This window comes from Pezoporus occidentalis, unplaced genomic scaffold (genome assembly GCF_034315485.1).
Source record: "Pezoporus occidentalis ecotype Australia unplaced genomic scaffold, CSIRO_AGI_Poc_V1 ctg11, whole genome shotgun sequence".
NCBI classification, from domain to species: domain Eukaryota; kingdom Metazoa; phylum Chordata; class Aves; order Psittaciformes; family Psittacidae; genus Pezoporus; species Pezoporus occidentalis.
Window position 1 is genome coordinate 11,925,021 of NW_026912886.1, and position 60,181 is coordinate 11,985,201.

The 60,181-nt window shown below is 46.0% G+C and overlaps 1 protein-coding gene and 4 long non-coding RNA genes across 5 annotated transcripts; 3 read left to right on the forward strand and 2 right to left on the reverse strand.

The window, feature by feature from the left end:
- Nucleotides 1-21,015: 21,015 nt before the first annotated feature.
- FAM174B (family with sequence similarity 174 member B) lies at nucleotides 21,016-40,448 on the reverse strand. The gene is made up of 3 exons (XM_062631106.1): nucleotides 40,102-40,448; nucleotides 32,040-32,171; nucleotides 21,016-24,838 (listed from the first exon to the last, which is right to left on the reverse strand). Exons 1-3 carry the CDS (start codon nucleotides 40,374-40,376, stop codon nucleotides 24,835-24,837), a joined length of 411 nt encoding a protein of 136 aa, XP_062487090.1. The 5' UTR covers nucleotides 40,377-40,448; the 3' UTR covers nucleotides 21,016-24,834.
- Nucleotides 40,312-41,497, forward strand: LOC134170060 (uncharacterized). Its single transcript, XR_009967109.1, has 2 exons — nucleotides 40,312-40,745; nucleotides 41,325-41,497. It is a non-coding gene; the product is annotated as an uncharacterized LOC134170060 (long non-coding RNA).
- A 4,677-nt stretch (nucleotides 41,498-46,174) lies between these two features.
- LOC134170065 (uncharacterized) lies at nucleotides 46,175-47,288 on the reverse strand. Its single transcript, XR_009967110.1, has 2 exons — nucleotides 46,675-47,288; nucleotides 46,175-46,501 (listed from the first exon to the last, which is right to left on the reverse strand). It is a non-coding gene; the product is annotated as an uncharacterized LOC134170065 (long non-coding RNA).
- LOC134170068 (uncharacterized) lies at nucleotides 47,062-50,294 on the forward strand. The gene is made up of 2 exons (XR_009967113.1): nucleotides 47,062-47,197; nucleotides 47,283-50,294. It is a non-coding gene; the product is annotated as an uncharacterized LOC134170068 (long non-coding RNA).
- A 1,827-nt stretch (nucleotides 50,295-52,121) lies between these two features.
- On the forward strand, nucleotides 52,122-53,965 carry LOC134170075 (uncharacterized). The gene is made up of 2 exons (XR_009967117.1): nucleotides 52,122-52,311; nucleotides 53,555-53,965. It is a non-coding gene; the product is annotated as an uncharacterized LOC134170075 (long non-coding RNA).
- Nucleotides 53,966-60,181: the final 6,216 nt, after the last annotated feature.

A 60,181-nucleotide genomic window follows, 5' to 3' on the forward strand; every position in this document is an offset into this window, starting at 1 on the left:
AACCCAAACCCCTGCAACTCGACAAGCTGTAAAGCCCATGGAGCAGCAGGAGCAGAGTTTCAGGTCCACCTTCTGCTCTGCACAGGGAGCAGCAGTGCTGGTGGTAGGTGGATGATATTTGGGCTACTTTGGGGCAGGCACCAGCAGTTGATCAGCCACAGGGCAGCAGCACGGTGCCTGCCAGATGCTATGGGGACCTGATGCCACACCAGGCTGCTGCTTGATGAGTTTCTTCATGCCCAATTAAGACTCTCCTGTCATCAGGAGTGAAACAAAAAGAGTATTGATGCTATTCAAGCGGGGATGCATGTGTTGCACCATGAATGTATTTAACTGCTCTAAACAACAGCAGTAGCTCCCTTTGGTCTTTGCTCCTCCATCCTGCTGTTCCCTCCAGCAGTGAGGGCAGCCCAAACTGGTGATGCTGGTGGCTCTGAGGTGGGGAGCTCCATCCCATATGTTAGGCATATTTGTGCCAAAAGGCTTTCAGATGGTGACAAGTGACCTAAACTTGTAAAATGGAGGTAAACTTGAGTCTCTACCTGACTAAGCTCAGAGTTTGAGGCTGTGTTTCCCAGTGTGGTTTTGGGCGGTAATAGTCTAATGGATGATTCTGGCTAAACCCATCCTTTTCCTCACCATGTGCCTCTGGTGCATTTTCTTTTTACAACAGCTTGGGGATAGGATTCTTATCTTCCAGCACAGCCGCACCGTGGCCAGAAGGACAGCTGCCTGGTCTGCTCTGCTTTTTAACCATGGTCTGCCTGCTTACATCCCAGCCTTCAGATCTGCCACATGCTTCTTTGTGTCCCCAGGCTAACAGCCAGCCCTGCCATGAATCCACTGCGCTCACAAATGCTGTTGGGCTGCTCACTCCTGTTTTCCTCTCCCCTGGATTACTCCAGTGATTTTGGTGCCTGCTGAATGCACCTGTCATTACAGACCTGCCCAGGCTGAACAAGGATCATTCAGACAAGAAGTTTAATTCAGCTCATTCCGTGCTCATTGCTCCGTGCGTGTGCTGCGGAGCCGTGCAGAGGAGGAATGCAACAGCACAGCAGTTTTGTTCTTCCTATAACAGTATCCATATATCTACAGTGACATGGCTGTTTCTCTCCTGGGGGAGATCTTGCCTTTATCTTGCACTGGCACAGAGTATGGTTCCTCTGGTCAAGCTGCAGAGTCTGCAGGCTTTGTGCTGCCAAGATCACTTATAACTAATGCTTGTTCTGCCTTATATAAAGCTGACTTGGGTGAGTTGCAGCAGCTCCTCTGAGCGGTGGTGCAGGACCCCGGCTGCCTCCTGCATCCACAGCCCCTTGTCCAGGCAGGGCTGGCAGAGCAACCGCTTCCCTCCCAAGCTACTGAATGATGGATGATGGGATGGAGGAGGGACAATCACCTTCCCCTCAACGCTTCATCAGGCAAGGCTTGGTGCAGGGTCAATAACCAATCCTCTGCTTCAGTCACAGCCCAGATAATAAGTGAACAAAGTGCAAATAGCTGTTGTGAATCAAATTACTTCTTTTTCTCATTTATTTCAAGCTGCCTGAGGGGGTTTTAGTTTAATGCCAAGAGACTACTGAATCATCTTCTTTTTTTATTCTTTAAGACACCAGCCTTGCAAACCAGGAAGACACAACATTTTGTTTTGAAGGTGTAATGAAAATTGTTTGCATTTTTACATTGCAGTTTGGATACTGCTTGGGAATAACACTGAATACTGTGGACATCGCAGTCTCGCTTAAAGGACACAAATGGTTTCAGTTGATCCCAATGGAATTTGGTTTTAATTTTGTGCAAAACAGTCTAAGAAAGGTTAAGCCATCTTGAGATGTAGATGTTATTTTTTGACCACCGGTCCTTTTAAAGATTTAAAGGATCCTATTTCATGCTAGAGAGGCTTGAAACTATGGAAATTAAAGCTTAAAGCTTTGAGAGACCCACAGGGGATGGCAGGGAAGTGGTTTTACTCTAGAGTGCCCCACAATGTCAGGAGGTAAAACCAGGCTCACAACCATGGTCTCCAGGGGAATGCTTTGTTAAACCACACATTTCTCAGCTCTCTCAGTGTTTTAGTTGCTTTCCTTTTTAGACTTCTCACATTTATAAATGGTTTATTAACACCCATTTTCAGCTCTAAATGTTACCGTAGTGCCTTTGGCATCAGACAGCAGAATTTCACTTTGGGGTCCCCCTTTTGACTACATCAAACGCTTTCTAGGTTTCCTTTTATTCACCTCTATTTAATCTTATTTTTTTCCTATGATAACAATAAATATATAATAACCTACAAGCTGGCAAGTCTCCTCTGCGACTCCAGTATCATCATAGGATGACTTGTATCCAAACTCTGTGTTGGGTCATCTCATCACTGTGGATACTGCAGCATTCCCAGCTTAAGCTCCAGTTTGGAGAGGGAATGGACTACCTGTCTTGTTTCTGCCCCCAGACAGTTGCACATCACCCATGTGTATAAAGAAATGACTGAGAAAGACCTTGGAGAGAGGCCTGAATGATAACCAAAAGAAATCATACTACCAAGTGGATGGACTTTTCTCCTAGTATTAGCAATGTCAAGGCATTCCTTTTCCATAATAAGCTCCTTTTCCAGCTGGAAATAACTCCTGTTCAGCTCCATCAAACCTTTCCTGATGCAAGAGCAAAGCCATCACGTGCCAATTACATTTACAATCCAGCTGAAGGCAGATGCATTTAGCTGCTTAACATCATCTCCAAGCAAATCTACAAGCACTTTTACAAGAAGTGCAATCAGCACCCACCAACCCTTCCCACTGTGATGCTCTCATGACCTTGTGCATGAGCTGAGAGCAAACATGAAGTAACATTTCCTGGATGGAAATATCTCCTTGGTTAGCGTAAGAATCCTCAGCACTCAGCCAGCAGCAGCTATCTCCAACACCTTAAAAAAGGAACGGGACAAGAGGAGGGTATATGCCAGGGATGGCTGAGGAGATGTCACCTTGAAGGAGATACCAACCTTCCTTAAGACTGCACAGTGCAAGCACTGAATGTACTGCTCACATGCTCAAAACAGAGGTGAGCTGTATCTGTTGCACTGTTTTGATGAGAAAAGCACAGAGTTTGAGCAAGGATTAGGCACCAGGACAATGCCAAAAAGCAGCTGGGGTGTTATCCCCCCCTCAAAGTGCCAGAACAAACCTGCCAGCACTGCTGGAGGAGTGCAGCCAGCAATTAAAGTTAAGTCTCTCTATGCTGAGATGGTGGCAGGCCATCTGATACTAATCCTGTGCCTCCAGCAAACAAAACCTCCCAGGCGTTGTGCAACATCCACAGCTATTTGCTGGTTTGGTTGCTCCAGGGATCATCTCCAGCAAGGGCAGACGAAGCATTCCATGTTCTTGCACAATCCAGGCAGCAAAGGTTAAAGCACATTGTAGGGATGTAATGGGGTTTTTAACTAGCTCTCTGGAAAGCCTGACACTGCTTTCTAGAGAATTGTGCAATTTAGGCTTCAGAGGAACCACAGAGCAAGGGGAATATTGTGCTTGGACCATCAGTCTTGTAGCATCTTGCTGTACAGGTTCCATATGAACTTGCCTAACTCTGCTCCTGCCTGAAAATGACTTTGGATTTGAGATTGCCAGAAAAGAGGAGAAGAGGCATGCTCTGTTCCTGGACTGCATATTAGTGTTCCATATGGGTGCAGAGCCAAAGCATATGGACCTCCATCTGCTAGGCAGGCCTGGCCTGGCCCCGTGGATGGTTTATAATGCGTGTGTAGATTCATCCAGATTTGGGATGCCTCCAAAGCAAGAGGCGAGCCAATGACTCAAATATTGTGTAAAGCCATTGAAACTAATGGCACTAAACAACAGTCATTTGTCTCCTGTTTGATTTTACTTGCTGTAAAATAATGAATTAGTTACGGGGGTGGGTGAATGTTATGTTGTGGATGGAAGCTTTGAAGGAAACATGGTTAAAAGAAGACAAAACAAAAATCATCCTAGTTGTTCTGTATCATCTTGCTGCAGTGTGTTATTCCCCAGAAAGTAAGCTGTGTCTTTCAATAACATGGCATTTGTGGTCCATCTGTGATCTGATTTAAGGAGGTTTGCAAGCATAATTCAGGAAACCTTCAATGACAAATTCAAGGAAGCTGTAGAAAGGACTCTTGAAGTTCTTCCATAACTAAGATAACTCTAGGAAAAATGAACTTCACTCCTACAAGCTCTATATTAACCACAAGCCCTGGATTTGGGTATTTGCTTATGTTTAAAAAAAATAATGAGCCCAAAAGAGTCCAGGTCTTTCTTAGCATGCAATGCTGTTCCTTGTGTTGAGAAACCAGTGTATGGTGGGACACATCCTGGCCTCGCTGCAGTCATAGAATCATAGAATAGTTAGGGTTGGAAAGGACCTTAAGATCATTCAGTTCCAACCCCCCTGCCATGGGCAGGGACACCTCACACTAAACCATGTCACCCAAGGCTCTGTCCAACCTGGCCTTGAACACCGCCAGGGATGGAGCATTCACAGCTTCCCTGGGGAGCCCATTCCAGTGCCTCACCACCCTTACAGGAAAGAATTTCCTCCTTATATCCAATCTAAGGATTGTCAAGAGGCAGCTTCCACCAATCCTACCAAGACTGTGATTTCATCCGCCACATCAGAAGGTCACATCTCCGATTCAAAGGATGGACATGGGCAGCTCGATTTCAGGCACCGTGCTGGGAAGATTTCTGCTGAATCTTCCTTCAGAACTGTGTGGGACACACGATTAAAGGCATGGGATGAGCGCCAGGGACATGGGCTATTGTGTCAGCCCCTGGGAGAGTTCATAGCAGGAAAAAAACCCTCTTTCCGCTATAAGAATTAATCACCATGCATGTTAGCTCTGTGGTTTGGGGAAATCACTGTGGCCTGATTTCCTTCGGCACTTTTATTCCTGGCTGGAGACCAGGGGAGTTGTCAAGGCTGCTGACTTAAGACACCGTAACAAATGCCTAGAAATGACTGGGCAGGTGCTGTGATTTGTGACCTGGGTGTCTCACCTGCCTCAAGTACAGCCTTCCTGGCATCTCTTCTTGGGATTTGAAGGAAGGGCTGGATTTACAAGCACGCCACCCTGCTCCTGGGCTTTCCAGGGGAGACCAGGAGGGCACAGATTCCTTGGCTGAAACCCATCTGAGAAGCCAGGCAGCTCTGAACATCCTGTGGTTTATTTTTGGAAGGAGTCGTTCTGGTAATTGCATGTGTTAAATGAAATGCAATGAGGGATGGAGGGAAGGTGTTACATGTGTGTTGGAAGAGGAGCCAGCTCCTAGCCAAAGGATCTGTTAATAATGTGGACCCCCTGGAGCCCTGCATGTGCTGCAGGGCAAAGGGAGCAGAAAGGAGGTTCTGTAGGGGTGTGTGGTTATTTATGAGTGTTTAATGTGAAACGGGGTATGGAAACAGTTGCATCTGTGATGTGTCTTTTATGGTCTTCCCAAGGTTTTAATTAAAAACGCAATAAAAGCACAACTATAGGAAACCAGGATGGTTTAAAAATCATCTGCTTGAAGTTGTTTGGCAGGGGGAGAGAAAGGAAGTCAAAGAACAACTGTTTGTGTAAAAGCTTTCAGGACACCGAATTCACATGGAGAAATAAACCCTTTGGGAAAGGTTTTCCTGTTAGGAAGCACGTGCTGCAGGAGACAATAAAGTGCAGGGAGAGGCTTCCATGCTGCCACAGGGATCTGCTGGGCGGCTGTTTCCACATCGGATACATCTGGCTGCAGTGCGATGCCAGAGGATGGAGAGCAGGACCACATGCCAGGAGGTGGGATGCAGAGGACATTGGGATTTGGGCAGGGATGATGTTTGGATGGCTCAGAGGGGTTTCGGCTGTAATTTCCAAGATGATAGAGCACAATGCATTTTGTACTTGGCGACAAAAGCACTAAAATCATCTTGTGCAGCACCTGTTGCCTCTGACAGGGAACAACAGGAAAATGCTGGCATGTGATGGAAAGAAGGTAATGAGGCCAGGAGAGGCAGCTGCAGGCCATAAGGGCATCATCACTGGTGTTTTAAAGGGGTTATATGAGCCCATGGTCTTGGAAGCAGTTAGGGGTTTGCTGCCTATGGCTGCCCACTCCACCTGGAGAGAAATGCAGTGGACATCTCTGAGAGCTGGAGCCCTTCCTCATGCCTGTGAGTATTCATATTTCTCAGCAGAGAAGAGAACCCTGGGCCAACTACCCCAGCACTCCCTGGCTCTTTCTTCATCACTCCCATAACCTTGGTGCTTTTAGACCTTAGTTTTCACTATGCATGCTACATGGCTTTTTTTCAAGAAAAGAACTGCCTACACCCCAAAATGGTCCTCATTGCTCCTGCAGAAGCATCCTGGATTAGTTTATCCCTGACAGTGTTCAAAGGCTTGGAGCAACTTGGTCTAGTGGAAGGTGTCCCTGCATGTGGCAGGGGTTTGGGACTGGATGAGCTTTAAGGTCCCTTCCAACCCAAACCTTTCTATGGTTCTGTGGTTTTCTGTCTGCCTTCCAGGTGCATTCAGGCAGTGGTGGTTCCAAGCAGCCCCCAAAGACCAAGGATCCCTGAGCTGACGGTTCAAACAGCAGAAATTAGCTTCTAAAATTTAACGAGTATCCCTGTGAAAACAGAATCCCACGGATAAAACAACAGCCGGAGAAAAAAGCAGCCCATTGAATGCTGATCCAATTAGGGCTCCCGACTGATCCTCATTACACATCCGCTCCTGACATTTGACAGCACAGTTTAGAGCAGTGAAAAATCCCCTTGAAAAGGCAGATTGACATTTTGCAGAGGAGTGTTTTCATAGTGCTGCTATTGGCTTTCAACCCCCAGCTCCTACCCTCACGTGGGAAAAACACACCCTTGGGCTTGGCAAAGGGGTAAGGAACAGCCATGCTGACTGATGGGGAAACTCCTGGTGAGCAAACTCCTCGCTGCAGTGAGGACAGGCAGCCCCTGGCCTTGGCTTTCCACACACAGGGTCCTCAAGAGGGAGCATTTAATAAGATACAGAGGCTGTGTTTTTTTTGGCCGAGCAGAACATGAAATCGCCATGGCAACCTTTCTTCTGAGGTGATCCGAGTCAGGTAGCAACGGCAGAGATGAGTTAAAGGTCATCCCTGCAGAGGAAGATGGGCACTGATGAACCACTTTAACAAGTCACAGGGGTGGTGGCATTTAAAGCTACCCAAAGGGCTCAGCCAGACCTGTGAATGGAGAGAAACCCAAGAACAGCCGTGATTTGGGATGCTCCTGGCTAAGAGCAGCATCTACAAGCCAGCAGTGCCCAGAGCTCACTTCATGAGGGCTCAAGGAACTAAGAGACATAGGTCCAGCCCCAGGTCTCCAGGAATGGAGAAGGGTTTGCTTAGCAGCTTAGCAAGCAAATGCTCCTGCTCTGGTGTGAAAGCAATAGTGACACGCAAGAAATGAGACCTCGTGCTCCAGCAGGGAGATACAGGGAGAAAATAATTTCAGAAGTCATCTGACTAATTGCAAACCGATTTTCACCGGGACTTACACTTCCAAATGCCTGGGGTCCTTTCAGAAACATCTGCTCCCTCCTCGGACGAAAGGCTCAGTGCAATTTAGGACAATGAGCCAATGCTATTATCCTCACTGCACAGATAACGAAAACAGAGGCACAAAGGGTTTTACTGTCATCTCCATAGCTAAAGCCAAGCACTTAAAAACAGAGCTTGGTATTCAGCAGAGGTGGGTGCCCTGTATTTCTGCAAACCAGCTGCTCACATGGTGCTTTGGATGATACAGGATGGGGTAGCTTGGTCTAAGTGACCCACTGCAGGTCAGGCAGCAAGTTAGTGGCAGGGTCAGAGAGAAAAGCCCATATTTCCTGGCTCCTGGACCTCTGCTCCGCTCCTTAAATCATATCAACTAAAGCAGCCTTTGCAGGTAGCAGGCACCAGACAGTGGTGTGTGGCAGAGACAGTGTCTGGGTCCCTGCAACCCAGGGTAGGAGTGGGAGGACAGAGTAAATCCCTATGAAGGCCTCCTGCCATTTCAGGATGCTTCTCTCTCCTGGGAATGAAGTACAAGCGCTGGAGCTGGTAACTCCAGAGTTCAACCTTTCTCCCAGATCGCAGCAGTGTTTTGGTATAGTACCTGTGGGAATGTTTCTGTATGCCATCTATTTTTAATTCTGTTATGTTTCTCTGGTTCTTCCAGTCCTTTTTCAAGCTTTTTTCCCTGCAGCCATGAGGGTTCGAAACGTGCAGCTTTTGTTGTATTAATGAAAGCTGAGCATCGCAAATAATCTCAAGTTCAAGAGCTGTGACTTCAAAAACCCCAACATATCACATGATCTGTGGAAAAAACATTGTTCCAGCTCACAGCGCTTCTATTCCCCATCCCTGCAAAGCTCGGCTTTTCCCCGGAGCTCACATCACGTTCTCAGCTGTAACTTACTTTCATCTCCTCCATGGCTGCAGATCCTGAATCAGGACCTTCACTGTTAGAAATGAGGTAGGAAAATCTCTTCAGGGTAAGCTCAGTGACTGGGGGAGAAACCAGAGGTTCAGGAGATATTAACAGCTTGTTCTCACTCGGCTGGGAGCAGGGACCTTAAAATCTCCTACCACCTTCAGCCCTGTTGTCTCTAAGCCCCTTTACTTTGCTGCACATCCTTCAGATCCTGCCTTCACACACTGGTGGCTTTGTCCAACCCAATGTGTATTTACTTGCAGCAAAAATGTCTCCATAGCTCTGTTTTAGGGGGAGGAGATCAGGAAAAGGTGGATCTGAAACGAAACCCAAAGAAAGTGCCCTGGGGACGCTCTGCAAAACACAAGGAGGCTGCAACCTCCCGGGACCAAAGGAGTTTGCTGGTTCTTGCTGTGATTTCTGTTTCTCTAACCAAAGCCACATGCTCGCTGCTGGCCCCAGACCTCCTGGCCGCAAACCCAACTGAACACAGCATTATACAAGTGCTTTGTGCCTGTTCCTCTTTCCAGAAACTGGGACAAACTAAACCATTCTGCTCTGCTTGTGAGCAGGGTCACTCCACACCTTCCTCAGCCATTAGAAGCTGGACCTGCCATCAGACTTGTCATCAGAGCTGCTCTAATTTGAGCTAATGGCTGGGAAACTCATTGCTGGTCACAGGGCACTGACAGGCTCCTGGCTGTCAGCGTGCAACCACAACAAGAAAACAATCTCTCCCTCCCCAACCCGGTAGGATGCTATTTCATCGCATTGCCAAAATGGGCTTCAGCCATTTGTTTTGACAGCTGTAGTTTTAGTTATTTATAGTAAGGTTTCACAATGGTAAATGGACTGCAATTTCATAAAAAGAAAGAATCAAGTCTTGCAGTGGGCTCGTCTCAGGGCTCTACTAAAGCAGGAGGGAGAAACAGGGAAAGGCAGTACCAGAGGACCTGGGCTAGCAAACTTCTACAGACCATAAGGAAAAGCTGTTTCCTTTTGGACACCTCAATAGTTATCATAAAGCTGAGTGTTTGGACAGTCCAAAACTTCGTGGCTGGACACAAATAGGCTCTTTTTTAAGCACACAGACCTGCTGCAGAAGGGAGGGGGCCTGTGAGGAGGACAATCAGTGTGATCCATCCCTTTGGGGCTTTAATCCCATCCTACCCACCAGGGGGAGAGGAGCATTCCCACTGCAGTGTCTCAGCATTTGTTTTCTTGAGGAATGAAGAGAAACCCCACAGAAAGAGAAAACCACAGAAAGGCACATACAGGGGCATTAGGAAGACTCAAAACCTTTCAGCCTGACACCTGTGTTGCTGAACTGCCCCACTGGCACCACAGTTTGGCTATAACACACCCTGGTGCTCCTCTGCTAATCACGACTCTTCACTGTGGGCCTTTGAGGTCCATGATTTAGATGAAAACACACCTGAAATTTGCAGGTCGGATCATCTCATTGGCTTGGGTTTTTCTCAGTCAAGAACATCTGAAGAGATCCTGTTGTTCCCATGGAAAACTCGGAGCACACACAACTGAGAATTTCCTCAGAAGTATATTTAATGTTGTTTTTTTCCTGGTGGCAGCCCTTCAAATGAGTGAGCTTGAGGAGGTAATTTAGTGTTTCTGCTGCTCCTCTTCATTTTCTAAAGGAGGAGAGAAGCAGTAGCCCACCTTGTTAAAGCTCTCGGAGATAGATTGCTGGAGAACATTAAATAAAACCTCACTGCTGCTGTTATACAAGGGAGCATTCAAGGTCTATGCCATTCTCTTGTGAGGTTGAATTTGCACCATAACTGGTGCTTGATTTATCTGTGCCCATTGCAAAGGTTGTCCCAGAGACACGGCCATCATTACATTAGTATTACTCTGAGGGCACCCATCACTTCAGATATGATTTTAGAGAGGTGCATTAAATGAGCTGAGGCTTAACACGTGCACACCTAGAGAAGACAGATGTAAAGACTTTCAGTATCTCAGACAGGGCGTCAGGCTCGTCACCTGCTGGTTCTGTTTGCTTGGATGTGTTTCTAACGCAGCAACTGGCCTAGATTTTGCCTATCTCACAAAATAAATGAAGTTATTTTGTCTGAGTCTTTGAGACAGGATTCAAGAGGGGTCCTTGCTCTGGCAAGTGCCTTCTGCTGTGATTTTCCTCGCATGATATATCCCTTTGCAGTGAGACGTGGCTGTGCCATACCCACACTGAAGGACAGACTCCAACTCCAAACCAACCAGACTTCAATAACTGGTTAAGCCATGCCTGAACAGTGTAAACCCATCCCTTCTGTGGTCATTTACAGCACTCTGAAGTCCCACCAGGTCATTTCCATGGTCACGCTGAATTGATATAAATGACTGCAGAATACACAGGGCAGAGGAGACTCAGACCAGCAGAGCGTTTTGCAAAGAGGATTAACAGCTGTGAGGGGACAATTATTATCATTAACGATGTCAGAAGGAAGGGAAGTGGAGAATTCAGCATTTGGTGTTTTGACAAAAGCCACAGGGTCCAAATTTGTAGTCAAATTCTACAAAATGTTCTGTGCTGAGGCTTGAAACAACAAGGAAAAATGGTTATTATACTAATGCTTCTTCAGTTAACGTCAAGACAGCTGAGCAGGGTATCTAACACTTGATCGCTCGCTAAGGCTTTGGCGATTGCAAGCGCTAAAAAGACCAATGAGACTACACAGGTAGCAGGGACGTAGCAGCACACATGCTGCTGAGGGTTCCAAAAGGGCTGCTAATTGCCCAATGCTGCCAAGAAACTTTGTGTCCTGGCTCTTGACCTCCACAAACAGCCTGAAATACAGCGTGCTCCATCTCTCCAACATCAAACACGCACCCAGGAGGATGCGTTTGGACCGGGCACGGCAGCTCCAGCTCTCATGCAACGTGTGAGTGTGTTGCACTGGTGACCTGAGCACACCTCTGCAAAACACCATGATCCTCCTCTGAGCCTCCTACTGCTTCAAAGGGCTCGTTTTTTTCCTGCAGCTCCAGCTCCTGAATCCGAGTCTGTGCTGTTTTCACTTCCAAAACCCTAACTAGAAGACCTTGCAGGGGGCAGGGTGTGCAGAGAAGTGTGCTAATATGTGAACACTGAGATGATTAAATTAATTAAGAGACAACCCTCTATAAAACACACCAAAGTACCAATGAATAAACAAATGAAATGCATTTGGGATCTTTTAAAATCTCTTCAAGGCAGCGTTTGAGAGCCTGAGGAGGGGCAGGAGCAGTAGTGCAGAACATGGGCCTGGAAGCAATAGGTGGAATGGGAGCTGTGACTCAAGAGGGGAGCAGATCTCATTTACTCATGCTCCATAGACAGCCTGGTTCACAGAGCTCTGCTAAAATGGCCTGCTTGACCTAGGGCAAGCCATTTAACTTCTTCCGGAGTAGTAAGCCTTGATTGTTGCTGGGAAGATGAGATGTACAGCTCCATACAGCTCCCATCCACACCACAGGCATCCGTGATTCCTCTACCAACAGCCACTCCAGGGTGCTCACAGCCCTTTCAGTACAACTTCAATATTGGCTCTGTATTTCCAATGCAAACTGTACTTCCAAGTTTAGTGCTCCTCAGTTTTCCCTAAAACAGGCCATGTCCCTCCCTATTCCAGACCTTTGAGGAGGTCTTCCCCCGTCTAAGGGGGTCAGGTCACAGGGCTCAATGACCAATGCTTTATTCTGCAGTTTCAAACCTGGGAAAAGCAGGTTGTTCATCTTCAGCATGACCTACATTCATGGCTCTAAATAAGCCCCTTTTGCCAGTTTTTCCTAGCTCCAGGTTGAATCTGGGATGCACACATGAATGCCCGGCTTTGCGGGGGTTTCCAAGGAGGGAAGTTATGACCAGATGCTGCTGAGACCAGCCATGCCCTGCACATGTGGCTGCAGCCATGCACTGCCTAAGCCAACAGCAAACTCAGGTCTCTGTGTAAAGGTATCTACTCGCCCAGGACTATCTGTATGTTCTTACAGGAGAAGAATGGACAACAAAAGGAATTTTACCATTCCTATTGTCTCTCTGATACGTTGAATGGCAGGGACAAACAAAGGCACACACACACTGTGTGCCTTGGGCTCACTGGAGGCAGGTTGTTCATTCCACTTTTCTTCTTCCTTCATATTGGGGAGGAAAAAAACCCCAACCTGGAAAATGTTTTTTGTGAATAAGGGAATTCTTCGGATGCTTCATCCATCTTTTACAAAAGCGCCGATTCCACTGATCCCTTCAGACCTCATCTTCACTCCATCTGTCATGTCACCTCAACACCAAGAATACCTTCGGTCTTGAGAAAATATGAGTAATCCTGCCTGGATATTGTGCACAGGGAAAAAGGAAAAGCCCTCACATGCCTGCTACATTCCGCATGGTTGGGAGAACATTTTAAATGGTGCTAGACTGTTATTGGTAACTCCTTGCACAAGCTGAACATGAAAGAAAAGACAAATTAATATGAAGGAGGAGGAATGGGGTGAAGAAAGAGGGAAAAGAGAAAAAGGAGCATCCTGCCACGCTCTGGGGACAAAGCATAGAAAAAGAACATCATTCCTGGTGCCCACATACCCTGTGTAATGTTAACTATTACATGCTAACAACAGCCACCCAGGTCACCTATCTGTGCATGGTGGCTTTTGTGTGACACAGTAATACCTGAAAGGACAGCAGTGTTCACCCAGGGCATGTCTCCAAGCCCTGGATAACCTGGCATCAGGGAAACAGCATGGCTTGAAGAGCTGGGGGAACACAGATTGTCTCAAGTCTCTCCTGAGCTATTTATTTCAATCCTCAGGTGCACTGGACAAATCACCATCGATGTTCCTCTTCTCTTCTTCTCATCTTTCTGAGGCAGCCCAGGGAGAGATGTATTTGTCACTGATTTCATCTTGTTATCGGCTGACGGGAAGCAGGTCAGGCACCTCGGTTTGATTTAGCACCAGCACACTTGATGCAGCACTGATCCCAGCACTGAGGGTCCAGATCCAAACACCGCAGCCTCCCAGAGCCTTCCCAGGAGCTACACACCCCCTTCTGCCCTTCCCCAGCTCCTCCATCATGTCTTGCTTAGGTTTGGGTTCCATATATCATGTACAAATGTAGGTCATTGCAAAGACTGCGTCTCAGCAGGCTGTGAAATCTCAGCTTAGCCTCTTTTCTTACGTGCAAGAGGATTTTCTCACCTCCTATAGCTCCAGGCTGCTGCTACATTGAGTTCTTCCTTCTCAGTGAGTCCGTGCTCCCCAGTGCCAGGAAAATTCATCACACCAGTGATGGTAAATACCCACGGACAATGCAAACCTTTCAGACTGAAAAGGAGATTGAGCTGTGACAAACCCCAACATCTCACATGAAAACCTTTCATGCGACCACCTATCTATCCACCACCTCCAATGCCATTAAAATGTCTCTTTAGTATGTCTCCCTTCTGTACACTGGGGTGAAAAGAAAATCAATCTATCTGTCTTACATACAGGAGGCATCAATATTCCTGCAAGCAGTGGGATGGCTCCACACTTGTGTTGGTGGCAGTGAGAGCCGGATGGGCAAACTCAAAATAGGAAAATGTGTCTACATCCTGAGACCTACAGTGTGCTCAGAGATGCCACTCTGTATTCCCAAACACCCGATTGATGGAAGCTGGCCAGTGGGATGCGATGGAGAGACAGATGGAGCCATAGAGTGAGATGATTTAATGTACTGGCCATGTTAAACGTGCAGCAGCAGGGTCTGAGCTGAGCTTCACAGCAGCCAAAGTGACAGGAACAGATTCTTCTCCAGCTCTTCAAGTCATGCTGTGTCCCCTGCACCTTCCTATTTCCACCCCAACAAGGCTTCTAAGCCACCAGGACGTGTTTTGCTCTGTGCTTAATAAAAATAGCTCCCAACAAGGGGTGTTGGTTGGTCTCTGTTCTAGCAGCTCATGCGTTTTTGGGAGGGTCAGAGATGGGGGTGGGGGCAGAAGCTCATCTCTTCAGCACTGCGATCACCAACTAACATCCCACGTACTAAAAACCTGCTATTTGTATTCTGCGCGCAGGTGTCCTGTTCGCACACATTTATATTAGCCCTTAATAGGCTGCATTGAAGTATTTTCAGGTTCTGCAGAAAAATCAAAGTGCCAAAGGAAGCCTAAAACGCTGTTTTCAAATGTCCTTCCTCAGACTTCACCTTTTTAGACAGCGCATCACAAAAGGAACGTAACGAAGCTGCTACTATTACTGATGCTTTCCACATTATTTGAGTCGCAGGGAACAATTAAATGTCATCAATGACAGGCTGCCACACTTGGGTACGCTGCCAAACTGCGGCTCCATTCACCTTCTCTCCTCTACTTGTGTTCTTCCCCACCTGCTCCCCATCAGAAGGCAAGGGCACAGCCGCATTGCTCCACTTCCTCTGAAATTCAAATCAAAGAAGACTCCAAAGGCTCCCAGTTCCTTTCAGGAAAATACAATCAAATGAGTGCAGAAAAGCATCACCTTCCAGGGGCTTCTGCCCCATCACAGTGGCAGCCCCTTGATGCCACCGGTGCAGGGAAAATGGCACAGGAGCTCCCCTGGACAGGAGGAGACCCACCTTGTGCCCTGCTGCCTGTTGTGCTGCTGAAGAGCCCGACAGGGCTCCCCAGTTCCCTCTCCAAGCTTTTATGAGCCAGACTCATTAATCACCTCTCCCTTACTGAGTGAAACCTCGCTACACACTCCCTGCTTTGCCAGCTCCAGATCGAAAAAGAGCTGGATGCGGTTCCTGAGGTTTCTTGGAGCTTTATGCTTTGCAGCCCTCTGTGCAGGACAGCAATGTCCTGTCCCACCTGGGAAGCCCTGGTTAGGAGATGGAGCTTTGTGAGGCTGTTCTGGTGGCTCAGGCTGCACAGGTTGGCACAAGCAGCACGCTCAGCCTTGCAGAAAGCCAATGGGCAGCAATGCCAAGCCCAGCCACACTGTTAACTGGCTGAATAACACCGCCCTGGCACGGAGATAGCAAATGTCATTCATTCTATGGCTGGAAGCAGCCAGGAGAAAGCACCTTCTAGGCTGGGGAATGAGTGTAACACCAGTGTTGCAGACTTTTGCCTTGTGTTGTGAAGTTCGGGACACATGGTTTCCAAAACCAGCATGTTGATTGCATGATTCCATGATTGATTCTGAGATGACCTGTGCTTACCAAGCCCTGAGAGAGTGCTGGGGCTTATTAGAGAAGGGTCTTGGTATTCACATTAATTCATGACCTGGTTTAGTGGTGGACTTGGCAGTCCCAGGGTAAAGGTTGGGTTTGATCTTCAAGGTCTTTTCCAACTTAGTTGATTCTATGAATCCCCCCCAGTGCCCTGAGGAAAGCACAGAAATGGTGCAAGCACTGGGACAGCCTCAGCATCCTTGCACTTAAAGGGCTGTGATTTGGGGAATGTGCATAACTCAGAAGCCTTCATCCCGTAATTACGTCTTTACTCAAGCTGCCAACTCTGTTTTGGATCCGTGGCCTTGTGCCTTCTTAATTGGGATTCCTCTTCCACCTGGGCCTGACAGATGAGGACTGGGGTGGGAGGAGTATCCTTAGCAACAAAGGTACCTGGCAGGCATTGGGTCGCTTGATGAGGTGTGAAGGGCGAGGTGGGAGGGGTGTGAAGACCAGAAAATGATAAAGGGCACAAGTGGAGCAATCACTGCAAGTGGTGCAAGGTGGTTGGGATGTGCTTCAGTAGTAAGGGGCTTGTGGAGACCAGAGGAGCTGAGCACTCTTGATCAGGATGTGCCTCCAGGGGCTTCCTAAAGAAGGTAAGTGGCTTTTCCTGAATACCTAGAAAGTGTTTTGGTTTTATTTTTCAGTGAAACAATGTTGGCATCAGAATCATATGTGCGTATATGTTTGCTCATGGGACATGTCTGTGAGTAGTTTGTTAGTGCTCTGGGCTAAAGGTGGGATGCCTGAAACATCCAGCTTTGATACTGGGAATGGATGACTGGTCTGCGATTTCCAACATCAGTTGGGTGAGGTGGAGGAAGGTGACAGGGCATCTGTATCTTGTCTTGAGGCTTGAATCCACCAAGGAGGGCACCAGCATTCTCTTCAAAGTTAACTGAAGCTTAAAATGCCTTGAGATGGAGTGGCTGAGTGCAGTAACAGCAATTTGGAGAGTGCAGGTTGTGTTGGACAGTGTGTTTATATGGCGGTAGGGCTGCGCTATGTTGTGGGTTTATAGCAAGCAGAGCAGGGAATTGACACATCCTGAGTACTGTGTTCTGTGCTTGGCATCTAACGTGGGGGTTTTGAGCCATCTTGTGTGCATGGATTCCTTCTCGCAAAAAGTCCTTGCCTCTGCTCTCACACTAATGAGAGACTCCTGCTCACTTCTTCATTACCCTGGCTCTAATTTCCAGCTCTTTGACATGAACAACCATTTTTCTCTGTAAGGCTGAGATCACATGGCAGGATTATAAATTTACTCCTAAAATGCTCTATTAATAAATAATAAAGTGTTTATAAATATGCAAAATAGATTATTAGTCAATTCTACAGGAATCTTGAATACAGGAGCATAAAAGTGTGCCCTGCAGCCTGTGTATCTATTATGAAAGAAGAGGAAGAAACCAAAAAGGAATTCAGATTCGCTTTTTAATTTCCAAGCAGCAAATGCTGAATAATTTACTTCTGATAGTCATTATGTTAAAAGCACATCATTTGTTTCCTTGAACAGCAGCAAACAATGTGCTGTGAGTCGGTGATTTAAAACATATTACATATACACAGAGGGACAGAGCAAGTTGTTCATTCGAACAGCTCATTCAAAAGAAGCTCTTCAGCAAAAGCTCACCCTGTCTCAAAGTATCCAGAGTGGTATTGTTTTATTTAAGCTTAGCAAGCTTCAGGAATGCTAATATTGCTTAAATAGACCTGACTCTTAACTAAAGGAGCTCAGGCTGGAAGCTTGAATTAAGTCTCACTGAAGCTTGCTTGTTACCAAGCAAAACTGGCCAAAGGATGGTCCATGGCACCCATTACCAAGCCAAAAGGCAATCCATGGCCATGCAAGAGGAGAAGTGAGTGTGTCTGGGTGACTCGGAGACATTGCTGTGGAGAGAGCATGGCAAATGCCACCTCTGAGTTGAGTGATGGATGGGGGAAGTTAGTAGCAGAAACACTGAGGAAGCAGTTTGGCAAATGGGACTGCATTCACCTCTTGAGCTTTAAGAGCACCATCAGCAAGAGGATCCAGGAAAGGAAATGTGAGAAACTGCCTAAATAGACTGGGTTTTCTGTTTACTGAGAAACATCTTGATGCTACTGGGATCTGTATTGTAAGGAGTCCTTCTGCAAGGAGATGGAGAGAGCTGGGTAATTCCAGACTCTGTCCAAAAGGTGCTACTGAGACAATTCTGCTGACAGCCAGGCAGAAATGAAATGGGGAAATGTCAAATGTTCTTGACCTGATCTTAAACCTTTATGAATTGAGGGTAGAAGAAGAGTAAAGTGTCTATAAAGAGCAGCTTCTCTTCAGCTAAATATTTCTGTATTGGAGCAGAGGCAGGAAACTGATGGAGGGGATGGCTTAGGAGAGGCAAAGAATTTACAAGTGATGCTTCAAGGAACTGGTTGATGATGATGGCTCAACAGTCTTGCAGTGATCATTCTGGGGAGGTGCATCAGAACTGATGAGGACCAGCACATCAACCCAGGCCCCCATTGTGTCCCTTAAACAGACTCATTACCTGGCAAGAAATGCACATCTGAAACTTGTAGCTGAGGATTTACTGAGAGTAGGGCCAGTGGGTCCGGAGGAGGGAGTTTGGCTTCTAGGATTCTATAGCCCAGTGTGAGCCACTCTCCTGCCTGTGTGTAAGTGGGAGTGCAGCTACAGCAATTTCACTGGCTTTTAGACTTGTGCTGGCCAAGGCAGGTCAGATGTCCAAACTGGTTCATTGGTTTTCGGAATTGGTTAAGGTGCTGAGCAGGTATCTGTTGCTAGGCCAGAATAACAACATGCATATTGAATTGAGTTGTCTAGAAAGAGCCAGTGTATGAAAGCCAGAGGAGTCGGGAAGCGCTTTAAGCAGATGATATGTTACCCTTCACATAAAACCCTTGAAATAAATTGACTTGGCTGAGGAGGTGCAGCAGGTCATCTGATCTTTATCTCCTCCTCTTTCAAACCAACAGTCCCCTATCTGCACACTACAAAGCTGAAACCCTGGCCAGGGAATCCTGGTCTTTGCTGCACATGCAGATCAGTGGGTCCCTTCCGTCATGGGTAGGGATGGAGTGAGCAGCGACAGGCAACAACTAGGAGTGTGTTCTCAAGCCAGGGCTGGCAGGATTTGAAGGCTGGCAATTAAGGTCATAATCTCTTCCAAAGTAGAGATTAAACAGGCTGGTTGAAGCCATGAAGCAGCTGTTCCGTCTCCTCAGGACCTTCCTTCTACTGCCTTATCTATCCACAGCCTAAGTGGGCTCTCCCCTTGGGGCTGGGGGAATGCTTCTTTTCTTGGCTTCAAAAGCAATGTCCACCCCTTCCTCACCGTGTTCTTGAACTGAAGGGTTGTTTTTCATGAGATACAAATGCTGTTTTGAATTATATTCAGCTCATTTAATGTGCCATGAGCAAATGGTCATTCATAGCATGAAAATGGAAGCAAGCCAGCCAGGAGCTTAGTTGGCTGAGCTCAGGGGAGTATGTGTCTGTTAGAAACCAGAGCTAGAAGAGTAGAATTTGGTTATTGCCAGCTGATAGACAGGGAGATGAACCACCTTCAGTGATGTGTTTGTGCAGCCTAGTTACAGACTACTTGGTCTTCAGTGATTAGAGCTATTCCTGTTCCATTCTCTTAACACAGCTCATTGTCAGGCATAATTCAAATCATCTCAGTGTTAAGTTAATGCCTCTCTGATGGCACTTGCCCAATGTTGCTGGCAGTTTTGCAGCTAATCGGTATCGAGGCATCCAAAGATCACTGACACCAATACACAAGACAGGCATCCCTCCCTTTTCATGGTTATGAATGTGTATTAGACAGCTCCATTCAGTTAATCTTGCACTTGCACACACTCTTGATAGTAAGAGCTTGTACAAAGGTGGCAACAGCCACGTACAGGGGAGAGGGGAAGCAAAATTATTCTCTGGCCCATACAGAACTCTTATAGATACTGAAGAAATAACCCTTTAAAATTCATTTAAATATCTATAAATATTTTCATATATATTCCTTATATATATTTTTATATATATTCCTTATATATATTTATTCCTCATATGATGAATATGTTATGATATCATATTGTATAATTCTAGCATATATTATATAATAAATTTAATATATAAACAGTTATTATAATACTTGTTATAATATATGAGGAACAAATATCTGTTGTTCAAGTTCGTAGTTGTAGCTTCAGGCTTTCCCCATGTCAAAATTCAGGAAGGATTAAACTGAGGCCTGCCCTTTCTGTCCAGAGCCCCGCTGCCATCATCTTCATCAAGCTCCGGCTTTTCAGCTCTTACTTAGGTAATAATTTATAGCAGATTTTTGGTCATTTGCTCATCTTCCACTTGAGAACTCATCAGGAAGTTAAGTGCACCCAGAGACTGTGGCTGCTGCCTTTCCATTATGTGGCATTTTCACTTCTGCAGCTTATGTTGAGCCTGTCCTACTTAGCTGCAGCTGTGTTAGGCTGGGGCTCAGGTTAAGGGGTCTTGAACTTCCTACACAAACCCACTTTGCTGCACAACATCTGGCTCATGGCTGAGGCCTGATAGCATTTTGTTGAGTATTTTGAATTAGATTGAGCTTTGCTTTACTGGTAGGATCTAATTTATAAGGCACCAGCTGGACAGCAGCTGCCTTTTGTCTGCTACACTGAACTACTCTTAAGACTATTACTGAAGAGATAAAGACATCAAGATGGGAGCAATCGTGTGGTACATGGGAGAGGAGACAGGAAGAGCTGAGTTGTGCATGGGATACTGGATGTGTAGCTGCTCCAGGGGCTAGGAGTGTCTGCAAGAGGAAAACAGTCTTCAGAGTACTGCTGAAACACGCACAACAAACAAGCCTCAGCTTGCCCTGTTCCTTATCTCTAGCACTTCAGCATCTCACTAGGCCCTGAAAGGCAAACCTGCTTCAGAGATGGGTAACTTGGTCACGCAAGGCTGAAGTGGCAAAGAGTCTGCTTAAGGGCTGTGGTGTGGCCTGGTCACCCCAGGGTTGGGACATGGCTTGGTTCACTCAACTGGGTTTGGAGTCTGGGACAACAGGTCTGCAGTTCGTGGGCTCCAAGGTACCAAACGTGGTTGTGGTTGACATTTGAATCCAGGTGTAGGCCTAGCTTTTTGATGGTTGATGGGGGCTTTCTATGATTAAACATATTCCTCCACCATGCTGCTAAAAGCAGTTTTCCCCCTTGCCACACTCTGGATCAGGGTCACAGGACATGGGGACTTGCAGCCCTCTAATGAGGGATCACAAAAGGCTGTCCCAAATTCATCAAACTTCAACAGGCAACAGCCACTCTCCCATTTTCCCCTTAAACATAATACAACACGAGGGATTTCAAGAACATGTTTAATGATGGCAGTTCCTACTGAAACATGAGTTCATTCAAACCCATCCTACCAGTTTTTTGTTAAAAAGAAGCTTTGGTCACAAAGACAAATTCTCTTAAAACAGCTTTAGAAAAAGGTTCAAACAATTGCACAAAACAAAACACAAGGTCCTGATACGCCCCCCCCCCCCCACCCCCAACCAGCAGCGCCAGAAACTCATCTAACAGAAGAAAAAACTCTTAATGAAAACCAGAGCCTGTCATCCTGCAGACATTGTACCACATACAGTGAACTAAAGGGAGCAGTTACAAACAAAAGGTTCAAATGCATTAGTGTTTGTGTGTTCAAGCTTCATTAGTGCTTGTAGACTTCTACAAGTCAGTCTGGGCTCAGGACAAGCATTAGGCTAGCCTAAGTTAGTGTGCTAAAAACAAGTGTTTGTAGTCATTTCCACATCTTCCAGGGGGGAAAGGCAGAAAAACCAAACCCCAAATACAAAGCTACGGTGCGCAATTCTGGCTTAATTCTGCAGGCAGGCATGGCACGGCATATTAACTTCTGGCTTCTCAAATGTAATCTCAGGTGACAGGGCTGTGGTTGAAGCTGCAGTTCTGTGTAGGGTTTCTCCTCCATGGTGCAGCATGTGCAAATAGGAAAGCCTCTAACTTACCTGCTCTGTTTGACTCTACTACTAGTTGCTAGGTTTTGTAAGCAGTGAGCAAGCTACAGGCAGGCATCTGAGTAATAACATTTCTCTTTTTTCTGTAACAAAAAATATGCCTTTAAGAATGCTCCTGAACAAAGCAAGTTTGACTACGCAACACAAAACAGCAGCAGATACTAAGACACATTACAGTCACAACTAGATTAAACCTGTGGCGTAACATACACAGAACGTTAAGGCAAAACACTCATGTAGTGGTTAATGGTTATTTCTTCTCTGATGAACTCCTAGAACTACCTGAACCAAACAGTTCAAATTCCTACAATTAAAAAAATATTCATATATATATATACTATTAGATGAGTCACATCAAGTGCTCTTAAAATCTTAACTAAATATAGCTATAGAATATTTAACCAGACACTTCAAATCACATACAGCAACTTCTGTAGAGGTAAACATTGCCTCACATTTGCAACAGCCATTGAGTATCAAATGAAGCACTGGGATTATTTTCATGACCATAAGCAACTGGTGAGGTTGGCCTTTTATTTCCACCGAGCAGCTGCTGCTTCCCTATAAGCGCTTTTTAGCTTATGGCACACAGTTTGGGATCTCCCTGAGGAGCCAGAGCATCCCGGCAGCAGTTTAGCACCTCCATCTTCAACATCTTAAATACCTGCTCCCTGCCCACCATTGAGATTTGGCCATGTTATGGAAAAAGTGGGATTTTTTTTTTTTAGCCACAAACAAATGGAGTGGATGGCCTTTGCTAGCTGAACCTAGCAAGTGACCTGAAGTTGTTGGACTGAAAATCCTGATTTCAAGAACTGACCTGCCCTCAGAAAGAAGTGTCTCTTATGCACCTTTTCGTCTTATCTCTTACATGGTCTTGCCTTTCTTTTGTGCAAAGAGAAGGTTTCATTCCCTCTCTACCACTCACACAGAGTGCCTGACACTCAGCTTAATGAGTCTGGCAGAAGAGTGGACGTGAGCATGTTGCCATGGTGTCTGCTCAGACACCTCAGTCTATCACTTCCTCTGGACATGCAAACAGAAGCTTTTAACATCTCTCCTCTCGGCACTGCCACCTCTCTACTTCCAAAGGAGTCAGTCTAAGAAGTTCAATTCCTGGTCTTCAAAGTACTTCTCCTGAAGAGAAACAGTATTTCCTTTAGCATCATCCAGCCTATGTCTGAAACCTGCTTTGTAAGTAGGGAAAGAGCCCCAGATCTTATCTCAACCTGCAGCACCCTTCAAACCTTTTCATCCCTGTGATTCCTACCAGCCAGGACACAACTTGCACGGCCCCATCCTCACCTCACAACGACATGTTAAGTATTGCTTAGTAACAGTAATATGGAATGACTCAAACTCATTCCATGAATGAAAATAACACAGCATTTTCATATTGCCTTGATGACTAATAGGAACGCTACAGCCTGCTGTGGGATTTTTTTCCATCCAGGCTGTTTGCAAAGCCTTTGCTGAGTCATGGCTAGGGAAAGTGAGCTCTGTTACAGGAGCTTTGATAAGAGTATAAGGCTGCTGGGGAGGAAAAAAATTCCCCTTCACCTCCTTTCACTGACTGCAGGGCCCAAGGGAGCTGTGCAGAACTGGGGTAGGTCATGGTATCATGACAAAGCAGATCAGTATACTCAGCAAGCCCCAAATCCCAACAGATTTACTAAAAGAAACCAAGAAAAAACCCCAAACTGGCAGCTTGCTGCAAGGCTGGTGCTTTGCCAGGAATTCTGCAGTCTCCTTGAGGGGTTGTAACTGCAGGAGGCTAGTGGATGGTCAAGTAAACAGTGGGACAATCCTAAAACAGCTGGAAAATATGCATTCCCCAAGAAAAGCGGGGCTCCAGCCAACTTAAATACCCAAAATGAAAGGTGTTAAGGAGTGCAGTAAAGTCTGAACTGCATCTGTGGTTACTTTAAAGGAAAACCACAAAGTAAAGAAACTAAACCAGTTAGGTTTGCCCTTTCTAATGATGGCCTGAAAGTGTACATGCTTGTGGTCTCCTAAACTCAATCCAGCCAGTTGCAGCAATCTAATTCTCATAGTGTCATCCCACAGCTCTGACCTCTGCAGCACGAAACACAGCAGAGAGTGATGGTTAAAAATACATCCTTGAGTTAAATGGGATTTGTCAAGCGAATGGTAGAGGAAAACTTCCAGTTTGATACAGATTAAGACCACTTACATGAAGCTTCCATGAAAAATAAAAGGTGCTGTTTCTGCAAGCTAATCATTCCACATGAGGGCTTATTTTGCTTAGAAAAAGTAATATAGATGAATTGTAGACAAGTTACAGTCAGCACAGGACAGTACAAAACATTTTCACTCCCTGTGGAAGGGCAGGAAATTACAAAAATATATCTCCTTTAATCCAAGATTGTTGTAGTTTAGGGCATGCCTGATTCTTCCCATTTCCCTGTGGTCTCTCTTATTGAAGTTGGTCTGATCAGAACTCCTTGGGACAGTGAAAACAGCATCATGAAAACTTAGTGCAATTGTTGTTTTAGAGAAGAATAAATCAGTAGCAAGACAAGAAAATCTTCTATATGAGTCAACCTCTCACCCCCTTCCCCCAGAATCCTACACTGAACACACAGTGTGGCATTTCAGCATGTTTTTAACACCTAAATTCATAACTCACCTCTGTAATACCATGAAAATACACTCTATTTCTTTTCAAACACATGATCTGATTGATTAACAATGACTAAAGTTTAACAGTGACTGAAGTACTGAATTAGGATTTTAGAAAACAAGTCCTTTGGGCAGCTTGGTTCAATCTTCCTTGTCTTTTTCCTTCTGAAAAACTTTAGACCACAGTGAGCTGCAAGTCAGCACACAGGGCTGTACCTTGTCATGCTTTAGTGACACTGCAGCCCTCCTAAAGCAAAAGGGAGTTGAGTTTGCAAAGAGGAGCTCTGTTCCAACAGTTTGGAAACCAGGAAACAGAATGGTGCTGTTTTGGTCAGAAGATCTATAGCCTGCTGTAAAAACAGCATCTTGAGGAGGTGAGGCTTGGTTTGGTTGTAACGCTGCAGAGATGAAAGCCTCCCCTTTCACAGTTATGGCTTCAGCAGGTCCCTCGACAGCAGAATGACATCTTGCAGGGCACCAGCACTCCACGGAGCTGCTTTACCTGGAAAGCAGAAATAATTAGTACAACTGTAGATATGCAGTTAAACAGCTCACAGACGGGAATGAAAACGCATGTGCAAACAATCTAAAAGGACACAAAGGAAAAGGCAGCATCATTCAGTATGACTGCCATCAGCTCCCTCCAGCAGCTGATTTCTGTGGTGACACTGGACACTGATGTTAACACCATGCCAGAAGCAGCTAGATCAAGTGAAGAAAAAAAGAGTTGTATCAGACAAAACCCAAATGCCAAAAGATCTTGTGCCTGCCACTGCACAGCAGAGAAGGGAGCGTGCACAGGGTGACACATGAAACAGCGTTTTGGACCTTTCTGCTTTTTTCATACCAATGCAGCCCTTTATTAATCAACGCACATAGCCTGTTCTCCTTGCTATGGATTCTCCTTCTGACACCCTACTGCTTTAACTGCTCCAGGGTTCAAAACAAGAAAGGCTTAATAGGATCTTGTTACACCCCATGAAGGAGGTACGAGGCTTCCCACAGGACTACACTGCATTGTATCATGGACTGAACGAGCCAGCAGACCGTGATGTGCTCTACAACCACTGTTACAGCCCATAAGGAAAGAACCTGGCCTTCCAAACCCAAACAGAAATTGCTTTTCGACCATCTCTTTCTTCCCCTGCTATGGACCCGTGGGAAATCCTTAAGAGCAGCACCAAAGCTTTGGCAATTTGTTGTATTTATAGCAGCTGACTGTGCCAGTGATTTAACTTGCACTGCTGCCTGCTGGAAGAGGAAAAATTAAGCTGCTACAAACCCCAGCACGATTCACCAAGCACCATCCAGAATGGCCTGCAGCTCTCACTGGCAAAAAAAAAACATTAGAGCTCCTCCCTTGAGAGTTGATACCTTACTATAACAAGCAGCAATACCACACTCCAGTCAGAGCTGCACATACAGTCGGTATGCGGAAAGGAGGCATTCAAAGAGAAGATACCAATAGTGTAAGTCTCATTTTACAGAGACTCCCCAAAGACTCGAGTGTATCAAAAGCTGAGCCCCTGCAACTGTGATGAAGATGTTTCCACACAGTTCAATGCTATCAGTGCTTGAAAAATGCATGAATCCAGAATCCAGATTTTACATGTGGTGCATCTTTCCTCTAAAACATCCTGCAAGCTCTCAAAAGCCCTTTAGTCCCATGATGGCTGAATAAATGTCCCTGTCCTCTTCCTTCTGCCTGCCACCCCTCCTTACATATAAATCTTTCTGCGTTCAAGAGCACTTTGGAAGATGCATTCCTAAACTGCTTTTGCATTCTGCTGCTGGAGAGACAATCCATGTGGAAAACAAACTGAGGAATTTCACTCAGCTGACAGGAAGGATGGAGGCTTCAATCCACCTAGGAAAAACTTCCAGTACTTATTTAAGAGCCTGACCTCAGGAGTGGGACAGTTCCAGCTGTGGCATTGAGATTCCATGTTGCTCCCTGACCCTATCCCCTGCAGGGACAATTGTGACATCCACCCATCTGGGCTCAGTGAGTGTGGCAAGGGCAGAGCACGCTGCCTCCAACAGCTGCAAGTCAGCAGGGAGAGGAGACACTGCTGATATCCCAGATTACTGAAGTGCTTTCTAAAGCCTTTCATGTGCGAGGCGCCACAGAATTTATTCAGTGCTTGTCTTGGGTTTTCTATTGAAGTCGACAAGAAATCCCCCAACGAGCTGTGCCAGAGTTAAGCTTAATAAGCTAACAATTTTATTTACTTTTTTGAAATGCGTTCTTTCTGCAGCTGTTTTAATCTCGTTTCTCTTCTTACACCAAAAAAGCAGAGTGCTCTGTGATGGGGGATGGATGCTACCACCGCTTTGTCAGGGACATTTGCCTGTAACCTACTTTGCTCCTCCCTTCTTGCATATTGCACAGTGCTGACTGCCTGATGAATCAATGGGTTAGCTCCATCATGTATGAAACCTGTGCAACTTTCCCTTGCTTCTTGAAAGAAAGGGCTAACGGAACAAAGAGGAGAGGGAAGTCTTAAAATCAAGACCTACTGGTGGGATGAGAAAGACCACACTTGGAGGACAGGATTTAGCTTTCCACTAAGTTGTTTCCAAAGATGTGCAGCAAGTGCAATCCCACCATAAAACATGAAAAAATACGTGACATCTGGAAAATGATGAGCAATGCAGTCCATATGGTCCAAAATCACAGACCAGGGATACTTTTTGGCCTTCAGCAGCACAGTTTGAACTGGTGATCCAGAAACACCCATCCTTCCCATGCTCCGTTTGCTTTCTTTGTGTAGCAATATAATACTTTGAGAACAATTCCTGAACTTCTTATCTAAATGTCTCTTTTCATACCAGAGCGAAAACAGATAAGAAAACCATCCTCCATACTATAAGAAAATGGTTCCCATGAAGCTTTTCAAGTTGGTTTTTAATGTCTCAGTGATTTGGCATCTTTGCTCTGTGACAATCTCTGATTCCTGCTTTCAGCCTCTTGTCACACAGAAATTCTGCTTGCAGGATTAGACAGGCCATTGACAGAACTGCTTCCCCTGCTACTGAAATGAGCTCGCAAAGGGGGTATTTAATCCAGTACACACACGCTCCTGCATCTGTCAGAGGCAGACAGTGGGTGGCTTTTGCATCCACAGAAATGTGTTTAGTTAAGTTTTTGAAGTGGTCTCATTAGTCTGCTTTATGGGAGGAAGGTGGGTTATTTCTTACTGCTTCACTGCCCAAGGGAAGTGGGGGGTGGGATCTACCAGAGCCCAAAACCTTAAAGCCTCCTAAAGAAAGAAAAAGGAGAAAGAAACAACCTTCATCCAATAGCCAGTTCATACCCTCTGCTGCTCTTTGATGCCTCATGTAAGACTGGAAGCTAACACACACACACAAGGACAAAGCATTAAAGGGAAGAAAACTAACTGCGTGAGAACAATTGGAAAGGTAACGTTGCTTCTCCCCTGTTGCTGCCAGATATCAATTGCCTTTTAATTAGTGTTGTTTGCATTATGGAGGGGAGACAGCACAGAATCTCAAAGACTCCCGCAAATACAGATCCAAGTGCCAGCATGGATCTTTCAACAATGGGAGAGGACCTCAAACAAACCAGCTTGGAGCCTACCCACATCATCCTCAGCCAAAACTTATGCTACAAACCCAAAACAAGACCTGTGTATCATTCAGAGCAGGTTATTACTAGGGTAATGTACTTACTGTTAGGTACAGGAGATACCCCATATCATGACACTCCAGGTCTGAAAGCATAACATTATCACCAGTATATAGAAGTGCCACTTGAATTGAATAATGCTTGCATCACAGCCAACACGTACCTGCAGCGCTGCTCTTTGGAGAACTGGTTCCCCTTCCACTTCATTCCCATCTTTTCTCAGAAGCCTGTATTTTAAAAGTGCTTTCGATGCCTTTCTAACGGAAAGCACTGTTCAAAGACCATCACAAATCATCACTTTATGGAGAATGAACCTTTTCCTCCATGGTTTCAAAACCTTTATATCAAAAATGAACAGGACAAAAGATCCCAGCTCATTTCACGTGATATTCAGGAGCCAGGGAGACATTGAAAATTCTTGGTTTTAACAGCTATAGAAAGCTGTTTTCTGATGTAGATATGGCAGCACATATGTTACAACAGTGAACGATGGGCAGTCCAGCCCTAGGCATATCTTTCAGTACCAGCGTTGTCATAAAGAAATAAGGAATTAGGAAATGAGAATAATGAATCTTGTCAGCCATGGCACTGCACCACTGGATTGTGCTGCAGCATGGGGCTTCATGAGGTTTAGCCTCTGTAAGCAATCCCAGGAATGGTACAGCCACCAAGCAGCACGTGGTCAAAATGCCCTCACCAAGATGTGGTAGCACAGATGGGCCAGAAGTCTGTTGTGCCATAAGCCAAGGGAGCTCACTGCTAGGAGGCTGCTGGAATAAACCTGAGCAGCTGCCACAACTGATACTGACTGCTGGCTAAGATGCACCTTCATTTGAATTTAAAAACAAAGAGCTGAAAGGGAGAGGGCAGAATATTCTAGCTGGGGGTACTTGTCAGGAGCCACCTGGCACTCCTGTTTCCAGCACGACTGCTGCACCTCATGACATGTTGCTTTAGTTGCCTAACAAGGTGTGACAGCAGCATCACCCCATGCCTTATGCATCTGCCCTAGTGACACCTCTGCAAGTTCACATCTGCACAAGTTTTTTTTTACTCTTTCTTTTTTGAGGTAGTGGAGCAGTTTTCCTGGTGTAGCAATTAACAAAAGTGCTTTTAAAGCTGTAGGCACTTGCTGAATATCCAAACCAAACCGATCTCTCCACTTGTGAAGCTACCCTAACTCCCACTAACCACAGAGAGGAATGAAGTTGCCTCTCCTTACCCACTCTTCTTGGAATCTGCACCCAGCTGCAAAAAACAAAGGAAGCCTTAGATAGCATGATATGACTATTTCCTGAATGCCAATTTGGGGGTTAGGGTACTGGGGAAGGAACCTCCACAGAAGACCTGGTAGAAGTGAGTTCTGTGACTTACTCCAGGCACATCTGAGATGCCCTTTCTTCAGCTCTAGCCCTCTCTTCCCACACAAGCACCTGTGATGAACCTGACTGGTTTGATGGGTATGTCAGCGGTCAAAGTCAGCGACTCAGATTTACAGAGAAGTGTCTTTAGTGGTGATGGGAGATAGGAACTACTTAGGGATGTAGTCTCCAAGCCTACACAAAGGAACCACGGAGCTTGGTACAGCAAATGTATTCTCAAAGAAGCAGTCCCAAAATCAGTATTACTGAGGGGTTGTGTGTAAGATGATCTCCCCTGCTGAACTGAGGTAGCTCTGTTTGAGCTAAACAAACACATGTGAAAGCAGGACTTCAGAAAACAGGGAACAGCTGTTGCACTGTGGCAAAAGGAGGAATTCCCACAGATGAAAAGAGGACTGGTTAGCTAAGAACCAAAAACCCCTACGGTCTCCAAACACAGCATCATACAAGGTGAAGAGCCACTTGTACTGCTAAGGAACCCACAAAGACAGAATAACTTGTGTGGAAGCATCAGCACAGCATGTGCTCTGAGGAAACAACGTCAGATAACATGACCTCCACTCCCCCAAGTCAGACTGTCTCCAGCAAACTCTCTTCTTTGTTCATCTAGTATTTTACTGTTGGACATCTTCTCCTAAAGCACTGCCATGACTGAGAATCTTCTGTTCTAACTTTCGGGAAATCCCTCTGATCCTGCTACCAGAATCTCACAGGGAAAGTACTCGGTTAAGAGGAAGAAGGGCAGAAGACATGGGCTGTTAAAGCAGGCTGTGCCGAGACAGATCTCTGCCCGCTGGGTTTAACAAAGCTTGGTCCCAAAGAACTGCACAACCTGAAACGACCAGAGCAAACACAGGGCAGCTACAGAGAATGGCAATGGTCAGGCAAGGACTGATAAGAGTCTTCTAATTCAAGAACTAATTGTTTAAACATAAAGGCACAACACACACCCTTCATTGTTCCAGGGCTTCCAATTATTGCCTGACATTTACAGGGAACTAACACAGCTATTATGAAAACAGCCAGCAGAGCATGCAGTGGTATGTGTTCTAGATGCTGGCACACATGTTCTTTGAGCAAATGAGTTGTTCTGCCCCTTCCAAAGTTGGGAGATGGGCAACATGAGTCAAGTCTGTAAAATCTCCTGTTTGGAGTTGTCAAGATGTGTGTTTTTATAATTAGGAATGCTTGTTTCAGCCAAAGTGAGACAGATTTCAGAGTAGGCCTTATTTGGATGAGAATGCAACTCAAATGCTGTGGATGGCTTGATGCAAATAAAATAAGAGATGCAGATATCCTCATGACATAAATCAATGTGCAGCATCTTGATGTGCTGAGTGGATGCTATAAATCTCAGGCCCAGAATAGGCACCCAAAGTTTTGGGTTGTCACACCACTTGTATCTCAATAAGACAAACACATTTAGGGAGAGTTTGTTGCTAAGGGATAACTGCTGACAACATCAGCGAGGGACCACAATCCTCTGTTTAAAATTACAGAATGGTTTGGATTGGAAAGGCCATTAACAACATCTAGTTCCAACCCCCTGCTATGGGCAGGGATGCCTCACACTAGACCACGCCACCCAAGACTCTGCCCAACCTTGAACACTGCCAGGGATGGAGCATTTATCACTTCTTTGGGCAACCTGTTCCACTGCCTCACCACCCTCACAGTAAAGAACTTCTTCTTTATACCCAATCTGAACTTCCTCTGTTTAAGTTTAAACCCATCACCCCTTGTCCTATCACTGCAGTCCCTGATGAAGAGTCCCTCTCCAGCGTCTGTTGTAGGCCCCCTTTAGACACTAGAAGGCTGCTATGAGGTCTCCACACAGCTTCTCCAGGTTGAACAGCCCCAGCTTTCTCAGACTGTCTTCATAGGGGTGGTGCTCCAGCCTCTGATCATCCTCATGGCCCCCTCTGGATGTTTTCCAACAGCTGCATGTCCTTCTTATGTTGAGGACACCAGAACTGCATGCAGTGCTTCAAGTGGGGTTCCATGAGAGCGGAACAGAGGTGCAGAATCACCTTCTTCACGCTCCTTTTGATACAGCCCAGGATACAGCTGGATTTCATCAGGTCCCATGGGCTTGTGCACATTCAGGTTCCTAAGATGATCTTGACCCTGATCCTCCCCTACAGTGGGTGTAAGGTCTTCTCTCTCACAATCCCTACATCTGCTTTCCAAGACTTGAGCAGCATGGCTAGAGCACTTGCCAGTGGAGTCATTGTGAACTTCAGTGGAGATTGGCCATCATTTCCCTCATAGACTGGGAAAGCAGCCCTTGATCCACAGCCCTCCATCCACTTTGTGCACAGACATTGAGAGCATACAGGAACCACTGCCAACAGCTGCCCAAGAGGGAAGTTCAGTTTGTTAAACCTTATTAGCTATTTGGGGCACTTGTGTCCTGTTGTGCTGCTCTGCAGAAGAAAGATGAGGGCAGGCAGCCTAGGGGTTGCGATGTGGTTATTGCAAGAGCAGGAGAGCACAGAGCAATGTGTGCTGAGAACAGGCAGAGGGGCTGTAAAGTGATAATACTTGGGCAAAGTGAAAGGCAGATTGTTACTGCCTCATCTCTGCCAAGTTGGTCCAGCAGAGAAAAAATTGCTGTCTTCACTAGTAAGAGCTCAGTGAGCAAGCCTAACCTAACAGGCTCACAGCAGTACCTGTACTTCACATCAAACACTGTTGAGTCTTCATCCTCATCGTCTTCTTCATTCAGAGGAGCCATTTCTACCCGCTCAGCTGGAGTGGTGATTATGTCGTACTTCCTGGTCTTCTTAATCCTCTTGCCAGACCTGAAACAGAGAGATGGGAAGGGAAGGATTGTCTTTATTCAGTGCACCTTGAAGCTGTTCCCACCAACTAAATCACTGCCCTGTTTGATCAGGCCTCCCCAGACATACTGGCTTCAGAGCCTCTGTCCCTTCCTGCTGCCTTTCCAAGGCCACCATTTGTACCCATCAGTGTTTCTCAGCACAGTTTCTCATGAACTGCAACCCAGATCAATGTCAGTCTTTCAGCTGCTGACAAACCAGGGATTCTCTGGCATCCAGGGCAGGCAGGAGCAGGGCAGCCCTCTGCTGCCATGCTCAGTGAGATGTGGGCTTAATCAGCTGAAGCAGCCAATGGCTTAGTGAACATGTTTAGATGGGAAAGCCTAGGTTAAGCCCTGCTAAGACAAGGTAGTGTTCTGGGCAGGATTTAGGAGCAAAGGGGTGGTGATGTTTGGGTACAAGCACCCTGCTCTCTTTCCTTGCTATAAGGCCAAGCTCAGGACTCCCAAAGCAACAACCCTGAGCCTTGCCTAAGGAGTTTCATGCTCTGTGTTGTGTAGGTGCTATGGAAAATAACCAACTATCATTCAAAGCTAACGGTATCTGCTACCTCTCCTCCTATAGATACCAGCCTCACCTTCTGTTTGAAAGAGAGATGCTCAAGCACCTGCATGTCCCATGGTTTTGAGATCTATTTTCTAGCACTTACTCTCAATTAACAAACACTTGGTGCATGGCTTTTCAACTAATGTTCTGCCTCTAGCTTTAATTGTGCAGGTTCTTTTCATTTTACCTACTCCTTCTGTGCATATTTAAGAGGGTCACGCTGCTCATGCCCGAATCCAGTTTTGCGATTGTATGTTAAAGGAGGTGCTGATGTGTACAGGGAGCCTTCAAGGGGAAAAGAATTTTCCCCTTCACCTTCCATAAAACAAAACTGGCAGCTGCCAAGCATGAGAAGGGAGCTGGTGCAGGCACAAGCAACCAACCCCTAACTTCCGGGAATCACAGCTTCTGCTCTGAGCAGACACCACGTCATGAGTACACTTCCACCATCATGAAGTCTTCCCCTGGCACATCATGCAAGGTGTGCTGCACTCAACATAGACATTTCTGTATCAAGAATGATGGCTTTTAAAGTGTTATTCAGCATCAAGAACGGAGGTGTGACCATCACAGAGCGACTGGGACTCAAACCCTGCAAATACATTTCCACCACTACAGTCCCTTCCAGGCTTAAAAGGAAACTTAAACCAGTGAACAGCTCCGACGTGGAAGACTCAGTGCCTCTCTCTGCCTAGCACTGCTTTTGAGCAGTAGTCCAAGGCTGAACAAACATGTCCCAGCCCTTGGGATGAAGCAGTTTGCATTTCCCCTCTGTTCTGATGGCTGAGATTGAATCAGAAGTGAGAGGAAAGTCATCTCCTGTCATCTAATCTTTGTAGTAATCTGTGCCACTGTGTCACACAGAGCACAGGATGGTTTGTTCTATTACTGCTGTTGTTGAAACAAGCAATTTTATATCCAATACAGTAGGACTCTTAACCCAAACACTTGAAAACCCTTTTGAAAACACTTCTCTATATTATTCTGCTTCTCAGCCAAGACCTAGCAGCAAAGCAACGCAGGGAGGTCTCATCTTACAAGTAATGCAGTGCTTTCACAAGAAACATTTACTCACACTGTGAAGCCTAAACACAGACCAAAACTAACCTGTATCTACCTGTCAGAACAAACAAAGCACAGCCTTGCCACTCTGCCTTACAGATAGAGTCTGCAGGGGGTTCCATAGGTTCCTATTTAAGGGACCCATTTAAGACCCTACCTGCTATCAAGCCTACTTCATTAAGAGACATCTTCCCTCATTCCCTCCATGAGCAAACATAACTTATTCTAAGGAGTTCATCTTACAACAGTTAATATTGGAGAGTTTAAAGCAATTACTGCAGAATAGGTATTTTTAGGCATGGAAAGCTAGAACCCTTTAGCCTCCAGCCATTAATTAGTCTATTTGGGTTAGACTTTAAAGAGGACCTAGAGCAGAAGTTGCTGCACAGTTATCTATTAATCCTCCCCAACCCTCACCTTTAGGAAAGGGAGGAAGCTCATTTTGCTGCTGTTTTTTGGCTAAACTGCTACAATCAGTTCTTTGCCACTGGCAAGGCAAAAGGGGCTTTCTTTGCCTCTTTTTCCAGATTGCCTGGATTATGTGTCATTAACCTGTACTTTCTTTCCACACTTGCTCATTTGAACAACTCTCCTAGGCTTCATAAACCTGAGAAGGAAAGCCCTGGGAGTGTCCCTGCCTGTCAGGAAACAACTGCACATTAAAACTCTCAAGATCCCTGTAATCATCAGGGAAAAGCACTTTATCCAGTGGGTGGGAACAGGGAGCATCTTTTGTTTGCAGAGTAGCACAGGGCAGGAAATACAGAATACAAACGTTTCATGAACTTTCGAGGACATGTTAACCCCTCATGGGCAAAGAGAGGATCCCCTTTCCAGCCATGTTTGTGTGGGGGTTGTTTTAAAGCAAGCAAGAAGCATGCTGGAAGCTGTGGTCAGAGTATGGCCCTTGCATAACAAGATGAAGCACTCCCAGAGTGGTTTAGCCAGAGGAGAAGTGGTACTGGGTATTTCAGTGCAGAGAACTATTTCCACTTACAAAAACCCCATGTTGCTTCTGCTTTCTGACTTCAGCCACCTCCCTGTAATTAAAAAGGAATGCCACAGGCTTTGCACAGAATCATCACTGGGGTGGAGTTAACTGCAATCAGGGATATTAACCTTTCACTGTAGACCACTGCTGCTCCCACCACAACCAGCTCACCGGTGTTAGCAGAATGCAGGCAGAGTGAGCACAGTGCTTAACAGGGAGAGGATGAAGTGGATTGGCACACTGGCACTGCCCCTGGGCTCGAATGCCTGTGGCGCTGTGCACCACACCAGGGTCTGGTCCATCAGGTATCAGATGTACTCCCTCCACCACACCACACAGTGCACAAACAGAGAGATGGGCTGGAGCAGAATGCTGACTTTGTGCCTTTGTATTCTGAGCAAGCAACAGTCATATGCAGCACTTCATCCTCCTTTCTGAGGCATCATGTGGTGGAGTAAATGGTGTCAACTCACTAGTTCATTATACTATTTATGCCTCTAATCTATTTTAGTCAACAACCCTGATATTCAAAGAGAATGCTGTTCTTGACCAGAGAGGGAGGTCTCTGCATTTCTCATCTACCATTAACACTTCCTGCCAAGAGGTGCAGAGGGAGGGCACCATCCCCCAGAAAAGGCAAAAAAAAACAAAGAAGAAACCCTATCCCTCCTTAGCAGAGTGCTTCTTGGAAGTCTTATTAAGCCAGCTACAATTTGCCTCCTGGAACTGCAGCAATGTTATATCAGGAATGGAACTGGGACCAGTTTATTTGCTGTTAATAGGCTCCCTAAGCAGTTTAAAGAAAAAAAGAAATATAAACCTGGGAAAACTCCAGGCTTACTACCAGCTGATGAATCAGATCAGTGATATTTCATTACTGTTCATCTGTCTGGGTATCTCTGCTCTCTGGATGGTGCTGTATACAACAAAGTTAAACCACGAAGCTAAGCCCTTACGTGTTTTCTGTAATACACATTTTGCTGTAGCAAACTAAGGTGCTGTGTTTTTGAACAATCAAGTCCTTAAGATGGCACATATGCAGCCACAAAGAGCAGAAGCTTCCCTTGCTTAACTGCTGCTAGTAACAGAGATGAGTAAGAGACTGCTGCTGGGAATAACTTCAGGAATACCTAAATTGATGTTGCTGTGGTTCAATGAAGCAGTGATGTTTGTAGATAATTAAAATACAGCTATTCACATCTGGTGGTCAGTACCAGTGCCAACATGTACTTCCAAACATAACAGCACAGTCAGGCCAATACTGTCCGAGATGTGCTTGAAATGTGTCCTTGTTTTATAGGGCAGAGCTATAGAAACTTTTATGATTTACCCAAACTCTTCAAGGTAGCAAATCCTACAAGAAACAGCTGTGACTGTTCATATCAGAGCTGTAAAGAGCTAAAGACAGTATAAGACAGCAATCCCCTCTCCTTTTTTTCTGCCATTCGTTGTCATGCTCACGTCAAGACAATCCAGTCTGCCCAAAGACAGGACCTCCAAGACCCAGGAAAAAGCGTTCCATTTGCCATTCTCTGTGACCCTAACTGAACTACACACAGCTTACACAAAGCTTTCACAAACACATTTTGGGGCTCGTTGTTTGGTTCGGGGTTTACTTTTTCTTCTCCATTTAAGGTCATTTTAATGGTGAGTTTTTCTTTCCTGATCCTGGTAGAGGTCTTGTCTTTGCTGGAGTTGAATTCTAACCAGTTTTGCCGGCTAGAATACAATTAATTTTAAATCAAACTCTCTATGGTTAATCTTGCATGGCCCGGAGCAACTGCCCAGCTCACAGAACAAAGGGTCTTGTATCCTATGATCATAGGATCTCTCCTCCATCCGTAATTTATACTAGTTTTGCAATTACTGGAAAACTAAGTTTGAAGTGGGTTTTGAGGAAGAAATCAAAATTGAACCAGAAGCAATGAGTTAAAAACTATGCAGGTAGCTTCTCCATAAAAACTAAATACACAGGTAAAATACACAACAGTCTTTTCCAGCCTGGGTTCTGTTGGCTCGAGGGCAGGCCAAGACATGTAGCAAACACAGCATAGTTGCCTGCAACTAAAGCTTTGGGTTGCTTTCAGCTGGTCATCTGAGCAGAAGGAACTTACCCGATTTCCCTAGAAGGCATATGGTCTATCAGCACAGATAGCCACAGCTGAAAAATAGCATTTCCTGGGGGCTGATCACAAGAATTGTATTGCAATGGAATGAACAGAGGGAGAGAAATAGGGAAGAATATGCGGGGGGGGGGAGGAAAGCAAAATCCAAAATACAGATCAAAGAGTGAGTTTAGTAGCATGAACTGTTCACAACTCTGTCACAAGACACTGTTTTTCTTAGTAATGCAAACTCCCCAACTGCTTGACTGGGAACAACATGAAATCTGGTCTGTTGTGGAAATGGCTTTGGTTTGGGAGCATGCAGGGCCCAGGGGTATAGTGAATTTCGAAAGCAAGCCCAAAATGAGCTTGCCTCCCCCCCCAGAAAAAATACTATAGCAAATTAGACCTTGCCACGTGCAGACAATCAGCAATGTCTTGGCTGGCCTTCATAATCCACAGAGTGAAAGGAAATTCAGACCACTTTTGATGATACCACATTCTGAATCACACGACCACCAGAGGAATTCAGAGCATCATATTCCCAAAAGGAATGAAGAGGAATGTCTGAGCGTTGTCTTGAAAACAGAGCTGGAAAGCTGAAGAAATATATTTATCCCTGCTCAAACAAAGGAAAAGAATATCTACATAGCACTATATAAAAATGAGATGTATACAAAAATAAAATGTATCTAGAAAGAAATCCAATGCCAGTGACAAGACTATCTGGCCACTCACTGGTTCATTTCATCTCTACAACCCATACCTAAAAGCATAATTTACTGCCAGCAACTTCACAGTGAAGGTTTAATCAAAGACTGGATTTCAGCAAAACCTCCTTAATAGGAATCCATGACACCCAGAAAAAAAATCCCAATGGTTTTGACTAAGTGTGAACAAAGCTCTTATTCTGACAGAGAAAAGCTTTACATTTACTGAGGGTAAATCCCTTATCTCCTCTGCAACAGAACCTCCTCCGATCGATGTCGTCAGCTGCAGCATGACACTGTGCAAACGTACCTGTTGGTATTCTTGTCTCATTTGCAACTGGGATGTTTACAAACAAGTGCTCTGTCGCATAAAGAAACATACTCAGAAGCCAAATGCTTCATTTTCTACTTTCTCTGCTGGCTCTATTAAAGACATATGAGAGACCTCAGAGGTTGGGATTTTCTGACCTTACCTTTAATGCTGCATTAACTCTGATCAGTTGCGTAACAACGACTTGGGCATGGGAAAATTAATCCATCAGTCCCAAGGTTACTTTAACCTGGACCTGGTTTTGCTGATTATGGTACAGGGAAAGATCTTTAAAGGCGATCGGTTTGTTCTCTTTGGCTTAGAAATGTTCAGCCTTATGCCAGGTCTCCTTGACACAAGGCCTTGCTTTATAACCTAGAGCAAACTGAGGCAGAGGAAATAAACCCTCCAAGATCAAGAAGAACCAGGAGTAGAAACTCTTCATTATGAACTTAACAGTCTTCTTAATTCTAGCTATATACCTGCTACCAGTTTTGCTGTGATTCTCCACAACTGTGATTCTCAACAACTTTATATGGCTGCAAAGCAGTTGTATTGATTAAACCAAAAAAACTCTTTAATGTTTTACTGTGTTCTCCCAAACCTCCTCACTTTAATGGGTAAGTTTATTTGTACTGTCTTTGCCAGCTGCTGCAATGCATAACAATAACTCAGTTAAATGTCAGTTTCTTTATAAAATATCAGTTCTTACCGTTCCTGTCTTCAAGACCACACTTTATTACCTTGTGAACATCGCCCTTCCTGCATGGAGTTAATTAAGAAGTAGGAGAAGCAGAGCATTCAGCTGCAGCCATCACGTCAATACAAAGGAGCTGCTCCAAGACAGAACAAGGGAGAATTTGCCTACTCCACTTGTTCAACCACTTCTGTCACATGAGACGTGGCACTCACCTCCTCCCCATCACCACCGCTACACTCCGGGCTCTTTCCTGCTGCTCCTACCTGGAAGCCAGATGCCTGTTAACTACTGAGAGTTTTGTGATCTTCCTGGTAAAGCTGGGCACAAACAGACAACTGTGTTTTATTTGTAGACTGTGTGAGTCAGGAACAGCCTCATGTCACGGGGACTCTTGCCACTACCTGGCGATAAATAATGATCGACACTAACAGTGCCAACGGAGCTTTAATATTTGCCTTTCATCTGCTGTGGCAACAAGCCGAGAGGAACACTGGGTTTCTAAAGGGACTGATTTTAATTTGCTTGTGTAATTTGGACATTACATGAGTTTCAAGGGCCGTCTGGGTAACTCAGGCACACGCCAGCACCAGCCCACTCCATCCAGTAGCGTGAAGGGCAGTGAATGAACCAGCCAGCACCGGTTATACCACGCTCAATGGAGGAGATCTGAGCACCAAGCTGATGCAAACCTCTGCCCAGCTTCCTGCTGCTCACCAGCACTTCTCCTGCCTCCAAGAGCAACCAAGAGTTTCTGTCCTCAGCTGGGAATAGGAGGTTGGATCCATCAGCAGTCTACCTGATGGAAGCATCAAGGAATTTGGTAACACATCACAGTCCAAGTCAAATCAGGACCATGGTCTACTTTTTGGCTGTGTCGGACCTCTTCAAGCCTGCCTGCTTAAGCTTCACTGAAAGGAAAAGGAAAGATTCATCTTCTTTCACCCAGCATGAGTGACCACAGCGGTGGCAGCTGCGTTATCCCATGGGTGCACCAGAGGCTGGACAGGACCTCTTGAGCTCAAGCAGGGCTGTCCAGTTGGGCTTTGGTTATCTCTATGGATGGAGATCCCTCCCTTGGCCACGTATCCCAGCGAACTGCCACCCTGACCACACAAAACCCCACGTATTTCCATATGTTTAGCTGGAGTTTCACATGTTTTGGTTTGTGCCCATTCCAGAGCTGGGACCCATGTCCCCCACCCCTGAGAAAAAGCCACCTGAAACCCAGCTGCTGCCCCATTTTACAGAGGTTTGGAGGCCAGCGGCACCACTACGACTGCCCAGGAGTTTCACAAGGCACTTCCAATGCTGTGGTTGGAGTCAGGCTTCATAAACACTAAGGCGAGCGCCTCAGCACCACCCCGCTTCCCACCGCACGGCGGATTAACGCCTCCAGCCTACCCCCCGGCCCCATTCCTCCTCCGAGGCCGTCAGCACCTGCCGGGGGCGGGCGCGGCCGGGCCCTACCTGAAGACGCGGAGCAGGAGGCAGGCGATGAGCGCGGCTGTGAGGCCGCAGGCCCCGATGACGGCGGCCTTCAGCGCGGAGAGGTCGCGGAGCAGCGCGGGCACGGGCCGGAGCTGGGCCCCGCTGTGGTTGCCGGGCGCGCTGGCCGGCTCTGCGGGCAGGCGGCTGCCGTTCACCGCCGGCTCCTGGCTGCCGCGGGCGCCGGGCGCGGCCGGCAACAACACGGGCAGCAATAGGCAGGCCCAGAGCAGCAGCAGCGGGGCTGTGGAGCGCATCCTGCCCGGCTCCGGCCGCCGCCGCCGCGCCGAGCCCCGGAAGGCAGCGCCGGCCCCGGCCCGGCCTGTCCCGCCTCCCCGCCTGGCACCGCCTCCCGCGGCCGGGGCCCAGCTGCCGGGCCGGGGTTCGCCGCGGTTGCGAAGGGGCCGCTCCCGCGGGCTCCGGCGCTCGCTACCCGCCCGCCCCGCGGTCCCCGGAGCCCCGGCGGTGCCGGTGCCAGCGCCATTTCCTCGCCGGTAACGACTGCTTTAACCACAACACGCACCATCTGCCCAGATGCGAAGTGATCCCAGGGTTCAAACTGCGATCAGACATGGAACAGACGTGCCTGTGATGCCGGTTCAGCGCGGCGTAGCTGCTGAACTCAAGTATTTATAGACCAGATTTGCTGGGTTTTGCCTTTCCTCTGGTCCCCCAGGCTTTGCTTCCCGGTTAATTTATATATTCCTGTTTCACATCTTGAAATCTTAAAGATTCATGGAAATCCCAGACACTGTGCTGCAAACCATCCCGGGTGTGCTGAGCGTACAGTGCCATCCACTGAGCCAGGCAGGGGAGTAAATAGGGGAGAAGGGAGCCTGTGCTGTGATAACTTTCAAGATATAACTTACTTTACTCCCTGTGTTTAGTGTGAGCATGAGTTTCCCTGCTGCAAAGTAACTGTGGGAAGAGGGGATGTTGCTACTGAAATGAAACGAGGAAGGGAGAGAAGAAGGAGCTGATTTCCTTCCTTTTGAACTCTGTAGTTCAAGGGTGGCATGACTGGGTGTAATCGGTAGGAATGTGTGACTAAACTGCAAAGATTACAGGGATGTATCCCTGCTGGCAGTGTCCCATTGGAAAGGTGGCAGTGAAATAACGTGTGGTCATCGTCTTCCCTACCTAGTTGGGATGCTGTATGGAATGCCACCTGCTCAGTTAGAAAAGCATCCTATGTTATTTTGCAGGAAGTTCTTTGGGATGAGGAAGTTTTGACGTGCACAATGTGCAGAAGGCCCCTTAGGCTGCGTGAATCGGTTACTGTTGCAGCTTGATTTCATTGCTGACTTTTTGTGTACTTGCCCAGTTTCCAAGTGGGGCCACAGTTTATTTCTGTGCAGGAAGAGAAATAAATAGATAAAACCCAACACAATGCAGGAGGTCAGGTCAGTGATGCAGGCTCTGAGCGCTTCACATGATTTGTTATTTGTAAACACTGGTGTTGGCCCTGCCTGTTTGCCAGCTGCTGCCCAGCTTCTGTCAGATTCCTCTTGGTCCTACCCTGCTGTTTCTCTTGCAGTGCTTCTCCACAGCACAATGGCAGTGTTCAAGGCCAGGCTGGATGGAGCTTTGGGTGACATGGTCTAGTCTGAGGTATCCCTGCCCATGGCAGGGGTTTGGAACTAGAGGATCTTAAGGTCCTTTCCAACCCGAACCATTCTGTGATTCTATGGAAGAGGAGTAAGGGGCTTCCAAAGCAAGAACCACCTCAGCTGTTCATGGAGTTTAAGGTCCAAATCCACATCTACCAGTTGTCTTTACTTGTCTGTGTGAAATCAGAGCTCCACAGTGCCATGTGCTGGGCATGTACCTGGGGAAAGACACTCTTCACCCTCAGAAACTTGTATTTCACAGTCACTGTACGGGGTGGGTATGAATCCAGTCGGGATTCTGCCTTCAGTGCTCAGCTGTTAGACAGGAGTGATGGGTAAACACTAGCTGATGTCTCACGCTCATCCTTACATCTGTTCCTTTCATTTTCCTTGGGCCAGGAGAAATTAATAGCAAAGACTCCTCCTAAGCTTGCTCAAAGCCAGCTTCACCACGGAGTGATGCAGGATGGGTGGGCAGCACAAAATCCTTCTGAAAAGCATGAGAAATTAATATTGCTGGACCTACAGTGTTCCTGTGATCATCTTTAACCTTATCTGGGCATTGCTGCTGTGGTGCTGGGCTGGGAAAGGGGCTCTGTGGGCTTTGCAAGCCAAGTTGTTGTGTTGCACATCTATTTTTTAAAAGAGGCAGACTTATTCCTGAAATAAACATTCTGCAAATGTGCAGAAGGATTTGCTGTATTGTATGCACCTATCTGTGTAATTGCCTCTGAAATGCGCAGCCTGAAACATCTATTACTTGACTAGCATAAACTGGGCAGTGGTAGATGCTGAATGTGGCACTTTTGTTTGACTCTTATTGCTACTTTGTTGGCGTTTTTTATATTCCTGTGACAGATACTTCAATCTAGTAAGATTTAGGCTGAAAGCCAGCACAGGGAATTAATATTTATTGTCGCTGCAGAGTTCCTCTATTTGACAAGGTGCAGTGTATGGTGTCAAATATATTCCTAACAGTCTGGAAATGATAAAGCTCAAAATTCTTCTGGCTTGTTCCTAACCCCCCTAAGAAGTAAAGCTTATGCTGATGGGGGTATGGTACTCAGGTGAGAAGCTGCACAGCAGGAGGAAGAAGAGGAAGGTGTTAACCATGTGTAAAGTGCAGTTCTGTTTGTACCATTGCTCTGTCCCGTGCCTTCTAAGGATCTTATTGATACACTTTTCTGCCTGGATCTGACAATAGCTGGGAGCAAACAGCCTCTCTGTAATGGTGGTTAATGATTTTGATGCTTTTTATTGCATTACTTGCATTCTGTTCGGTTTGATCAGTGATGTTTAGATACGTGCGGTACAGGGTGACTCTGTCTGGAAACTGAACCTGCAGCATCAGGGGATCCCATAATTCATACCTCCATGTACCTCCTGCATTAGCCCTGCATGTCTTTTTCCACTGAAAGATGCCAGATAAATGCAGACGTGACCAAACACAGTGTTTCAGGACACTAGTGCTGAGATTATACATCAGCAGCACTGGGAGCTGAATCTGAAGCTCTCTGAAAGAAAGAGGAATCTTCCTCTTAGGCAACCCTTCCAACTCTGCATTGCTTTGAGGAGCTGAGCATGTGCCCGGAGGTGTCCGTGACCTTCTGGGAGGAGATGGAGCAGAGATGCTGTCTGGTGCTCCACAGCATTAGTCCTGTGGCTCATCAAGGGAGCCACAGAGAATGGGCAGCATGGGATGGGTGGGTGAATGTGTAGCATTCATGTACAGCATTCATGTAGGACAATTCTGCTGCTCCTTCTGGCAAGGGATTGCCTCATTCTGTGGCTTAAACATTGTACTTGGAGCCTGGAGGACCCAGATTTATTCCATGATGTCTCCATTCTGCAGTGCGGAGGGATGTTATATTCACCATCTTGTGCAGGATGCTGAGGAGCTGCTCAAGTACAATTTAATTTGGTTTAGCTCTTTAATTAAGCCAGACTGGGCTTTGTTCCCACCTGTTCAATAGAAACCTCAAGTGACTGATTCTTAAGAAAATAATGTCTGAGCTCTGATCTATTTTTTCTGAGCGACACAAGGTATTTAGCGGAGTCTCTTCCCCTTCATATATTAAGGCTGAACCAGTGAAATATGGATGAACTTGCTTGAGAACAAGGCATAAAGCCCCAGGAGGTGTTGTATCTCCTGAGGACTTCCCAGGTGTCAGCTACCTTGAGACAACATGAACTGATCCAGCTGTCCTTGCTGTATTAACTTCCTTTAGAGCCAGAAGAGGGAGATTCTACCCCAGAAGTAAAAATACTAAACCAAGAAATGCTATCCTGGAAAGGAGTCCTGAAAGTGTAAGAAAGGGGCCTTCATCTTGATGATGGTCATGGAGTAGGGCCTTCCAGGTTTTGTGCCCCTCAGAATAACATTAGGTAACATTAACTTGCTCTTCATATTAACGTTCAAACACATAAATAACCTGTTGGATGAGAGGGAGCGTGGATGCTGTTTTACAGTCCAACTCCTAAAAAGATGCCATTAAGGTGGGAAGCAAGGCATCTAAAAGCTCTGTCAAACAGCATTATCAAAAGGAAATATTTGCAGATTGCTACTATATAAATAATGGGCAAATATTGCTCCTGAATTCTAAATTAACTTTTCAGTCCTAGCTCCATATTCTCCAGATACTGAGGACTTTGTGAGTAAATGCATTTGAGATGAGGAGTCATTGCCACGACAGTTTTGGAGGCTATAATTTGTTTCATACGGATTCAGGGTTTTTTTGGGGTTTGGGGGGTGCGGTGGGTTTCTTTTTTTTTCCTCATGGATGCCTTCCTGATATTTCTCATGTCATTTGCCTAATTTGGGAAACATTCCTGGTTCCTGCTCTGGAATGTGGCATTTCGCAACTCTCTTCTTCAATGACATCATGTGGTTTGTTCGGAACAGAGCAGTAATAAAGAAGAGCAAGGGGAGTTTACCAGCCCTTCTATAATAAACATTTTATGTTAATAGACATCTTTGGGGGATCTGAACTGATTTGTGGGGTTTAGATTTTACCTGGTAAATTGTGTTTTCCACAGATATAGGACAAAGAGTCCCACTTGGATAACAAGGAAACCACATCTCAGTTTCATCTTCCCCTTAGTGGTGGATGTAGATGCCTGCATTCCCCAGAGGAGAACAGGACTTTGAGAAGTGGAGAGGAAATTCAGAGTCAGTGAAAAAGGCAGAAAGTGTTTGTTTCCCTTTCTTGCTTTTTCTTCCCTGATACAAATAGGAACCTGGAGGAGAGGGCTGTGCTGATTGCAGGGGTGAGAGATGGTGAAGCTTATCTCCCCGCTGAGCTGTTCTACACCTGCTCAGCATCATTATAAGTTTAAGCTCTCACTTGCAATTGCACTTTCTATACAAGAGTCTGGTACTGGCTAAATAGAAGAAGCGAGAGTGTTTCCATATGCAATTGCTTCTGGGTATGGCAGATTTCTGTATTTACGGATGCCTATTACAAGAGCATCCCCATTTGTGGGGAAGGCTCTTCATGCATTGCTTAGCAATGCATGTGAAGCTCAGGCTGCCCTTTCCTTTGTCAGAGGAAAATCATCAGAGGCTCTCTGATGGCCTCCAGGCAGCACCCAGATGTATTTTTAGCTCTCAGAATAGGGGAGAAATTGCACAGAGAAGAAATAAGCAAAGGAGTTGAAGCTGGCTCAGTTGTTGGATTTAGGCAAGCTGGATTTGCAGCAATGAATACACGTTTCTGTGTGAGAAATGGAATGTATACAAAATGAGGCAAATCACCTTCCCAAGGATTTTGTGCAGAAGTAATATACCTTCTGGATAAAGAACAGGGTTCCAGTGAGGAAGGAAATAAAGTGTAACCTGTAAAGGATCAGTGCTACATGAGCGCACCTCTGACGTCTCAAAACTAAACACCCAGGGTACTGGCAGAGATAGAAATTCAAGGAGCGACCAGGTCTCAATCAGAGTCTTTGGGCTTGGATGTCAGACCAGAGAGCACATGATATTTGCAAGGATAAATCATTCTTCCAGTGGCTATCGATAGATAACCTCCACCATCAGAACAGCAAAATTGCAATGCTTCACCTACCACAAGTGGTCTGTGTGAAGCCCTATTGCTAATTAAAGACCAGTGATCTAGAGCAAGCCTCAGATATACTTGGACAAGCCTGTCTCCTTTGCACATTTCTAGTTAGCACATTATATTAGCCTGTTATTCCTATAACCTTTCTAAACCATTTATGGCTTTTTTTGCAGACACTTAAAAGCTTTATTGCTGCCAAAGGCTTGCAATTTAAGTCTATGATAAGCAGCAGCTTTCGTTTAAACAAAGGTTGGTGCAATCATTAAGTCGGGGTGCAGAGATTATCTCCTGAACAGGTTCCTACACTATCACTAATACACAGTGTCGCAGTCTAGCAGTTAATCTGAAGTAAAACCAGGGAAAAGAAGGACACCATTAAACCACAAATCTTTGTTTAGTTTGGATAACAATAATCAAAGAACACAAAAGGCGATTATGACTTTGCCTCCCACTGCTTCGCTGCCTATTCATGCAGTACGTCCTGCCTGTCCCGCTGAAGTGCAACATGAAGGAAGCTGACAAATAATACAAGTCTTTATCTTTTTCAAAGATTATTTGCAGATTGTGTCCTTAGACTGTATTTCTTCATCCTTTCAACTGCATAAACTAAACTCATCGGGGTGGTAGCTGCTAATCTTGCAGCCTCAGATGGCTTTGGAGGTTTATTGATGATGTTAAAGGGACTGCCAAATAGCAGGACTCCAGCCAAGTGACCTGGATGTGAAAAGAGCAGAATTAGATTTTATACCATCTCCTGGTCCAGATGAACTGTTGTCACCCCCAGACATGGCACTTACTTTGTCATTGCAGGAGAGACAAGTCAGATTAGGTCAAAGGGGAAATATGTGTGCTGTATTAGTATTCCTCATCCATCAATATCTGCTTACCTATGTCTTAGAAGTCCTGCACAAGAAGCAGAGAATCCACCTGAGCCCTTGCAGGATGCTGCATTAGCACATCATTGTCATTGTCACTTTGACAGCAACTCTGAGATGCCTGCACACCATTTGTCACGCTTTGGAGCACGTTGCTGGTCTCCAGAAAGCCTGAAGCTCAGAGTTGCTGTGTGACTTGTCTATCCATTCCCTGGTGGAACACCTCACCCTGATGGGTGCCTCCCCATCCCACACTGTGGATTGGAGGGACCCCGCTGTTCCCAGGTGCTGTATTGTAAAGGATGCACCATGACAAAGTGCTACAGAAGAGATAGTTATTGAGAGCAGCACGCCTTGCCAAGCATCTGCTTGCAGTTCACAGGAGTCCCAGCACCCAATGGAGCAGGGATGAGACAAACTGCCTCCTGGCTCTGCTGAAACATTCCCCTTTAAGCAGCAGCAGACTTTAATTCTGGTTTAACGGAGCAATGCCTGCAACTGTCATCCCAGCACCACCCTTTCTCTGGGAATGACGGTGAGCTTGATTTGCCCTAAGTAACTCCCCAGTGGAGCAGCTCCCCTGGAAGCTGTGAGATCAAACACTTGGCATCTTGTTACAGGAATCAGCAGATAGAGGATTAGAGACGTGCAAGTGGCACCCACTCTCTGGGGAAGAAAGGGAAACATCTGTTAACATCTGCAGCCAGGCTTCCAAATCCCCAGTGTCAACCAGACCTAAGCCTGTTTCATGGCAAGATGGATACCAGGAGGAGGACCTCCCAAAAGGTGTACTGCCAAGGGACAATCCATGAGCTTCTGCTATGGTTTGCTGCTTTCAAAACGGGCTGGATGCTGCAGCTCATTAGTGAGGATTTTGGTTGCTTTTGCTGGATTTCCAAAGAAGGTTCTTTTCTGTTTTTACTTTAGAAACATGAAGCTTTATCTTTGGCTGGAGGGTGTCTGAGGATGAGTGGAGAAATAGTAGGATTATGACCTTACTAGATCAAAAGATAAAGACAAGCAATTGGGAAAGGAAGGATTATTCCTTATTTTGCTAGAAACCCGCTGTTGCTTGTTATCATCTGTTTAATTCAAATATCAGAAAGACACCTAGGGTAAGAATCTGGATGTTCAGAAGCTTCAGGTACCTCATCCCTTAAAAAAAATATCACACCTACTTTCCACTCTGTTTAAAAATCAAAGCAGAAAAGGAAACGTCTTGATAGTTCTCAAACAGCAAACATGTTTTTCTGGCTAAATCTTCAAGCCTCTGTTACACATGAGGAGTAGGTGTAAAATGTATTTGTTTCCTTTTCGGAGCACCTTTAAATCAACTAAATAAATGTCTCTTCCCACTACACAAATTGTCACTTAAACCAGCCTTTGTGAGCTGCAATTTCCACCCATCCCTTGGTTTTGCTGCCTGAAACACCATTTAAAATATTTCCAGCATCACTCCAAATGCAGCTGAGGGTTTTTGGAAGGGAGCACTTCAAATAAGGTTGGCTGTAAAGAATTTGCCTGGCACTAAACATCTGCTGGCAGTGCTGCTATCAGCAGAGTGCCACAAACCCTTCCTCACCTGTGGGCTGCTAATAGGTTTACTGCAGTTGAGATGAAAGATGCCTACTCCATAAGCCTATCCTGTTTCTCCCTATTCTGTTCCCCCAGTGCAAACACCTGTGAAAGAAGGTAGCGTTTATGAAGGCAGGAGTCTAACAGCCCTGTTTGGAGCCAAGCATAACAAACAATCCTCCCTAAGGAGGTTAATTCGCCATGGTCCTAGCTGTGAGGATTTGCTAGTCTAGCTTCTACTCCAACTCCTGTCCCCTGTGCAGTCTGCTCTGCCTCTAAATCCTGAGCACCAAGACCCTTACAAGCACTTCTCCAGAGCCAGATGTACTTAATGTCTTCTAGTGTACCATTAACTTCATCTCAAACCAAGCCCCTTAAAATTTCAGCCCAGATCTACCCAGTGAATCCTAACTGTTAGAGTGAACCTGTCAGAGCATTAAACCTCACACAGCCCAGGCAATGGGATACCCATTCTCTAGAAGAAAAGCTGATAGAAAAATCAACTCATTTGAATTCAGCTTGGCAAAACTTCCACTTCATGTCATGCTTTCTGCCAGCAGAATGCAAAGCCTTTTTATCTGAGTAAACCACCTCCAAATCCCTGGGCAGTGGGTAATAATGTCGACTTCTGTAGAGTGCTTCAAAGCATTTCTTCAAAGCCTTCACTACCTGTACAACACCGTAATGACCTTTATTTTACAGCGAGATAAAGCCGTGCTCAGGAGCGGTGCAGGCCAATGGAGTAAGGTTCCATGGCACAGCACGCTCTGCATGAGGATTTGTACGTAACACTTCGGATGAGCAATGGGAGCGGTAAATTGGAAAGAGCTTCTAGGTCACAGAAGAATGAAATCATGCAAACTGTTGCTCCACAGGCAGTAGCTAATGCCAGACAGAGTGGGGTGAACCTACAGATAAAAGCCATTCCTCTGCTCTCACCCAATACAAATCCTTTGGCACCTTTAGGTGCTCCAGGGCCACATAAAGCAGTCTGGTGTTGGGTTCTCTGGTCCCTGTTTCCTGCCTGCACTGCTCCATCATGCTATTCCTCCAGCATATCCTTCCCTGGGTGCTGGTGAAAGCTCTTTGACAGAAGGAAACCTGCACAGAACATCTCTACACAGGCTAAATTTGCCTGGTTCCCTCTAGGGCTTATAGATTCATGATCCATTAGCAGTTGAGCGTGTCCATAGGAGTCCTCTGCCTGCTTCTAGTCCCCTTGTCCTCCACCTTCCAAAAGGTCTGGCAGATGGGTTAAGGGAACTGCAGGCTACCTGCACACCACGGCAGACTCCGAGTCCTAAACCCTGTTCGGGATCCCTGGAACCCCTCCTTAAATCCAGCCCCAAACACCTAACCACAGGAGATACAGTAGACATTTCCACTTGTGAATTTTCATGCGAGTGTAGTTTTCATAGAAATAAGAGAGTTAGTTTTGCTTCCCTGAATAATCCACTCTTGTCAACAGAGGTTGCTAATAGAGGCTCTGCCTGGGCAGTTGGATGGAAATGAATGTATCGAGGAGACAAAGCCTTGTGCAGTTTGCAGACGTGACACTAGCTCAGTGAATGGAAATGATACACCCAGGTTTTTTATAGAAGATTCTTGGTAGATGTGTTTATTAAATGGCTTGCCTGCAGAAAGTGCTAAAGGATTCTCTGTTGTTTTCCCTTCTGGCTTGCTGTATCACGTATCTCTAGGGTTTCAGATGGAGCATCTCCACATACACTGCCCTTTTTTAGGCTTTTCCTCTTTGGCATGATCTTAATGAGCACCGCCTTTAAAGTCTACAGGCATCAGCAGATATGAGACTTCCAATCTGCCCTGCTCAGATTCATTGCACTGAGAGATTTTTCACTCTGAGGTTCGAGTCTATCCAGATGCCTTTACATTATCTTTCTGGTTTCCCTCGTGTTTGTGATCCCTTTCAACTTCCTGTCACTCTTGTGAATGCCTGTCATCCTTTTGTTCAATCCTTCTTTAGAGTCATCAATAAAAACGTCAAAAAAGACCAAAGACCTGATCTCTGGGATGCCCTAATAAACATAATTCTATAATACAGTAGCTCCCTGCTTAGTATTCCTGTTTCTTTGCAGTCACTCAGCTGTGATTTGGTCCATGGACTACCTCACTCAGATCATCCAAAGAGCTAAATTTTATGATATGATATCAAATGCTTCACCAAATGCAAACATGCTCATGGATTTTTAAGATCAGAAAGAAGCATGAGAGCATCAAATATGCTCCTTTCAATCCTCGGTTGAGCTTGCTAATGGGTATTGCTAAAGCATCTCTTCCAGGAAGTCTGGAGTTGAAGACCCCATGAGATGAGAAATCAAATAGTTTGCTTCATTAATCATACATACTGCTTTTTTGTGTGTTTGTTTTAAAAAACTTTGTGTTAATTTTACTTTCTAGGCATTGTTTCTGTGTCTTTTCCCTCTAAAGATTGTCTAGTAGCCGGTTGTTTCTCACTATGCTTATTGATGTTTCATACAGTGATCTTTTGGGGTTTCCTTCTCGTTTTTTATTAACACTGCTCTTGATTCTGCAGATTTGTCTTTTCCTATGTACCTGCAGGCAGAAGTGAGTCAGTCTCTGTGATGAGGAGGATGAGAACTGGAGTTCCTAATTCTCCCCATAAACAGCTATCTGTCAGCTGTAGCGAAGGCTTCTTTTCCTGCACATGTTGCTGTTGTTTGTGTGTCCCCTGATGTGCTTTAATTTTCATGTCTTTATACATAACTCATTTTTGATCATTTAAAAGGGGAACTAAGGTTCAAGATTATCTTTACACAATGGCCCTGATTCCCTGCTCACCCAAATGTGAGCAGATGTAGAGCAACTGCTTTGAAGTCAGTGATGGAAAACGGGTATAGATGTCAGGGGAGACAGATACACTCTCTTTTGATATCTCTGGAGCAGGTCATGCAGAAATAGTATCCCAAACAATATCTATGACCAGCTGCTCGTCATGTGCCTCCAGTCATTCTCCACATACCTCACATCCCATCTCCCAGCTGACAAGAAAACCAGCTAGTCCAAAAAATGGAATTACCTAATTTGCTTCCCCATTATCCGAGGCTTGTAATAGAGATGTCAAATGACCTGCTGTATTTCAGCAGCAGAACTGAAGAGGCGACTTGAGTCTCAGGTGTCAATTCTCACTACATCATATTTCCATTTGCAAAGGTCAGGGTCAAGCCTGGTGGGTTTTTTTTTCCTTTGTTCAGGAAGAGCGCCCTAGAGATTAAGTGGGATTCTTCCTGAGTTAAAGAGGAAAGGAGAGAAAGACCCACAGGATTTAATGGAAAAACCTTACGTCTCAGGTGCTCTTATTGAGGGTAGTTCTGCTGCCTCACATTAGTTGAGCACTGGGAGCATCCTATGGCTGCGCTCCACGGCCTCAACCCATAAATTGTGGCCAGGATGGTCCAGGCTTCATTTTGTCCTTTGATTTCAGCCAACAAGCACGGTCTCTTGCCTTCCTCCATGGCAAGGACAGTGACTCACCTGCTTTGGATTCCCCAGAGGCATCAGTGGAGGAGACAGGCAGCTCCCTCCTCACACCCATACCTGTGAGGGGTATTAATCCCACAGGCAGGGAATCAAGGAGGGAGAGATATTTAAACATTACTTGCTCAACCTCTGAGTCCAAATATATGGGTGCCTGGGTCTGGGCTTCATCTTGAGAGCTGTAAATAAGGACCTGTAAGCTATCTAAAGCTTGTAAATCTCCCTGTCACCCTGAGAAATCAACTGACATCGTCAGTCGGATCTGCCAGGACACATTTCATTATGCTCATTACTCAGGGTTGAAAGCAAAGTGCAGCCTGCATTGCTTGGACTCTGAAGAGAAAGCAGGGTGAGCACAGTACCCATCCAGACAGTGAGTAGAGCTGAGGTGCTTCCTCTCCTGGGCTGCAGCATTAGAAGGACGTGTGTGTGTTTGGTTTCCTGGCATGGAGGTTGCCAAGGAAGCAGAGTCTCCTCCACAACCATCTGCTTTGTCTCGTATGGCATCAAATATGTCAAGGAGATTTCTCCCCTGGGCCATCATGTAGACGCTTGCTGGTGTGTTTGACTTGCATGGTAGTGAAATGCCATAAAGTTAAATGAATTATTCCAAAAGCAGAGAAGGTGAAAATCTCTGCTGTGAGCTTAGTGCCATGGCAATAGGAAGTGATTTTGCTCTTGGGTTTGAGTTTCACAGTGTCAGAAAGGCTCACATTTTATATCTGAGTACCAGACGTCTCCATCCTTGTTCTTGTGCCTAAGTGAATGTCAGCCCCAGGCAATGAACTCAGGCCAGGGCCCTGTAGCAGCTTTTCATAAGCTCTCCAGCTGCATGGCTTCCCATCCATGGCAGCTCTTTGTAGACATGATGGAGGGCACAGGACCTGCCTGCAGTTCAGTGACAACAGGGTGAAGACATCCTGTCTTCCCTGTCCATCCTTTTACAGCGGGAAGCAGAGGTTTCTCTGGGCTGAAAGGGAGCAGCTTCTGTGAAGTGAGCAACGGGCAGAGTGAGTCAGGGAGCACTGATCCACATCCTGCACTGTGAAGCTGCTGCACAGCTCACTGGGGGCTTTTTGAATAGACAGGCCAAGCCCTGGCTAGCAAAGCTACATCCAGACAGTTGCAGTGATGAATGGGGTGTGATTCATGTAGCAAATATACTCCCATGATGGAAACAACTTTGCTGGGGAACTGATGATGGTCAGCATAGGACAGTTGATCTCTCCTGGTTCCCTGCCCCTCTGCCTTAGATCCTGCAGGACGCAGAGACCACAGCTCACCCTCCACCAGCCCCAGGCATCACTCAGGTTGTAGGAGTGACTCAAGGCATCTGCATGGTTGGTTCTATTGGAAGGATGGATATATTTGTGGGCAGCTGAGAGTTGTTAAGGATCTTCATCAGGGTGGTTGGAACAGCTCTGCAGCACCCCCTGAAAACTCCCCATGGCTGTAGGGAGGCTGCAGTGACTTTATGCCACAGGCTTCACAGTCTGGGCTTGATAAGCAGATTGCAAGGGACCAAAGGGGTCTAGAAGAGGGCGTTTCTTATTTCAGACTGCAAATAAGAGTGGAAGTTGCAATAGGGCAACTCCTCAGTGGAAAACAGAAGGATGAAAGCTAGAGACTTCTATGCGACTGTGTGAAGAGGTGTTTGGGAATCCAGGGATGAAATAGTCCTTTAAAGCTCCCATTTCATTCTGCATTAGGGTGTAAAGAAACAATATGAGACAGTGTCAAAACCAGTTCTCAATGAATAGGAGGTTAAATCCAAGCAGTTTTATACCTTTCTTTTCCGAAGCTCAGGACCATCTTGCAGAACCTTTGGGGCTAAGAGAAGGGCATTTTCCTCCTTATTGGAAGCAGCATTGCTGTGCAATGCAGGCAGGCTGCGAAGGACCACGGAGCCTCATGTGGTGCAAGACCACCACCAGCCTGCCTTGGAGACTGCTGCTGCTGCAGCTTTCTATCCTGCTATATTTCAAGAGGGCTTTAGTAACTCTTGGGTCCTCTTAAAACAGATTGTCTGATTCCTGGCAGTATATTCTGAGCATCTGATTTGTTTCGTGGCACAGAAGCATTTGTGGACCATGATGTTTCTATGTCAACACGAGCTTGAGGAGGTAATATTTCCCCCAGAAGCGGTAGGTGTTAGAATCCAGATCGGAGCTCTCTCCACATCATTATTCTCAGTAAAGGACTATCTCAATAAGACATGCTGATATGTTTTCTCTAGGTGGGATTAAAAGCACTTCAGGCTCATGCACAGAATTTTGCTTTATAAGTCTGTGGGAGAGCGCATTTTCTCCACTCTGGTCCACTCTGGCGATGCTGCCTTTGTGAAATGGGAATAATAAACTTTCCCTGCCTCCTAACAGGGCAGAGAATTAACTCTTTGAAGTTTGTAAGGCCATAGAAATGCCTTGCTATTCTTAAAATTACTACTGCTCGGGGCTTTTAAACAGCTGCCACAATTCACTTCAATGGAGGCTGCCTTGAACTGGTGGGTGCAGTGAACACAGTATATCAGGTGTTAGGCTGAAGAAAAACTGTGGGATCTGTGAGGTTGAAAGGCACTATATAAATATGAGTTATTTGTAGAAATGGGTTTTATAACCCTATCATTCTCCTCTGGTGTACCTCTTAATCTAAGGGTTTCACTGTCCTTTACGAACACTTAACAAGACCTATATTAAGCTTCAAGCCTCTTCAGTGCTCATGTTTTACATTTACACTGAATGAATGCAGTGGGGACAGATCCATTGTTTGCCCAGCTTACACAGCAGGTCAGTGATGGGCCTGCTTTGGTAATGAGTCATTCATAATGACCATCTGCATTGAAAATGGTGTGAGAAACAGCTTCAGCGCTTCATGGCTTTGGGAGATTCGCTGCCTCTTCCTCTCCTTTAGGCATAGCTGATGGTCTCATTTAACAAATGTTAAAGTGGCTGCTGAGTGGATTTGGGTTACAGGCACAAGGGCCAGTCCCTGAGCCTCTGTGTTTGATCTGCATATACTTATTGTGTACCTTTCATAAACAGCAGGACAAGGATAATACATGAAATGTGAGTGTCCTCATTAATGCAGTTATGGAGGCACAGTGGGGAAACTGAGGCAATGAACAGGTATTTCAGACAATGTATGCGGTGTGCCAGACTTCTCATTGCTAGAAGATGTAGGATTTGGGCATATAAACGTTTCCTGAAGGAAGATGCATGAGGGTTTCACTGCTCCTAGCCCCTAGGTTTCTGGACTGGGAATCTTTTGAATCTGTATGAATCTTTTGGAGCAAACCCGTTTTTCCTAATCTTTGATTTAGTATTTCTGCTGGAGGAACAAAGAATCAAATGTTGATCCATAATGCTTAACAAGTCAGTTTAATCCTGGGTAGCTCTTTATTTTGCCTGTGAAGTCTCCACTGGCTGCTAAGTTACACATCAGGCAGCTGCAGACTGGCTCACTCCTGAATTGCAGCCATAGCCCCCAGTTCTTACCTGATCATAGGATCACACCATGGTTTGGATTCGAAAGAACCTTAAGATCATCCAGTTCCAACCCCTGCCACGAGCAGGAACACCTTCCACTAGAGCAGGTTGCTGCAAGCCCCATCTAACCTGGCCTTGAACACTGCCAGGGATGGAGCAGCCACAGCTTCTCAGGGCACCCTGTACCTCACAGTGAAGGACTTTTTCCTAATACCTGATCTAACTCTCTCCTCTGTCCGTTTAAAGCCATTCCCCCTTGTCCTGTCACTACACGCCCTTGTAAAAAGTCCCTCTCCAGCTTTCTTGTCACCCCGTTAGGTATTGGAAGGCTGATGCCTAGGTCTGGGATGTGTTTTAGCACTGAATGGCTCTTGGTCCTCCAGCTGCTTCCCAGAAGTCCAAGACATTCACTTCTTTTCTCTCCTGCTGTCCCTACTAAAACTTTTCCCAGTGTGCTGGCTCACAGCTGCTCTATGCTGCATCCTCTGCCTGGAAAGGACAAATTACTCAGGATCCTGGAGTGATCCACCCCTCCCAAGCCCACACAGCTTGAGGGCATGAACAGTCTGATGAGCCTCTTGTCTGGGAGAACTGCTGCTGCTTTCGAGTTTATTATCTGTGCAGCAGCAAGGCTGTACCAACACATCCTTTATGCTGCTGCCGGCAGCAGTGGGCACATGTGCAGGGGGGCAGGGGTATGTGTGTGGATATGTGTGCTCTCCCCTACGAGTCAGGGCCAAGACCTGTATCCAAGTCCCTGTGTGCTTCCACACCATCTGAATCCCTTCACTAGTGTCTTTGCCAAGTACCTATTGATTTCAGGCACGCTGAATACAGCCCCTTAAATGCATTTGTTGCTTTGTGTCTTCAAAGTACTCAAGGAGTATTATTAGCTAATTAATCTTCCTAGTGTAGCCTGTAAAATAGGTAAATATTATTCTTGCTCTGGAGCCAGAGACATGAAAACAAGAAGACAGAGTGGCTCCACCAAGCCAACCCAGAACACTGTGTTAAGACCACTAGTGAGGACTCCTGCCTGTTGATGGCAGCCATCATCTGTGCTGCCACAGGCATACATATGTGTGGCATTCTTTTCTAGAGGAATTAACAGTATGGATTGTGTTTGTCATCCTGGTGGTATGCTGAGATGCAGCTTGAATTCTGATTTGTAGCCCTGCAACCCACATGGGCTCCAGAAGGGACAAAGTGGAGCATGGTCCTGGCTCTCTGCATCGCTATGTATTAGATGCTGAGCTCTTTGTGCTCAGTTGCATTTACAGGTGCCGTGTGAGTTGGAAAATGAGTTACTGTGAGACAGCCTCTCCTTTTACAGCCACGTCATTTACAGCTGCCAAGTAAATTGGGTTTTGAAGAGGCATCAGAATTTAGGGTGTTTCTTTCCACCAAACCACTGGAATTCCCAGACAGTTGACCTGTAGAGGCAGGAGGGCTCCCTGGTGCAAAATAAAGCAGTTTATTATTGCTGTTCTCACTCTGAGCTAAAATTTCCCTATAAAAACACACAGCTGCCAGCACTGTGGGTGGACATTATTTGCCTTACTTTCTGAATAACCTAAGTCTGAATAAGAAAAACACTCAGCCTAAGAGCTCGATGCCATTTAGGCCAGTTTCAAAAGTGAAACCATCAAAAGTGCTTTTGTTCTTTCTGCTGCTCCTGTTGTGTTACATAGAGAAGAGAGAGAGCGAGGCTGCCCAAGCAGCGGCACAGAAGAGGATTAAACTCAAGGCGAGAGGCACAGATGATACCTGGAGGTGACACGCTTCGTACTGCACGTTTCATTAGCTCCCACGAAGCTCTTAGCTGATGCCTGTTCATTAGCCACAGACATCCCAACCCAATTGCCCATGTAGCTCTGCAAGGGATCCCATTGCTTTATCCCAATGGAGGCGCATGCAAAGCAGGAAAGCTCCCGATTTCAAGCTAGGAGGTATCATTAGGGAGTCTGGTCCATCAATATTTCACTGCATCTCTGCTCCACGAGGGAATGGGCTGTGGGATGTTTCTCTGTAGCTCATGTGCTTCTTAAACTTATCTCCTTGGCAACTCTTTGGTTTAAACAAAGATTATTTTGGAACTGGAGCTGTCAAAAAACGCAGCAGCTCCAGGAAGTTTTCTTGTTAGAATATGTTGGCTCGGCAGCACCATCTTCTGTTCTGCCCTTTAAACAGCCTTGGATGTCACACTTCAAAAACGGGTGCATGCGCCTTGGTTAGAAGGGAACTGTGTGAAAGAGACTGAGTTGATGTTTTCCAGGCTGGGAATCGAAGCCATAAACCAGATACAGCCCAACAGGTTGGGAGTGTGAACAGCAATGCAGACGAGGGTGAGGTAAACCCTTGCAACCAGGGGCAAATTGTTCCAGGTCAAGCAGTTTCCCAGGTGAGGAGCCTTCCCTTCGATGGTTGTACTCCTGCTTGTAGGATTTTCACTGGGATGGCTTTAAGGGACCAGGAACTCAGTGCCTGCTCTGCACAGTCCATCTCGTGCGCTCACTGAGCTCTGCTTCCCTGGGGCTTTGTTGTTGGCTTTGCAGAGCTTTGAGGTGAAGACTTTCCTCCTTGCCATAGAAGTTGCCCAATGGTTGTGTTTTGGTGGTGCTGCGTACATGCTAGGTCCCACTCAGCAAAGCCCAGGGAGATCCCAGGGCAGGGAGAGGGCAGAGGGAGGAAGGATTTGAAGGAGGCAAGGTGAAAAATAAGGAATTACAGGAGGATCTGCTCCTTGTCCCACTTCTCCACCACGCACTGGGATTCAGGCAGAGATCGGTGGCAGCGAGGTTAAATTAGGAGGGCAGCCACAGTCATTTCTCATATCTTCTGGCTGGCTGCTGTCTCCTCTCAACGTCCTGCATCCATCCTTTGAGCTGGCAGCTCACCCCCTTTTACCTCCAAATACAGCTCAGCTTCTTCAGCGTACCATAGAGGCAACTGCCTGCATGTATCACTGTAGTGTATGCATGAGAGAGAATATTCCTATTTACTTTTTACTTCAGAGCATTGTTGCAGGCCCTAAGTAATTAATACCTGAGCAGCTCAGCTCCTCGTGTGGCAATCACCACACAAGAGAAAAGTGTTCTTATGAAAAATACAACAAAGCCCTCAAACCTAAAACACAGCCGCTTGCTTGTAAGAGACACTCTGTGGCAGGATTCTGCAACACAGCGATCAGTCTCGCTTTAATATACAGGCCGGGGTAATGTAAGAAATACTTGGAGAGCAGCCACAGCCTTCACAGCAGCTGCTGCTACAGTTTTTTTGTCAGGATTAAGTTCATTTCAATTATAGAAAGGCTTGTGATAACCTGCTAGGAGGCTTTCGGCAGTTCAGGAGGCTGAGGATGTGTATACAGCTATATTTAAATACCAAATGCATCGCATACTCCACCACCATCCCGTTTGCACAGCGCTCTGCAGACATCCCCTAATTAAGTGCTTAAGTATAGATTTCTCCTTCCTTTATGGCGTGATATCAGCGGATTTTCTTAAGGAGATCATTTAAAGAAAGCGTGGAGGCTGAGTACAACGGGCATCGTGCCTTGCGAGCCTTTGTTACCGCTTGCATTGCTCAGGCAATGCCAGAAGAGGGCCGAGCACCGTACCTATATTGGTGCTGCTCCAACCCTCCAATTCATGCAATGGAGCCATGAAATGTTCTGTCCCAGTGTTAAGAGCTCAGAGAAAAAGGAGACTTTCATTTTGCACAGGGGGTAATGGTTGCATTTGATGATCTTAAAGGTCTTTTCCAAACTAGTTGATTCTATGACTCTGTGTTTCTATGACAATGCAGGAAGCAAAAAGCCTGAGAAACCTGTGAGAAAGCCTGGAGTGAGAGTAAAAGTACAGGGAGCTGGGAAACATGGAAGCACTGGTCTATGGTAGGAGGATGCACAGCTCCACATCGCCCTTCTGCCAACCACTGACCCCAAAGGTCTTCTCCATGATGCAACTGGACCTGAGCAGGCAGAGCCTGAAGTGTGAAAGGGAAGAAGCTGACAGGGATTGTTCAGGGGTTTAAGTGTCGCAGCCTGTGCCATTTCCCACCCTGCTCCAACCCAGGTACAGCTGCAAACTCAGACCTCTGGGGCTCCTGAATTTAATCATATTAAGACTTTGCTCTTCTCTGCCCATATCTGTAGGAGGTTTGCAGAATTAGCAGCAGATGGTCCCTCAAGAAATAGCAGTATCCCTGTCTGACTGCAGGAGGAGGAAGGCATGAAAAGGAGCAGCGATTCAACCCCTGCTTCGCCTCCCCATGATGTGGCTGTAAGGGATGTCACCTTGCAGGGTTGGCCAGCAAGGTCACTACTGGTGCTCCTCCTTCCTACCATGCCTGTCACAATCACTGTGAAGGTGGCAAAAAAAGGACAGAAAACAAAGAGGCCAGAGGCAGCTCAGGCAGAAGGGAAACCTTTCGGGGTGACAACAGCAAGGAAGTGACTTCTGGTGGAAGATCTGGCACCTCCTCGTCTTATAGTGATGCTGGCAGGCAAGTCACAGATACCTGGGGAGTGCTGTGATTGGATTGTCCTTTTCAATATAAATTAGGAAATGGCTAATGCCAATTCTTAAGACGTGTTGAAACAACAGAAGCACTTTCCAAAGGTTGTTCTCAAAGGAATTAATTTTGCCTAATTAAATATCTCCACAGATCTCTCCAAAACATCAACATGCAGCACTCCACAGACTAATGGGAATCACACTGGAGCTTGGCATCATGTGCTGAAGTGTTAACAGATGGAGGGGATGGTCACGATGGAGGAGTAGGAAGACAAACCTCCCTTTCTACCTCTGCCCCAAACGATGCCTCATCGCCCATCTCAGCTTACCCATCTGTTAAATGCATGGAAAATACTTACTATAGATATGGATTCACCCAGAAGACAACTAGCTATGGTCACGGAATGGTGCAGCAGAGATTTTGAG

What these genes read in the sequence shown, in the direction of transcription:
- FAM174B (XM_062631106.1), bottom strand. Translation starts at nt 40,376, where the DNA reads ATGCGCTCCACAGCCCCGCTGCTGCTGCTCTGGGCCTGCCTATTGCTG. An exon ending in CTCCTGCTCCGCGTCTTCAG is followed by an intron (nt 32,172 to 40,101) that starts GTAGGGCCCGGC and finishes TCTCTGTTTCAG; the next exon opens with GTCTGGCAAGAGGATTAAGA.